Here is a 72089-nt window from a genome sequence, read left to right on the forward strand (position 1 = left end):
TAAAATAAACTAATAGGACAAGTCATTAATCTTATTCTCTTTTTTGTCCCCCACTCCCACCCCACCCATCTTTCTATCTCTATTTTTTTTTTCATTATTTTAATACTTTGGTGCTGAAAAAAATGACCATCAGCACAGGGAGCTAAACCAACCACTGTAGTTTGGCTCTCCATACCTCCACAGGTGGCATATCTAAGTTGTAACTTCTCAGTGTTGACTCCACAACTCATGATTACCTGCTTGACCTGCATCAGTTAACTCTGACCCAGTTGTTGGCAGTGGTACCCTCCAGGAGCAGTAGCAGTAGAAATGGTAATTGTGTCACCCATCAGGAGCTGATTGGGCTGATGAGGGCATAATGGAGAGGAGTCTTGGTGCCCAAATCAGCAGGGTTGAAAAGGTCTTAAGTCATATTGCTAAAAATGATGCCACATTTGGCACTGACCCAGGCAACTGACACAGGAGACAGTGATGGCAGTACTGGGAATGAACACTAGCTTCTCATTGTTCTCAAGCTTGACATGGATGTTACCTCTGATGTCCCCCATCTATCTCCAGTTATAGTGTCCCCAACCTTTTCTGTCCATCACTACTCCTGTCTGTCTTGTATGTCCTGTATATCTGCACTTGCTACCTAACCTATCCAAACTACTTGACCCTCTCATTCCTGATCACCATCCACAACATTCCTCTCTCTCAAAACAAAAAAGGGGGGGGGGCACCTGTCCCACAAAAAAATTATGCCCCATACTTAGCTTTTCACTTTGCCTATTTGTCATCCTGACACAATAGATTTGGTCCAGTTGGCTATATAACATTATTCTGTTGTATAGTCAATTGGCCATACAACATTATTCTGTTGTTGTCATCCATCCCAGGTGTGGTGAGCCTCCAAAGTCATGAAATTGTGTATATCATTCCACATTTATGTTGTGAAGAAGTAAATAGCTATGGTGCTCTCCCACCACCATCCTGAAAATTCCTGTATTTTTCCCCTGTGTTCTCCTCTCTGCTTGCCCCCATTTTCAGCAATGTCGTATCAACTCATTTTACACACATTTAATCAGGTCAAAAAATAGAATCACACAACACACATGGCCAGAAATGTCCCATCAAAAAGCCTTCACTTTTTGTCCTCATCATTTGCGCAGAAACTGTCATTCCACACCAGTACGTATTGAAGTAGAATGGTGTTTCACTTTCTATGGCAAAAACTAGTAAGTTCTTGCTATCTTCCACACTAGTCTGGTTATCTTCATACTACTGTGCTTAGCCTCACTATAATATGTGTAGTCAGGCTAATCTTTTCTTGAGTAGGCTGTGGAGTTGAATGTAGACCATATTTGATGTTCCAGTTGCAAATGTTGTTGGGAAGCAGAGTGATCATATATTCCTGGCTCCATGACAAATGTGTAAATCATGACACATAACACTTTAACATAACACATCTCTGTTCTGCACAGGATCATTTGTTATGCTGCTGGCAGTAATGTAAACCTTCTGTAATGTTAAAATTGTCATCACTGTGATTCATAGGTACATAGGTTCATTGGTAAGTACTAGACTACCTGCCTTTGTGGGCCATTTTAAGCCTAGCCAATTTCCCTTTGTGAGAATCAAACCCTGTACCTCTTGTATGAAGCCTGATGCCAACATTATCCCTTGCCTCATTGTCTTGTGACTGTCCATTCAAACCAGTAAAATGAAGATTGTAAAGTAAAATTACCTGTGTGGTGTGTTGACACAATTCACACATCTATAAAATGCTTTTTAACATAGCGTTAAGGGTTGAAATCCATAGATATGTGAAAGACATACTTAATGTTTTATTTATATTACTATTATGTGTGTAAGCATTGTCTACTTATTTTAGTAACTCTCCATTATCCTGTTATGTCTCAATCAAGGTTATACTTTCCGACCCCTGCTATATCCTTATTGGAAACACTTGATTGTACATAACATAACAGATTACTTATCAAGAAAACATCATATTAGCACACCCCAAGGATGTTACAAAATGCCTTGGAAAAACTTTGTGTGTCTCTATTACTGTCACCATATCTGTTCCCACTTCTGTATTACCATGTTTTACTGTTTCATATTTATTAGGCTAATGTATGTAATGCATTAGGCTAATGTATGTAATGCACACATTATGGGATTTTACAGTTGTCATGAGTGCAATGAAGAGTAATACATACCATCTCCTTTGCTTCAGTCTGTTTTCAGAGTGATGTTGACTCATTTAATTCAGTCTGCTAATGTATGTCTGCCCTCTAGAGGTTACACTTGGAAATTTGTTACAATAGTGTATAACCTTTTCATATATAATCCCTCATTGTTATTCTGATGTGCATTGCCATATTTAGGACATGAAGTATTGTCAATTCACATTTTGCAGGCATGACCCAAGACAACTGATAGTGACACAATTAATGGATACTATTAGCATAGAATTGTGCCACTATGAATTGTCATGAACGCTTGCTTGAAAATCCATTGTTTTACAACTGTGATTGTCATTGACACCCCATACTGTGAAACAGGTACATCACTCATAGTAATCAATGTACATAAATGACAGTATATAGATGTCACAGAGAAGTATGTAATTACATGCGATAAGCACAGTACTGTTATGCTGGCCTGTCTAGACACATGCATTTATACCAAAACATGCAATGATAGAAGCTGATGTTCCTAACAGTGAAGTTTTAATACAAATGTACATTCTCACATCACTAAACTCAGACTTCTCCTGTGGTGCTTGTAATTCATGTTATGTTCTCTAGATTGTGTAACTAGTTAGGTAGGTGGTTCAAATCTGACAGTGATGAATTTGTGTGTGTGGTGCTAGTATCAGGTAAGTAATACCTTAACACAGCTCTCTCTACATTTTATCCTCTTTTACCAGAAAAAAACATCTTCTCTGCAACACACTGATGAGGTCATCCTGTCAAAAGTGCACTCTTTCCCTTTAAGAGTCAGACTTCTGTGGCAATTGTGATTCATACTGTGTACATGTAGGTGCTGTAAGTACTTTGGTAGGTGATTTGAATCTAACAGTGATGAATGTGTGTGTGTGTGTGTGTGTGTGTGTGTGTGTGTGTGTGTGTGTGTGTGTGTGTGTGTGTGTGTGGCTTAATGACAGGTGAGTAAAGCTTCAAAACCAGATGTGCTGTGTCTACTCCACTCAGAAGAAAAATTTAACTTTGGACACAGGTCAATCAGGAATTTATCCCACTTTTACCACAAATATCTTCTCTGCAGCATGCTGATGAGGTCACCCTTTCATAAATGCTGTCACTTGCTATAAAAGTCAGACTTCTACTGTGGTGCTTGCAATGAATACTGTGTTTTATAGATTGTGTAACTAGATAAAATAAAGATTCAAAACTCAAAGTGGTGAACTTGTGCATGTATCATCAATGTCAGGTGGGTATACCTTCCAGAACAGTCATGCTGGATTTATTTTTACTCAGAAGAAGAAATTAATCTGGGAGAGGATTCCCCCATCCCCTTATACCACTTTTACCTCAAACATCTTCTCTACAAAACACTGATGAGGTCATCCTTTCATACGTGTACTCTCTTGCTATAAAAGTCAGACTTCTCCTGTAGTCCTTGAGGTTAATACTGTGTTTTCTATGTTCTGTAATTAGATAGCTAAGGAGTCTGAATCCAGTATTGCTTAAATAGTGTGACTGCGAGGACTGTGATGTACAATTTGCTCTAATGACAACACCCCTTATGTCAATTTACACTTAGGAGACATAATTTCACTGGCAGAAGGCTACCCTCTAAATTTCTATTACCCCCAGGCAATACCCAGTTCTGGAAACACTATGGCTACATCATTCTTTCAAAAATGAACTATATTATCGCTGTAGTATGAGTTATCCTGTGTCACTGGCTATTGATACTGTGCTGTCTAGACTGTGAACTAAGTAGGTAAGTTGTTTGAATTCAGCAATAATTGACTACTGTAACTATGTATGTAAGTCTTCTGATGCATTTAGGAGATGTAGCTGTGTATTGTTACTGTGCTCTTTAAGCATGTTCTTTCCTTTTTAGAAGAACATCACCATATTAAACAATGGTGATGTTGTCCATTCAAATATGTAAACCAACATCTGGTGTGGCATATGCAATTCAGTCAATGTTCTGCACATTGTGATCTTAGGTAGTTTGATCAAATCCAGGCATTACTCTTAGACTCGCTGGTGTCAGTATGACTGTGAATGTGCATGTAGGTAACAATGTTGTCACCCAGCTATCTGCTGTGCACTTGTATAGCTGGGAACTCCTATTACAAGAATATCTACTCATTTCTCACGCAGAAATGCTTTATTGGATAATGATGATGCCATTGGGTGAAATTTGACTCTCCTAGGAGAAATAGTAAGAATATTCCTGTGGAGTGATGAAATGAGACAATGTTCTGTATGATGTTGCATTAGTAAGTCAGGTGTTTCAGTCCATGATTATCCACACATGGTGCATGACTGCCATTCTCCCATCACAGTGACAACTGCAATATGCATTGAGTATGTTTGGGTAACAGGCAATGTTGAGTGTGAAATAGGCATATAGCTAAGTATTTTAAAGAAACTACAGGGACACGTAACAACATGATATCAGAGCTTCAGATATCTCATTATCTTGCAATTTTAGCAACACTTGCACCATGTCGTGTTCATTCACAATATCATGCAGCTACTGTCATAACGTCAGGTGTTCAAAACCTACATTAAGGGACTGTAAGCAATGTGTGTCCTTATGCATGAATGACATCCACAACTGTTTATTCTGTGTACAATTACAGTGGGAGAAGCCTCCTCATCCCTTTAATCTCATACACGTTTATTGCAACACAATCATATAATGTAATGACTTCACATAGGTGGAGTCCCACAGCTTTGTTAAGACTTCCACTGTGGTGCTTGTGATTCATTCATATGTTGTTAGGTAGTGTGCTTCCATAGCTTAATGTTCAATTCAATCAAAGGGCAGCAATAAATGAATGTACTGATATTGCACAAGCAACATTGCATGAAATAATTATTATCAATTTTTACTTTGGAGAAAGAAATATAAACTAATTTTGTAATTTTCTGGCAATGAAACAGTTGTAATGCAAATGTTGTGGTGTGAGTGATCCTGCAGCATATGCATTCAGTAATGACTTGTATAGCATATCTTTCCAGCTAGGGTGTGGTTCAGTTCTGGGTTTAGTGTGTATACAAAACAACAAAAACAACTTCTCTGGCCAAGACACATTAATGTTGCACTGCTGACAGTTTTGTGAACATTAACATAGTTATCTCCTTGTCATCACTGTGATAAAATCATATTGTACAAATTAACATCAAGTATCTTTCTTACTTGTTACATTCATTTCAGTTATTTGTGACAAGCTCCCTTGCTATGTTATGTGGCAGACACAGTCAATTCACACCTCTGTAGAGGGTGTAGTATGATAGCCAGGGGGTTGAATCTGGTAACATCTGTTTGAGAGATAACTGTGATAGACAGGAGTGGCTTAGGCAAAGGAAGTGTTTATGGTACAGTCAGGGGAAAACATTTTTAAGGCATCACCCTTCAAGGTAGGGAATCCATACCCATTACAGTAGGAAAGGTAAGACCTTCAAGTGTGTTCATCATGGCACACACAGTATACATATTTCTGTAGTGTCAAAGTTTGATTTGCAGCTTTCTGATATCTGTTCTGGTATGTGCTTGAGACTGGCAAATTGCAGAGTATGTCATTTACTGTTCACAGGCATTACTTAATTTCCAAATAATATTGCTCTGTATTGAATGTCTTCATCCAAACATTTATGTATTACTGTAATTCTTTTCTTCACACTGTAGAGCTTTATAGGACATGGGACTTCATAACATTTCTTACTATATGGCACAATGCAAGATCATCACAAAGTGTGACTGAGCCTCTGTTAGGACACTTTTGTGTGTGTTTGTGTTGTTTACATGCTGTTATGCCAGTGTTTGCCTTAATATACTCATGTAGTAGCTGCATTCCACTTATGAATGAAGACCTTGAGCTACTGAAATGTCATCAGATCTGTGCCATTTGTCACTTGTATATTTTGAGTATTATTGTACTACTGTTTAAGATGTACATGAATATACAGCACATGCTTGTCTGATACATGATTCAAGGTAATATACCCCATTTCTATAATTGCCAAATGACAACAAATGGCAAAACATCCCTTTCTGATGACACAACTGTGGAGCTAATTTCTTCTTGTTTATGTACGTTGAAGTGGATAATACAGTAGTGCTGTCAGTTATTATACTTGCATTCTCTGTATACACATGTTGTATTCAATAACTGCAGTCTAGTGAACAGCTCCTAATTTATTCATTGTTAATAACATTAATATTACATTTACTCACCTTTGTTACAATGTTATTTTGTGTCCCTATCACGTCCTTTGTTGGCATGTTCATTTTTAGTTATTTGAGTGTGTCAAGAATTGTGAACAGGATTAATTGTTATTATATCAATATGGAAGTACTTATGTTTAAAATCTTTCTTTGTGATATAATCACATTTGACTGCATTATCTGAGTACATTTCTCTGTTTAACCTCCCCTCTTACATATGTCTGCACTATTACCATTGTATTCTGTGTACATTCTCCCTATTTAATGTCCATTGCATCTTTTATTTATTTGACATTTGTTTACTGGGAAAGTCCGACTTGGAAAGAAGCCAAATTTCAGTGGCGGTCAGGGGAGAAATGCTCCAGATGCATGTCTTTGAAACATGGGAGAAATGCTCCAGATGCATGTCTTTGAAACATGGGAAGAAACCAGAGCACCCAGAGGAAACCCACCATGAATGCAGGGAGGACATGCAGACTTCGTATGGAAGGCACCACAGCCGAGAATCGAACTGGAGAACCTCTTGCTGTGAGGCAACAATGCTACTGCTGCACCACTGTGCCATCCTAATTCTTGTAATCAACTTGCCCGTACTTATATAAGCTGTCCACATGTGCTCGCAAAATAGATTTGCTTACAGACAATACGTTTTGTGTACATTGTGTGCTTATGTTTCCCTAAAATTTTTCATGGCCACCAACACTTCTGCTGGCCATGAAAATAAAACATTTTTTGATTATAAATTTGTAAGTGTAATGACCAGCATGCATATTCAATGAGCACTGCTGCCCACCCCACTAACATGCTTAAATCGTGTATGCTTCAGACAAAGCTTACACAATTATTAGCAAATCCCAGGGACTGTCTTTCTGCAAGAAACTAAACTAAAGACAAAATATTGTAATTTAATTAAAAAAAAATTTAGTGGGTGGTTTGTACAAAAGTTGTGCCCATTCTGCAAATAGTGGGGTATTCCTTCTTGTTTACAAAAGCTTAAATTGGGCCCTTGAGATTGCTTAAAGTGATAAGTGAGGTAGATGGGTGGTGGTTACTCTTAAGAACCACATTTCTCCAGTCATATAATCAAGATGAGCCTATTTCCATCAGGAAGTTTTCCAGTGCAATCTTAAACTTAAAACACTGGATCTATTTGATATTGATAGGGAGATTTTAACATTGCGTTAGATGTTGTAAAAAATAAGTCCAATGGGCATAAATAGAAGTTAACCAAAGTTTTAGGGATGCCATACAAGTTTATGAGATACTGTGGTCTCATAGACTGTTGGAGAGCATTACAACCAGAATGCAAAGATCACAGTTTTATTACCCCAACTACCAGATCTGCTACAGGTTAGATTACACTTTTGTAAGTGCTGCTCAAACCTCTTGTGTGGACTGGGTTGAACATAAAGGGGTTTCCCTCTCACACCATTCAATAGGTTGAGCAGAGTTGGAAAGACTTAATGTCCTGGTCAGGAAACATCCTTAGAGATTAGATATCTTCTTACTGGAATTTTCATAACCTCTTAAAGATATTTTCCCAGTTACTCTGGGGTGATATGCAGGCGCAAAAAGAAGTTTGGTTATGAGCAGGAGAAGGTTTGAAAAGGCAGCTCAAAGCAGATATGCAAGCATTTTTAGTAGAGGACAGGAATGCATGCAACACCAAGCTGGCTAGATTGGCAGCACATATTGATGTACATGAAGCAATACTAAAGAGCTGTGGGGTTAGAAACACTATTAATTTAGAACAGTTGAAGGCACTTACACAAGAGTATGGGATGACTACATAATAGGTGGGAAAAATGAAAATGTTTTATTGGGCTAAGGGAATTACTGATCTGAAACTTCCGGCCTACAGATGTAAGGTAAATGGAAAGAGAGAGAGCGAGAGAGAGCTGCAGATTCTTGCCCTATGGGATGACAGTGGATGTTTGCAACAATATATTTTTTATGATTAACCAAATAATGATCAAAGCTCATTCACATGCCTCTCAATGTACTCATAGTTGTTCAAAGGTAGAAATATATACAGAGCTGCATTATGGTGAAAGGGGACCCTAGGCGAGGTAATATACCAGGTTCCCTTACCTCCCATTACAGCCATTCCAGTGTCCCATTACTTGGCTGTCTCTCCCTAAATACCATAAACACTGTTCAAAACCTCAGTGTGCATACTAGTTTCTTATTTACTTTTACCATTACAGAGATTTAAATTTAATTTAAAAATTTTATTTCGAATTTTAGAGCACAAATATAGATGGCCATTTGCTGAACAAAACAGTCTCACATTGAAAACTGACTTCACATAAGGAACAATAAACTTCTCATCCCTGGAAACTTATGTTTATTGATAATGCATCTGGCCAGTAGTGGATTAAGTTTACCTTGGGCTCTAGGATGTTTTCAGACCATTAGCCCTTCGCACACATTTTAAGGACCATGCTTAAGTTCATGTGTTCTTTGATTCATCTTCCTGACTGTTGTAAATTATATTTTTTCTTCAATATTGCAACATTTGTTAGAGTACATTTTACATTTGCATTTATTTTTTTTCCATTAAGCAGTGAAATAAAATGTAAGAACCAATGATGAGAAAAGTATCCATTCAGTTCTGCTATAAAATACCACTAAAACTATTACCATTATAATCCACCAATATCTGTACTCAAATATTACAGCCACTTTATCGAATGTGTACACATCACTTATCTGATTGTGATATAACTGGCTATAGTAAAGTACTCCAATTTGTTTTACACAAAAGCACATTAGTCATACAAAGGCAGACTAACAACTTTAGCCAGAAGTGCTCTTTGCAGCACCCGCAGTGTGCCCAGTAATGACTCCTTCTGCAATTCGTATGGGGTCACATGTATTGGTAACATATCTAAATATGAATTTAGATTCTTTCTAATAAGACCCATTGCTCCTACTACTATTGGAACTGTCTGGGTATCTTTCTTCCACACTGCTCTCGTTTCTGCCTGCAGATCCTGACATTTTATGACTTTGTGTCTCTGTACGCAAGACACTGTAGTCAATGGATATGGCGATTTCAATGATCAATGTTACTTTTGTCTTCTTTTCATGTACCACTATATCCAGTTTTCTAGCATCTATCTTTTGAACTGTTGGTAATGGGTGATCCCCATGTGATATAAACTTCATAATTTTCTGTGAAGCTTTGTGGTTCGTTTCCAGTGTTTTTCAGCCATTTCAATACCATAATGTTTACATAATCCCCGGTGCAACAGTCCTGCCACATTATTATGCCTTTCAGTATACAGTCCTTCTGCCATTAGTATGTCACAACCAGCTACGAGATGTGCAACTGTTTCCAATTCAGTTTTACAAGCCCTACATTTGTCTGTTGCTCCCACATGTTCAATAGACTTTGTAAACCAGCATGTACATAGCCCACTATCTTGGGCTGCCAATATTAACCTGTCATATCTTGGTTTGAATTTGCCTGTTCTTACCATTCCTGCATTTGATCCTGATCAACATGAGGTTCTTCCAGACGTTTTCTATACTTGCAACTATATTTATGCATTTTCCACTTTTTACCTTCTCATCTGGCCCTTCACCTTATATTCTTTCATTTGTTTTTAGGACATTCAGTTGCTGCCTGATTTTTATCTACTTCTGGTTTGATTTCTATTCCTATACCAGCCAAAAGAAAAATAAAACTGAAGACCACAGACGAAGAATTCACTTATTGCACTCAATTTATTGTACCTCTAGCGCTTCGGCAAACGCCTTCAAGAAGTATAAAACATCACATAATTAACACAGTTTAAAAACCCTAATACATCAAACAATTAAACAATCAACATTCATCAATTAATCAATAAACATTAAGAAACCTCATCAGATAAAAAGCCTCCAGTTACATTCTACATTCAAACCCTGAGGAAATAAAGTGTCATATTTCAAAATAAAAATACATTCTTTATATAACAACTTCTTTTTATACAGATGATCAGAAAATATACCTTTAACAATATGTTCCAAGATAGTAGCTTGAAGCCTATTTGGATTAGAATTATGAACCAGCATAAAATGTATAGCCACAGGGCTATCTTCTTTTTTGTTTATAATATTCCTAATGTGCTCCTGCAGTCTAATTTTAAACTTCCTTTTACTCTCCCATATATATATATAAGGTTACAAAGACATTTCAACACATAAATAATGCCTTCAGTATTACAATTATATTTATTATTTACCTCAAATAATTGGCCATTTATATGGTTAAAAGTAGGAACAATAAAATGACATACATTGCAATGACCGAAGGGTAAAGTTACTAACCCCTGCATAGTTCTACATTGTTGTGTCTCAATAGGATATTTAAATCTATTATGTACTAAAATATCCTTTAAGTTTCTGCCTCTGCGAAATGAAATACCTAAAGACCTAGGACATTCAGTTGCTGCCTGACTTTTATCTACTTCTGGTTTGATTTCTATTCCTACTTGACACCGATATGCTTCTGCTAGATTAAGCAGAGAAGTCATCTTCGATTTATTCTCCTCGTGTTTCAAAACTTTCATTATGTTTGGGTCTTGTGAAGTCAGCAGATGTGTGGAGTCTTCTTATTCTTTCTTTTACTTCTTCTATCCATTTAGCATCTTTGTTATGTTCCACTGGATCTTCATAAATACTTCTCCAAAATGTATCTATTTCTTCTTTTTTGGTGGTCTTTCAACTCCTTTTACCTTGTTTCCCAATTCTCTGTAAAACATTTTTGGGTCATCAACAAATTGCTTATTTTGTACTTTTCCTTTATATACATTTGCCTATCTTCTATGTCTTTCTGCCTGTGCCGAAATTTTTAGCTTGTTATTTGAGATAGTGCATGATAGATCCTGGCCTGTTCTAATACTGCACATTGCTTTTATTATGTCTATCTTTCTTAGTATTTTTGTTGATCTGTTCCCTCTTCTATATTTTTCTAACAGTGACACTTCTTGTCTTAACTGCTTTATAGTTTCCTCTATTCGACACTTCCATGATGGTATTTGATTTCTCCCCTTCCTTTCCCTCACTACCCTGTGTTTTTGTGGTAGAACTTTATCAGTTAATAATTTAGCTGCACAGTAATATATCCTGTTTACTTCTGTTATATCGCATGGATCTCTATGGACAGTCCTAATTACTGTGTTCATTTGTTTTATCAGGCTTCTAACGTTTTGGGTTTTATTGACCTTCTGCAGTCTATTTCTTTCATTGATCTTAATGTGTCTCTCTATTTCTATTAAATCTAACAACTCTTCTCTTAGCTCATTTTCTTCTAAACTAAGGGCACTTTTTTATTTACCATTTCCTGTGGGCATTCTATAGAAAGTTGTATAGTATCTTCCTGTGGCACATGCTCTTCAATTTCATCCTTTGCCATACGTTGCTGTGTCATATGGGAATTCAGTAGCCTATCATTCCTCAACATTGTGTCAGAGTTTCCACAGTTTCCTGTTCCTTCCCTTGCTCCCCAGATTCAAGTGAATGTTTATACTGGTTTCCTGTGGAAGACTCCAAAATATCTTCATATGGCACATGACCAATTGCTTCTCATTCAACTTGCATCCCCTTAATTTGGATATCCATTGCTCTATCCTGTTGTGGTGTTTTCTGAATCAAATTTTCTGCACTGAATCCTTCATTTCACAGGTACTCCATAACCTCAGTTTCTATGTCTTTAACTTCTTCATTACTAATCACCTTTTCTATTTTTCATGTTTGTCTTCTTATTGTTTGTATTGTAAAGTTTCCCATATCCGGATTCCTTCGCCTGTATTTCTCTTCAAATATTGTTGGTGCTGTTCTTTTTGTATTGGTTAGTTTTACTTTCTCCTTTGCATAAATATTACACCATATTAAATCTCTCTTTCTTTCTCAAGTCCATATTTCTTTTTTATAGTGTTCAAACATCTCTAGGTTTTGTTGTTTATATTTTTGCACTTCCTCAGATGCTTCTTTTTCCAAACAAATCAATGTTTCTTGATCTATATACTGTTTTTCGCAAATATGTCGTATTAATGAGTACAACTTTTTATTTGAATCTTCTGATGGTTTTTCTTGTGGAAGTATTTTTCTTTCCTCTAATTTCTCTCTTAATCATTTTGTATATATTGTGTCTGGAAATTCTGGGCTTTTTGCATAATAGTAAAAATACATAATTTCTTTCTTATCCTCAGTACTCCATTTTATCATCTTTATGGCTCTTCTATGGCCTATCAGTTTTGTGATATTTGTGGACTACTCCTTCCTTCTACAACAGGGGGGGCATCCTCCACCTGGGCATGGCCTGGCCCCACTGTATGAATGTTTCCGTATTTTGAGGATTCTACATTGCCATCTTTTCCAACCTGGCACCAGTGTGCCTACCAAGATTGGGCACTTTTTTATCCTGGGTCTTGTGCACCCAGCTATCTTTTTTCATTTTTAACTTACTTCTGTCCATGATATATGCTATATAAATACAGTCTATATATCAGTGTCGTCTTGGTGAGATGTTGTGGAAAACTGGGTCCACCTCATGAAGGTACTCACCAAGACTTGAGGATGAATTCAGTTTCACCAATACTACTCTCCTTTGCTTGCTGACTTATCATCTCTCCATTTGGACCTCTTGTTCCCAGCTGGGAGAGTTTCTCAATGATACCTGAGTGGGGGATTACATCAAAAGCCTTGGCTAGGTCAAGATAGGCAGTATGCACTGTCTTACCTTCATCCAGGGATTTGCTGGCTTTCTCAAAAAAGTCTACTAGGTTTAATAAGCCTGATTTACCCTTAACAAAGCCAAACTGCGGTGGGTCTATAGTTTGAAGATCACCTATGTCCTTTTTTATAAGGTCCATGATGATTCTTTCCATGACCTTGCAGATGAGGCTGTTTAGAAGTATGGGTCTATAGTTCCCAGGGTCAGTTAATGGCCCCTCTTTGTGAAGGGGATTACTGTTGCTGTTCTCCACTCTGCTGTAACAAAGCCAGTTCTCAGGCTATGGTTAAAGAAAATGCCAAGTGAGTCCACTAAGTACTGTTTTAGATTGCTTAATAAACAACCTGGAATGTTATCTGGTCCCATTGAGGCCATGTTCTTGGTCTTGGATAGTGCAGATATGACCTGATCTCTAGGGATACTAGGCAGAGGTCTGGTGTCAGGTATGCTTTGAGGTATGGCCGTTGGTGACAGGGGGTGAAGTTTGTGCCAAATCTGTCAGTTAGCAGGTTGGCAATTTCCTGTGGTATAGTATGACTGGTACCGTCTATGACCAGTTCAGCACATAGCTGGGCATTCCCTTTTAGATTTCAGATGTAGTTAAAGAATGCCTTATGATTATCCTTAGCAAGGGATGCTATTTCATCTTCATAATTAGCTTTAGAGAACTTTACAACATTTTTAATTTGCTTGTTCAAGTTGTGAAGGGATTTCTTCCTCTGCTGTGTCAGTTCCCTCTTGTTCTTAGACATCAGTTTCTTCCTTTTGTTATATAATCTGTTTACACTTGAGGTCCATCAGGGTGGCTTGTTTTTTAGGAAGGACCTGGTTTTAATCAGGTCAGGCATAGCCAAGTCTATACAATTAAGTGTTTATGCAGAACATTCATGTACACCTCTGCAAAGAAGTCATTGTTGTCAGTGATTGTGGGGGAGGGGTTAAAACTTTTTATACCATCTCTTAGTAGGCTTTAGTTTGCTTTGGAAAAGTTTTTTTTTTTTTTTTTTTGCTGTTGTGGTAGTGACAGGTTCAATAGTTACTTTGAACAAGACTTATTTATGATCTGACCTTACCAGGGAGGGCATCACAAAGGGAGAGTGCAGTGACCCCCCCCCCCCGTGTTGGTGAGTACTATGTCTAGGACATTTGAGCCCCTTGTGAGAGTGCAGGCTATCTGTTCCAGAGCATTTGTGTTAACAAAGTCCAGGAACATCTGGGTGAGCATGTTCATGTTCATGTATGTCTCCCAGTCAATGAAAGGATAATTGAAATCTCCCAGTGAATCAGGCCCCAAGCATATGTCAGCCTTACCAGTATCCTATTACTTGGCTGTTTCTCCCCAGTTACCATAAACACTGTTCCAACCCGTCAGTGTACTTACTATCTTCTTTAGTTTTACAAATATCACAGAAATTTGGATTTCATTTAAAACCTCTATTTTATATTTTACAGAAAAATACTGACAGCTGTTTTCTAAACAAAACAAAATGCTCATAAATTGGTAACACATTTAGCAACCTATTAAACTGCCCAAGACATGCTGAGAGTCATACTCAGAATTTAGTGAAGTACCAATTAGTGCCTATATGAAGGGTGCAAGAATTCATAAGGTAAATGTGTAACATATTTACTAACAACCCAGAATAGCCCACTGGACACATATTTACCTTTTCAGGAGCAGCTTAGAGGAGTATTGTCTGGTGAAGTAACTTGGCAGCATCACACAGAAGATAAATGAAGGTTGATGAAATCAAACCATGTACTACAGGAAGCAATTATTTAACAGCTCATAGCCCAATTCATCTGCACTATGTACTAGACAAACTGTTGTAGCCCAAACACAGTGCATGTCATATCTGTCTGCCTACAAAAAAAAAAACAAGCTAATTAAAAAATGTATTCCTAGTTAAAATGTTAACATTAAACTACTAGACTTCATGCTGTCCAATTTATTCACAGCTAAATAATAAATACATTGTCAACACTGAACAGAACAAGGAAACCAAAGATCACATCCAAAGAACATGGCTCATATGATGATGAGCCTGTTTACTGCAGTCACTTTCCTTCCTTTACACCATAACTACTCAGGTTCATAAGTAGTTACTAGGCCTGCAGTCCTGGGGAACATTGAAGAGCATAGCTGAAAATTCTAGTTGCCCCAAAACACTGTCCGGTTAAGTGACTTGCAAAGAGAGTGCATAAATATGAAGCATTCTCCTTAGAAGGATAGTGCATAAACTTGAGGCAAAATCAGAGCTGTTCTGCAAAACTGAGGATAGATAAAAGCAGACTTCTCTAAGTCACTTAAAAAGTTAATAAAACAACATGTTTTGCATCAGCATGTATTCTGTGAACCATAAAAACTATGAATCTCTAATAATTGACATTGACTATTGGAACTCCTCAGTGATTTACCAAAGAAAAATAAAAACAAACAAAAAAGTAAAATCTAATGAAGGACTGTCAGTTGGTATGAAGGATTAAGCCTCTTGCCTCCATTAGTAAAGGTATAAGGTTTGAGTCTTTGTGACTGAGCATATCACTTAACTCAGCTGTGCCTGTAAGTGAGGCATCACTGTTAAGGTACTGAATAACTTTCACACAAGACAGTTCAGCAGAGAATAAATATTTCCTTTATTGCACAGAAAGACATGTATGAGGGACACTAGGAAATCAAGATCCTAACTCCTTGAACTAAAAATTTCACTGTGTTTTATTCCTTTTTTATTAAAAGCAACATTATTGTATCAATCACACAACAGCCGGTGACCAATTAGAAATGAATACTATAGCATTCATTTTGTTAAGCTCTCCTGACTGCTTGTTTATGACATTCCATATTAGGCATGAGTTCTGAATAACACGATAGAACTTTCTATTCAGAACAAATCTTACACTTTTCTAATAATTTTTATAACTCGGTCAGCACTTGTTAATATTGGACAGGAAGCAAATCAACAAATACAAACTGAAGGACACTCAAGATTTCATTCTGGTATGAAAACATATTAGAAATGAAATACAAGCACTCACTGGTATCTATACTGGCTAGAATATTGCTGTTGTATTTTCAGCTGGCTGCTGCAAGAGGAATTCAGTCAATCATCTCCACTACTGATGTGTAAACTGTATCCTACTGCCCACATTGAGAGTTTAAAAACTCATGCCAGTTCCTGGAAGTCAATGCTCTGGTCGCATTGGCTCAAAGCATTTGCCAATGAGACTGGAGCTGTACTGGGATGCAAATTACTTGAGTATAAAAGTCATTCCTCAGTTTTTTAAGAGCCCTAGAAGGAAACTTGTTTCAGAGTGTTTTTTTTTTTTTTTTTTTTTTTTAATTAATTTTGTAGCCAGGTCCCAGCCAGCACCTGGCCCTAGGCAGCTGCCTAGGTCACCTTGTGCTGGATCCAGCCCTGCAAATATAGCTTCTTTACTAAGCTTACTGTTCTTCAACTATCTGCAGATACGGTGGCCTAAATAAATTGTCCCATTTTGCTTCAGCAGGTGAAACAGGTTATCAGAGGATGCCCAAAGATAGGATAGCTGGACCAAATGGATTACTGGCAGAATTTGATATCAAAATTGTTGATATACTGACACCTGGTATTGCTAAATTTATATTTACAAAGTGAGGGGCAGGAGCTCCTACTCTTTTGAACTAGGATGGCATCAGTGGTACCTAAGATGATGATACCTAAGAAGGGACAGGACATGACCAACCTTACAGGGCACATGTACATTTCATTTGACTTTTTTAGAAGCAAAAATTTATACCAAGATTTTTGTCAAATGCCTGAATATTTAACTTAACATTTTACCTTTCACTCATCATGGGTTTTTTAAAGGAACACAAGGAGGTCCAGAGCTTGTTAGTCTGTGGTTGAACATGATGCAATGTGCCAAAAAGGATTTTATACCACAGCAGGCATTCTGTATCAATCTCAATGTAGCTTTTAATTCCATTAAATGGGACTTTCATTGGGATATATTATAGGCATAAGACTTTCAGGGATCCCTTATAGACAGATGCAAATTCTTGTATAGGGCCCTTTTGCTCTGGTTAATACCAATGGAGTGTTTTCCCCTGAATTTCCATTGCAAAGGAGTACACAGCAAGGATGATGTGTTATTTGTATGGACTGGCTCAGTAGAGACCCTGAATGAGTTTGTGGACTATTTACATCAGACCATTGATTTTTTAAAGTTCACATTTAAACATTCCCAAACCTCGATAGATTTTCTTGATGTTTGTGTCTTGAATACCCCTGATGGTTTTGATACTCAGCTCTATAGTAAACCATGCAAGGAAGTTAACACACTGCACTACCAGAGTATGTATCCCAAGTATGTAAAGCATAATGTGCTGAAAGGACAACTTTATAGACATGCAAGACTGAATAGAAATGATGAGAATATGCTTTCCTCTTTTGATACCCTGAGTGAGGACTTTCGCTCTAGGGGGTACTCTGAATATGAGATAGTGATGGTGCATCATGAGGTTCTGTCACATAGAAATGATTCGGCTGGACCCTATTTTTCTAACTATAGTGTTGACACTGTGGTATGACAGAATAATAACAGAAATGATTTTAGAATGTGTGTCACCTATTCAAATGACATTCAACCTATCTGTGACATCATTAGGAAGCTCTGGCATATTTTGACTTCTGATGCCAGATGCAGGTACTTCCTTTGTGAAGTTCCACACTTGCTATATGAATAATAGTTTCATTAAGAAACTGCTATGCTACAAACCTCTAGTTAGCAACAATATTTTGGTCAGGAAAGGGACACATCCATCAGATTATGTAACATGTGTAAGTGCATTCAAACTGATGATACCTTTTTACATCCTGTTGTTGGACGTACTTTTAAATTCAATTTCTGTGCCGACTGCACTAGTAGCAATCTGGTCTATTTGGCTGTTTGTGATCAATGGCGATGTTACTATGTTGGTAAAAATCAAATGTTGAAGAATCATATCAGGGAATACTTACATGAAATAAGCAGATGTGACGGTGGGAATGCTTTATATAAGCATATTTGTAACACTGGTATTGAACACTTTTTTAAGTTTTTAGCTTTGGAATTACTGAATGTAGGAGCCAGAGGAGGTGATATTAAAATAAAAACAGAATGCTTAGAAGTTAAATGGATGTTAATTTTACAATCTGACAAAGGGAAAGGATTAAATGAGCATATACCTTTAAATCCCTTGCTGAGGTCACGTGACTTGGCCAGGTTACTTTGAACTTTCCTGACTGTATATAAGCACTGCTTCTTAGTTTGTTTTTAGATCTGATGAAGCACATTTGGTGTGAAAGTGCTTATCTGTTATATACTTTTCACTGTTTTTATTGTTTAGATTAAACAAGTGTTTTATGCAGTGCTATGTTAGCTGGTTCTTTTGTTTTACTTGCTGATTATAGCAGGTTACCTTTGAATAAAGATTTCTTTGAGCTACAAACTTGTTGCAAGACTCCTTGACAGCAAACATTTCTATTGCTTCCAGGCAAAGTCAATTAATTATTTATAAAGATTTGAATTGTTTTGCTAGCCAGTGGTAGGGTTTTCTTTTGAACAGTCTGATCATTACAGGAAAGAAGTTGTATTTGTTAAAGTTTAATATTAAAGAGCTTATCTTCCAAGTTTGTGTATGTGATGTTGAAAATCAGGCAGTAGATCTTATTCTTTTTTTGTCAGCTTGAGGTCAGAAAGAAAAAAAGAAAGAAGTTGCGGTTGGTGTTTTCTTTTAGCCAGTGAAACAGGTGAAGATTAGTAGGCAGTGATAATGTAATCACTGGTATGGGGGGGTTGAAAGTGAAGAGATTTGTCTAGAGACATTTTTATTATGAGATACAGAATTTGTGGTAATTATATTTAAATATGGGTCTTGCAGGCTGAGTTACAGTCTGAACATGGCTATGCTCTGCATAAAATCCATAGCAGTATGTTTAGTGAGACATAAAAGATTCAGGTTACAGCCTAGGTGTATTATATCTTTGTCTAGTAGGGTGAAATTAAGTAGTTGAAGGGTTAGGTTATTGAATTTTTCAACTGAGGTTGAGGGAGGAGTCTAGATCACACCTAAAAGTGGAAACCTGAGTTTCATCTTTGTTGTAAAGGATGTTGTAAAGAAGCGAAGTACCTCCAGCTGTTCTTTTATCTGGATGAGTGTTGAATATCAAGCTGTAACTACTAAAATGATGAGCAATGTTAGGGGTATCATCTTTAACCCAAGAATCTGTGATGTCATTGAGGTTTGGGTTGTGAAGTGTGAGTAAGCACTGAGCTGGTAAGTTTGTTTTCGACACTACCTGCTTTAAGGAGGACAATATTAATTTGACTGCTGGATTTTTGAAGAAGGTTCTGGAGGAAGACGGATCACAAGGTTGTTCCTAGGTCCTAAATTTGCCTAAATGTTTGTTTTTTTTAATGAAAGAATGAGAGCTAGCCTTACTAAAATGTAACTAATATATGTTGGGATAATAGGCTAATAGGTTTCTTGAGATTTGTAGGATGTGAAGAGAAGTTCTCCCTGTGTCTGCATGGATTTTCTGTGAGTACTCTGGTATCCTCTGCAAAGCATTATGATCAACTGGATGCACTGCTTTGTCAGCATATTTACATGTTGTAATTCTTTCTTCCATTAGTGGCTCAGGATGTGGCCTAAAACTGTCTGTAGCACAGCCCACTTATCTGGTTGTCAAATTACTAAATAAATAAATACAAAAAGCAACACATATTAATTCTATTTAAAATGAGTGTGCACTGCTTAATTGAGGATATAAAATGTATAATGCGCAAGGCATGTTCATAGATTCACAGGCATTTACTAGGCTAACAGCTTAAGGGCCCTTACAAACCTAGCCAATATAATCCAATTTTATCCAATATATGGCCATAGGAGCAAGAGGATGGCATAGATTTGAGGCTGTTCATTGAGTATCTTACAGATTGCCCACCAGTCTGATTTGGCGATTTCCCATCCATTGATTCAAACTTGGCTTGAAGAGGGCCAGGGAAGGGCTCTTCATAATCGGAAAAGGAAGCCTGGTCCAAAGAAGGGACACTCTCTGAGACACATATCTGTCACTCCAGCATGTTTAATTTGATTCTCTGACTCAAGTTTAGATCCATAGATCAGGTGACCCTTGTGCTGTTTGACTTGCAGATGTGTAGCAACTAGATCAGAGCTGGATTTGTGAGTGTCTTGTAGGTCAAACATAGGTCACCCCTTAATAGTCAGTAGGAGATAGAGTAAAGGGATATGACTTTTAGTGTATCCATATAGGACATGCTGACATCCTGTATTTCCTTTGTGAAGAACCTCTAAGGTCACTCCAGCTGCCTTAAGTGCCTATTCAAGTACCTGGCAAATGCTGCATTGTACTCTATTATTAGTCTAATGAGGCTGAGTACAGTGGGACTATAATTTTCATGGATCTGGATGCCATACCTTTACTTATAAGTTGTGCCACATAAAAGGACTTCCTCACCACTGTGGACACATAGTGGTCAAAGTTCAGGCTGCTATCTTTGTACCTAGATCTCTCACCTCTGAGTCTACTCTTAGGAATTTGCTACTGATGCTGTAATTTGCATAGTTATTCATGGTAATGCATGTTTTGCATTTAGTTTTAGGCCATGGTTATAACACCAATCAGTTGTCTGATTTTGACCTTTCTAAAGGATATCTACATCATTGGGGGATTCAATGATTGACGCCAGCTTGCAGCCATCAGCAAATTTGTCAGCTAGAGGCCTTCCACATTAGCCTTGACTTCAGAGAAGTATATTCTGAACAGGGGTGGTCCCAGCACTGAGCCCTGTGGCAGACCACTAGTAACTGGCTTCTTACTGAATCTGAATTCACCCACTTTAACCACATGTGTCCTGTCCATTAGCCAATTGGATATCCATCTGGTGATGTAAGGATTTATGCCTGGTTATAATACCTGAGTGGGAAATTGTGTCCTGCAGATTCAGTAGGCATGATCTGCCCTTGACAAAGCCAAATTGTATCAGGTCCAGTGTTTGGAGGTTTCCTATGTCATTATTTATCAGGTTCATGATTATTCTTTCCTTGACGTTACATATAAGATTAGTCAAAATTATGGGTCTGTAGTTTTCAGGGTCAGTAGATGGTACACCTTTATGCAGAGGGATGACTGTTGCTACTCTATTGGGACAAAGCCAGTCTTAAGGCTGTGGTTAAATAGAAAAGCTAATGGGCTTGATAAGTCCTGACTGAAGCTGTTTAAGAGGCAATGTTTTATATTGTCAGGCCCCACTGAAATCGTGTTTTTAGCTTTATTTAGATTTAGAGAGCACACTGGCAACCTGTTCTTTGGTGATAAGTGGCAGTCATGTGGTGGAGGGTGTTTCTTGGGGAAGAACTGGGGATGATGGGGAAGTGAAATATGAGCTGAATTTGTTGGCCAGCAGATTTGCTATATCTTGTGGCTGAGTATAGGTGATGCCATCTACAACTAATTCCACACATTGTTGGGTGCTGTCCTTAAGATTGTGGATGTGAAGATTGGGGAAAGATGGGCGAAGGCTGCAAGCCTAATAAATTAGAATTTGGTACATAATTCTATTATTTGTATAAATAAATGTAAAATGCAGGCTTGTGTTCTTAAATGAACACTGTAAAATGTGAACTTTAAGATTGTTGCAACATTGCCATCTGCTGTAAGGAAAATCAAGCCAAGCATTTCAAATGTTCTTTGAAGTTACAATTATCTAAACAAATGGTGCTGAAGTGGCTAGCTGAACACATTCTTTCTATTCTTTTAATTTAAGGAATAATTGTTAGAGTATACATGTGAAATGTCTTTTATTGTTGTAGTTTCCTGAGCAGGTGTTAGCTTGCTAAATAATGCAGTTTGTTTGCCTGGGAACTCCAGACTAAGTGTCAAAATGATGTAATTTGGGAGGGCCTTAGCAGAGCTGTTTGTTAGTGTTTTAAAAACTATTGTTCAGTGAAAGACTGAAATCATTTGTCTTGGGCCATCAACCCCAGCACTACTTATGCTCTATATGTCTGTAAGTAAGATTATAGCACTTTGTTTTCTCTTAAGAATAGCTAAAGATTAGAAAGTTAGATTAAGTGTTTTTCTTTGACATCAGACCTGTCCTACTGTATTATTTTAAGTTTCTGTGTGATCTTTGAACTCTTAGATATCTCTGTGGTGTAGTAGTATTGCCTTGTGTTTTAATTATTTTTTATTAAATATTTTAAAAACCTTTACCTATGGCTGGTTTGTGTAGAGAAGTAGGTTCTAGAGTACATTGCATATTTATAGAGGTTATCATAATAGGCCACTCTAATAAGCCTTAGACTGAATATTCACATTACCAATTGAATAATAATATTGCACAGTAATAATTGGACACCCTTTCAAGGGCCTTTGGGTAGCTGATAATATTAGCTGGTGGTAGCAGAAATTACTACCATTTAGTCCGGGTAAAGGGGCACAGCTGGAGAATCTGTGTCAGCCTTTCCCAGGAGTGTCTGTGAAGTTGTATAAATACTTATCTCAAAGTGTGTATGTGGTGTTTCAGCTACCTGGCCAGGGACACGAAGCACTGGTTGGACAGAGAGGGTACTGGAGGTTAGCTTGCCAGCTAGGCTGAGATCTGGACCCTATAGCTGTGCCAGTGGGGAGTCTTACTGGGGACCTGGAGAGCAAGGAAGCAACCAGCCCCAGACTGACTGTGATCTCTGTGTGCACTTAAGGGAAATTGTATTTTACTGTGTGTATTAGTTATCCTTTCCTCTTCTAGGAGATGACCTCCCTATTGTTAGTGGGGAGGATTAAGGCTCCTTGATTGCTGGGCCAGGGCACGATTGTCACATAGTGGTGGCACTGGTTGGGATAAGATATCCTCACATCTGTTTGGCAGTGGTGTGGGTAAAGTGAATCCTGTATCTTATGTACAGTGATCTCTGAAGGTGTTTTGTACTCTAAATCAGCCACACAGTGTATACTCAGAGTTCAGATTACAACAGTTTTATTTCTTTTGTTAGCTTAGTTATTCAGGGTGAGCAGGCAGCATGCCAGCACAGGAGTATGGAAAGCTGACAAGAAGCCAGCTGGTGGAGATGTGCCAGGCTAGGGGACTGGTGCATGGAAACCTGACTAAGGCAGACCTGATTGCAGCCTTGGTTACAGCTGCATCAATAAACAGCTGCCAGAAGGACAATCAAATTGGCAGTGGAGATACAATATCCTCGGAGAATGGACAGCTCAACCCTTCTGCAGTGGACTTAAAAATCCAGCTAGAGCTAAAGAGACTTGAGTTAAAGGCCAGGCATTTGGAGATAGAAGCCAAAAAAAAGGAGCATCAGAGGAAGTATGAGAGGGAAATGCTGACTCTTTGCCAGAGTCATGGATGTAATGGGGAAAGGAGTAACTGGACCCCAGAAGCACAACAGGTCAGTAAATTTCTTCCGCAATTTAAAGAGGGGGATAATTTTGATAGTTTCATTCACATGTTTGAAAGGGTATGCAAACAGTATAGTGTTGACCAAAGGCTCTGGGTATGGTTCCTGACCCCCTTACTCCATGGGAAAGCTGTAACTTGCATATCACAAATGCCTGACTCTCTCTGTTTTGATTATACTGCTGTAAAGAAATGTCTGTTATAATGTTTTAAGCTAACACCTGAAATGTATAGGAAAATGTTTCGTCAGCATAGACGCAAGGCAGATGAAAATGTATTTGAATATGTTGCTGGGTGAGTAGATGTCAGGTCACCACTTTTGAAGGGCTGGCTGACCTTTTGGTAATGGAACAAGCCCTTAGCACTTTGCCTGAGGACATAAGGAGCTGGTTAGCCAATAGACAATGTGCTACTTCAAATGAGTTGGGGAAGAAGGGAGACCTATACCTGGCCAGCAGGGCAGCCCTGCACAGGAAGGGGACCCCCTGTACTGCTCATGGGTCTAAAGAAACCCATGGTGGGCAGCACAGTCTGCCCCAACAGAATCTGCCAGTAGAAGGGGAAGCCACTAGTCTAGGTACATGTCCAGGAGCTAGGGTTAAATGTTTTGAATGCAACCAGTGTGGCCATGTGGCATACAGGTGTCCATGGAGGCAAGGTGGGGAACCAAAAGTGAGGGAGTCAGTAAGTGGGAAAGACAAAATGCTGACAATAGGTTGTCTTGAGACAACAGGGGTATGGAACTACCATCCTGCAGATGTCCTGAGAGGGAAGAATTTGGATGAGGCAGTACTATGTACTCATGCAGTTACATGCAGTGAGGCTAGGAGGCAAGCACGTGGGTCTAGAAGCCTGGGAGAGACCCAGACAGACTGTATACTTGCAGCTGGAACTGCTGAGGTGGTTACATTAGGGAGGCAGCTGCTCTGTAGCAGTGAGAATGAAGGTGAGCCACAGCTGCTTGTGGGTACTGATGTTCCCTTGGACAGGGTAACTGCAAAGATAGAGGTGAGTAGTAGTACCCAGGCTGACAGTGAGGCACCACTGTCAGAAGATGACAGACTTCCCATGGAAGGGGAGCTGAAAAGGGTTACAAGGAGGGAGTTGAGACAGGCTCAGCTCTCAGACCCTGCATTGTAAGGCCTAAGGCAGGTAGCTAGAGAGGCACCTGATTCTCAGGGGAAGGGGGATCTGTATACTGGGACAAAGGGTTACTATACAGAGAGTGGACTCCTGAGAGAGGGCTAGAAGGTGAGAGAGTACAGCAGTTGGTAGTGCCTAGAGCCTACCATCTGGCACTTCTATCCATAGCCCATGATATTCCCTTTGCAGGTCATATGGGCATAAAACGTACAAAGAGGCATATTATGCAAAACTTCTATTGGCCTGGAATTTCCAGAGATGTGAGCAGTGCCAAAAGGTAGGCAAGGCAGGAAACAAGGTGAGAGCTCCTTTGATGCCTTTGCCTGTGACTGAGGAGCCATTTCAGAGGGTAGCTATGGATATTGTGGTTCCTCTGAGTACCTCAAGTTCCACAAGGAAAAAGTATATCCTAGTTGTAGTGGATTATGCTACACAATACCTTGAGGCAGTGGCTTTGTCCTTCATTGAGACAGTGAAGGTGCCAAATGCTTTGTTAGAGATTTTCAGCAGGGTAGGTTTCCCAAAAGAAATACTGACTGACAGAGGTGCCAATTTCATGTCAGACCTGCTGGTTTGTCTGTGGAAGTCCTGTGGGGTGAAGCACATGAAGACCACCCCCTACCATCCCCAGACTAATGGTCTTGTTGAGAGGTTAAACTCTACACTCAAGTCCATGCTACGGGCATTTGCAAATCAGTTTAAGAGGGAGTGGGACAAATATTTGCCCCATCTGTTGTTTGCTTACAGACAGGTTCCCCAGGAATCCAAGGAGTTTTCACCCTTTGAGTTGTTATATGGGCATAGGGTGAGGGGACCTCTAGATTTAATTTGTGATGAGTGGAAAGGTGAGTGTGAGTCTTACAAGGAGTCTGTTGTGGCATACATCCTAAACCTTAGGACAAGGCTCAGGGAACTCATGGGCTTGGCCCAGGAAAACCTTGCAGAAGTCCATCAACAGAAAAAGGTCTGGTATGACAGGAATGCTCGAGCTAGGGAGTATGCTGTGGGGCAGCAGGTAATGGTTCTCATTCCTGTCAGACACAACAAGCTGCAAGCAGCTTGGCAGGGACCCTACAAGGTGGTAAGAAAGGTAAGTAATGTTAATAACATAGTGGAAGTGCTAGGCAGATGGCAGGGGCACAAATTGTACCATTTTAACATGATAAAACCTTACCATGATGGGGAGGCCTTTGTGCTGAGCATTTGCAGTGAATTGCAGGAGAAGTCTGAGGGAGATCTGGGGAATGATCTCCTCAGTGAGGCTCGGGCTGACACCTTGGTGGATGGGGTAGCAATGTCCCAGCAACTATCTCCTACCCAGGTTCGAGAAATCTGAGCAGTGTTGCAGGAATTTGGGGACATATTCACTAGGAAACCAGAGAGGACCCACCTGGTGCAGCACCAGGTGGATACAGGACCCTAAATGCCTATTTGGCAGGCCTGAGAGAGTCAAACAGACTCTGAGGGAGGAGGTATAGGAGATGTTGGAACTAGGGGTGATTCAAGAGTCCAACAGTCCCTGGGCCTCACCAGTGGTGTTGGTGCCAAAGAAGGATGGCAGCACCAGGTTCTATGTGGATTACAGGAAATTGAATAGTGACACAGAGTCAGATGCATACCCCATGCCTAGGACAGATGAGGCCCTAGAGCAGCTGGATGGGGCTAAGTTTCTTACAACCATTAATTTTACCAAGGGTTACTGGCAGGTGCCCTTGACTCCCAGTGCTAGAGAGAAGTCAGCCTTTGTGACTCCTTTTGGCTTGTATGAGTTCACAAAGATGCCCTTTGGGATGAAAAATGCCCCAGCGACATTCCAGAGGCTGGTGGATAATATCCTAGCAGGAGTAGGAAGGTTTGCCTTTGCTTACCTAGATGATATTGCCATCTACAGCTATTCCTGGTCAGAGCACCTTCAGCATGTCAGGAGATGCTGGGCAGACTACAGAGGGCAGGGTTGACAATTAAGCCAGGCAAATGTCAGGTGGGTATGGCAGAGGTCTCCTACCTAGGACATAGAGTGGGGAGTAGTAAGATAAGGCCAGAACCTGCCAAAGTGAAAGCTATTCAGGCATGGCCTGCACCTGTTACCAAAAGGCAGGTGAGTGCATTCTTAGGGACAGCAGGGTACTACAGAAAGTTCATCTCTAGTTATAGTACCATAGTCGCTCCCCTCACAGACCTGACAAGGAAGAACAGGCCAGATAAGGTAGTATAAACCCCAGCATGTGAGCAGGCATTTTTAAAGCTTAAAGAAGCTTTGGGAGGACCCCCTGTATTAGCCAGTCCAGATTACAGCAAATAATTTGTTGTGCAGGTGGATGCTTCAAACCATGGGGTGGGGGCTGTACTTAGCTAGATTTCTTCAGAGAGGGAAGAGCACCCAGTGGTTTATCTCAGTTGTAGGCTCCAACCTAGGGAGGAATGCTATGCAGCTGTAGAAAACAAATGTCTAGCTATAATGTGGGCACTGCAGAAACTTCACCCTTATCTGTATGGAAGAAAAGTCACTGTAATGACATGTCACAGCCCTCTAACATGGTTAAACAAAGCCAGTCAGCAAAATGCCAAGTTGCTAAGATGGAGTCTGGGGTTGCAAGCATATATGTCAGTGAAGCACTGCAGTGGAAGTAGCAATGCCAATGCAGATGGGCTCTCAAGACAGGGAATGGGGTGAGGTACCCTCAGATAGACCTAACCCTCTCAAGTGGCGTTTCTCAAGGGTCACTTGAAAAACTAGCTTGAGTTCTCCAGGGGGGAAGAGATGTGAAGATCGGGGAAAGATGGGTGAAGGCTGCCAGCCTAGTCAAATAGAATTTGATACATAATTCTATTATTTGCATAAATAAATGTAAAATACAGAAAACACTGTAAAATGTGTACTTCAAGATTGTTGCAACATTGCCATCAAGCATTTCAAATGTTCTTTGAAGTTACAATTATCTAACAAAATGGTGCCAAAGTGGCTAGCTGAACACATTCTTTCTATTCTCTTAATTTAGGGAATAATTGTTAGAGTATACATGTGAAATGTCTTTTATTGTTGTAGTTTTCTGAGCAGGTGCTAGCTTGCTAAATAATGCAGTTTGTTTGCCTGGGAACGTCAGACTAAGGGTCAAAATGATGTAATTTGGGAGGGCCTTAGCAGAGCTGTTTGTTAGTGTTTTAAAAACTATTGTTCAGTGAGAGACTGAAAGCATTTGTCTTGGACCATCAACCCCAGCACTACTTATGCTCTATATGTCTGTAAGTAAGATTATAGCACTGTGTTTTCTCTTAAGAATAGCTAAGGATTAGAAAGTTAGATTAAGTGTTTTTCTATGACATCAGACCTGTCCTACTGTATTATTTTAAGTTTCTGTGTGATCTCTGAACTCTTAGATATCTCTGTGGTGTAGTAATATTGTCTTGTGTTTTAATTATTATTATTAAATATTTTAAAAATCTTTACCTGTGGCTGGTTTGTGTAGAGAAGTAGGATCTAGAGTACATTGCATATTTATAGAAGTTATCATAATAGGCCACTCTAATAAACCTTAGACTGAATAGCCACATTACCAATTGAATAATAATATTGCACAGCAATAATTGGACACCCTTTCAAGGGGCTTTGGGTAGCTGATAATATTAGCTGGTGGTGGCAGAAATTACTACTGTATAGTCTGGGTAAAGGGGCACAGCTGGAGAATCTGTGTCAGCCTTTCCCAGGAGTGTCTGTGAAGTTGTATAAATACTTATTTCAAAGTGTGTGTGGTGTGTCAGCTACCTGGGCAGGGACACACAGCACTGGTTGGATAGAGAGGGTACTGGAGGTTAGGTTGCCAGCTAGGCTGAGATCTGGACGCTATAGCTGTGCCAGTGGGGAATCTTACTGGGGACCTGGAGAGCAAGGGAGCAACCAGCCCCAGACTGACTGTGATCTCTGTGTGCACTTAAGGGAAATTGTATTTAACTGTGTGTATTAGTTATCCTTTCCTCTTCTAGGAGACGACCTCCCTGATGTTAGTGGTGAGAATTGAGGCTCCTTGATTGCTGGGTCAGGGCACGGTTGTCACAGTGGACATAAGTGAAAAATGCCTTATGGTTATCCTTAGCTTTGGAGACTATTTTTACCTCAAAGTCTGCTTTCAAAGATTTGAATATTTCCCTGATTTGCTTATTTAGACTAATGAGGGACTTTTTGCTCTATTGTACACATTCCCTCTTACTTCTCAACAGGATTTTATTTCTTTTATTGTACAACCTATTAATACCAGGGGTCCACCAGGGTGGCTTGTTTTTGAAGTTTAACCTGGGCTTATTTCAGTCAGGTACTACCATTTCTATACAGTTATATGGTTGTATACAGTGCTTTTGTGCATGCCTCTGCATAGGTTCTGTGTTTAATAGATTTGGGGAGCTTGAAAACTAACTATCTCATCCCTTAATAGGGGATAATTTACCTTACAGAAGTTCTTAAAGTTTTTTGGCCTAGGTGGGGTGACTAGTTTTACCTTTATTTCAAGGGAGACTGCTTTATGATCTGATCTTACCAGTGCGGACATAAATCACACTGGGGGGGGGCAGCATTCTCCCATATTTGTGAGTATCAGATCTATGATATTTGTTCCCATAGTGGAAGTGCAGACCAGCTTCTCCAGGGCATTTGAATTTACAAGTCAAGAAATCTTTGGGCCCGCATGTTAGTGGTCATGTATACCTCCCAATTAATGGAGAGGTAGTTAAAATCACCCATGAGTATGGTATTGGGCTACAAGGTGAGTGATTCTAGTAACTTTAGGTATGATCATGGCGGTGGACCTGTAGCTAGCAAAAATATGGTATTGGATTTTTCCCATGGTTAGCTGGACATGGAGAAGTTCAAGCATGTCATATTGTTTGACCAGCCTTGAGGTGTGCTTATCCTTTATATAGATAGATACGCCTCTGCCTTTTGCATTTTCATATTTACTGGGTGGTCAGAGTGTATGAAAGCCATTATATTTAACCATATATAATGGCTTTCATATATATAACTTTGAACCATATTTCATTAACTGCACTGATGTCAGCACTCTCCAGGATGAGGAGAGCTTCCAGGGAGTGCAGTTTCCTGTTGCAGCTCCTAGAATTGAGCAGTAACACCTTTAGCTTGTCCTGAGTAGCTTTTGTTATGTTGGAAGGTATGTCTTTTTTGCAATGCCTAAAAAAGGCACATTTGGGGTGGAAACTGTTTTGGCCAGTATCTGAAAACCTAGAGGTGACAGGGGAAGACCATCCCTGGTAAAGCAGCACAGCCTATGAACCATGTCCTCCCAGCCTTACAAGTACTGGACCACTTTGGAACGATACTGGTAGCTGAGCCAATTGTTAAAGTCGATCATTTTCTGCTGGCATTGTGGCATCATCTTTGAAGAAGGTAGAACGCTGCTCAGTGCTAGGCTCATACCTGCCTGTGACACATACTCTGACAGCTCAATCATGTCTTTCTTCATATAGTCCAAGAAGGTGCATCTCAGATCATTCATGCCCATGTGGACTATGACCGAGTCATACTGGTGCTTAGGGATAAGTGACCTGAGTGCTTGTGTGTTCTGGTGAATCCTGGCCTCTGACAGGCAACTAACTGTAACCTTCTTCTTATCCAGCCTGGTAAGAAGGACATCAGTGTGTCTCACAATGGAGTGTCCTATGACCAGAATATTGGGTTGTGGAGTGTTTCATCTTATGGGCTTGGTATTTATTATGATGGGATATTTATGTGTTGTGATGGGAATTGTCTTGATTGTGTACATGTGGATTTTCTGAGGACTGTGCTTGAGAGGCCTTTGAGGTTTGCGTAATTTACATATGAACACCTCCGCATATGTGGGTCTATGTGTGTGGTCCTTTGTAGATGCAGTAAGTGATGTGAGTGAGTCACTTACAACCTGTTTGTTGCTTTTTGTGTCTGCATGTGACAGTCTAACCTTTAGTGTCAATGAGTAACTACAACTTATACTGTATTTGTCAGTTCGAGAATTAAGTGGTTGTCAGTGTCTTCTTCTTCTTTCGGCTTTTCCCGGTTAGGGGTCGCCACAGCGGATCATCTGTCTGCTCAAGATTGGCAGTGGAGTTTTACGGTGTTGAGTTGCCAGCCCGGCGCCCAACCTTCCACAGAAGGCACACACATGCACAGACTCGCACCTAGGGCCAATTTTGAGTGTTCAATCCACCTACTGCATGTCTTTGGGATGTGGGAGGAAACCGGAGCACCTGGAGGAAACCCATGCGACCACAGGGAGAACATGCAGACTCCGCACAGAAGGCATCCCAGCCAAGAATCAAACCAGAGAACCTCTTGCTGTGAGGCAGCAATGCTAACCACTGAACCACCGTGGCCACCCTAAACTGGTTGTCAGTGTACATAAGACAATTGACAAGTAAGGGATTTTTTTTAATTGCAAATCCTTTGGACTGGTCTATCTTGTTATATGTGAGTTTTGTGGGTCCTGCTACATTTGAAAGACAGAGAGAAAGTTAAAAGTGGTTAAAACCCTAAAGTGGTTGTCAGTGTACATAAGACAATTGACAAGTAAGGGATTTTTTAATCGTGAATCCTTTGGAGTGGTCTATCTTGTTATATGTGAGTTTTGCGGGTCCTGCTACATTTGAAAGACAGAGAGAAAGTTAAAAGTGGTTAAAACCCTAAAGTGGTTGTCAGTGTACATAAGACAATTGACAAGTAAGGGATTTTTTAATTGTGAATCCTTTGGAGTGGTCTATCTTGTTATATGTGAGTTTTGTGGGTCCTTCTATATTGGAAAGACAGAGAGAAAGTTAAAAAGAAGGATCTATGAACATTTAAATGATGTTAAGAATAAGAAAGATACCAATGCTATGTACAAACATAGCATGGAATGCAGACAGGCCAAATTCTCCTTTTTTGTCCTAGAGGGGGTGAAAAAAGATATTGGGGAGGCCTTTGGGAGGAGCGGATTGAGTACAAAGAAATGTGGTGGCAATTGACATTAGAAGTTTCATCTCCCCCAGGCCTAAATGATACTATCGCTATTAAATCTTTGCTCAAAATGAGAGCTGCTAAATTGTAAATAGAAACAAATGCAGATTCTTTTTTCCCTTTCTTTTACTGTTGTCAATAGTAATTATTTTGCTTGCCACAAGAGGGAGCCTGAATGCTTCTTAATCTAATACAACAAATACATATTCCACGTTTTTAAACTATGTTTTTTAAATCCAAGTTTTAAAACCTTTTTATTGGAATCAAGTGTTTTTAATGGTCTTGTATGGTAATTACAAAATGTTTTGCTGTTAAATTGATTTTTTACTAAAAGTGTTCTGAATTTTTATGTTTATGAATTAATGGAAGTTTTTAGCATGACCATTGTGAATGATATTTGAATTGTTTTCTTAAAACCTATAGGTTAGAAAGAATTAAGCGGGAGACTCATTTGTATAAATAGAGAAGGGTCTAGGAATGTTTTATCTGATGAAGTTACAGTTTTACTGTGACGAAAAACGTGCATGAGATTTTCTATGTTTAATTGTTACTGCCTAAACTGGTTTATATTGCCTTTATCGAATTTGGTTTATCATTTACTGTTGGATTAAAAGCAGAACAGAACGCTTTGTTTCCCTGAATGTTTTTTTATCTGGTTTGGTGTTTGTTTTCAACCATTGGTTGCTGTTCGTTTTGAGTTTTGTACATAAGACAATTATTACATTGCCTCAGGATACCCATGTCCACCAAGCTGGATGCAGAGATAGCAGGAAAGTGCCTGTCCATGACTACAGGTCCTAATGTGTACTTGGCAAGGGACAGGAATAGAGAGTGCTTGTAACAGGACAAAGAAAGGCTGCTTTTTTGATGTAATCTGCAGCTAACCTAGCCAGCAAAGTTGCCCAGTGTGAAATCAGATGCTCTCTGAACAGCAATAGTCCTGCATGCTATAATAAGGTAACTAGCACAGTAAGGTTTCACAGTATAATTAAACTAAGCAATGTTTCCAGATGTTTGCATCTGTACAGGGCACTGGCACAGTAAACACCTCTGTGCAAATGTGCTAAATTTATACCAGCAGTGGAAATACAGAAAACTGGCTACTGAGCCCTGTAGCCAATAAAACAACTACATGTAGAGCCCTTTTGTGTGCTTCCCAACTCAGATAGACCAGGTAAACATCTACTGCCACTAGATGAATAATCCCATTCCTGCTAATGTAAAAGCACAGTAAAAGAGTGTGCAGAGTGAAATGCTGCCACAAACAAATATAGCAGTGTACTTCAAACAGCTTATAAAAGTGTGATTATTTAATAAAAGTACTTTCCTTTGTAGAAATGTGCCAAGAGCCACTCAATTGTGCAGTATCTATAAAGGCACTAAAAACAAAATAAGCTGATTAATAAGCCCTCCGGACAATAAAACAACTACATGCAGGAATCTCTAGTGTGTTTTCCCAACCTATACTGACGAGGCTACTACGCACTGCCACTAGATGGAAAATCCACTGTCGTCTTGATGTAAAAACACAGAAAAGTGATTGTTATAATGTAAAAAGATACTACTTTATCCAACAGCAAGCTAAATAACAAATTCAGAGCAAGTAAATCTGTAGAACAGACAATGAGAGGCAAATGCACTTCTTTTGTTTTGTTTTGTTTTTGAAAATAAGCACAAGGAAAAGCAAATTAATAATTCAAGATATAAACAGCAATATAGAAAGGGTGGAATTTATAAAGGTCAATTTACCCTAAGGGTGAGCAGCTTAAAATCACCAAGTTTAAAAAGCAGATCAAGGAATGGAAGGGTGGCTGGGAAAAATAATTAGCAGGGAGTCACCAACAGTGCCTGTAGTTTTTGCAGATCTTGAGCCTTATCAGAAAAAACAAAGACCCAGAAATTCTCTGTGTATTTCGGTATCATTCAAGAAACAAGTTAACTGATGAAAAAAAAGCATGTGAAATGTGTAGCCTGAGTAATTGTAAGTGTCTGTCTGCCACATAGAACAAAAACACCAGGTCAAGCAGAATAAAATATAGGTTTATTTTCCTCGCCCAACGGGGAGTCACCAAGAGTGCTTGTAATTTCTACAGGCTCGGAGTCTTATCAGAAAAGACAAAGATCCTTTTATGTATCACTCAAGAAATAAATTTACCAATAAAAAAGCATGCGAAATAAGCGGCCAAGATAATTTTAGTGTCTGTCTCTCACACAGAACAAAAACACCAGGCCAAACAGATTTCTTAAAACAGAAAACAAAATGTAGCAGGTAAATCAGAAAGCAACTGTATCAGTTTAATCAACCCACAGACAAAAAAATATAGATTTACTTTCCTCATCCAGTTGGGTCACCAGCAGTGCTTGCAGTTTTTGCAGGTCTTGAGTCTTATCATAAAAGACAGAGACCAAGAAATTCTCTATAATAAGTATCACTCAGGAAACAAATTAACCAATGAAAAATGCATACAAAATGTGCAGCCTAGGTCATTTAAGTGTCTATCTGCCAGACAGAACAAAAACACCAGGCCAAGCAGATTTCTTAAAACAGAAAACAAAATGGACCAGGTAAAACAAAAAGCAGATCTATCAGTTTAAGCAACTCACTGACAAAAAAATATAGATTTACTTCCAATACCCAGCAGGGAGTTGCCAACAGTGCTTGTAGTTTCTGCAGGTCTTGAGTCTTATCAGAAATCAGTTTGTAAGCATTTTTACACTGGATAAAACTGAAGCATCAAAGCAGATGTAATCACATCTTACCTATTTAGCAGTGGTGAAGAACACAGTCAGAGCACTTATATACATACTATTCCATACCTAGAATGCAGTGCATAAGGAAGGGTGGCAGGGACAGTTCCTCTGTAGTAGTGAATAGTCCAAAGGCGTGCTATAATATGTCAAATAAAGGCACTTGTTTTCTGTGGTACACCTCTCATGCCATTTCAAATACACAAAGGACCTTCCTGTGGGGAACTTTAGTTGGTGGTGGAGTACTTTTCACAGAGATCCAGCACTACACCAGCAAGATGCTAATGTGATTGATCAGACAAGGTGCACCACTTTGATATAGAGCCAGTAATGTGCAGTACATAGTTATTTATCACCTAAGAAAAAATAAATTGTGTGCTAGATGGAAAGGTCCTGAGTGTTACACTATAGATGTATTAAGCCTTGTATACATAGGTGGCATTTCTGATAACTGCTATACCACGAGTATAGTGCTGAGAGCTATCTTCAGCATAAAGAGGGGGTGCAAAAGATAATGTCAAGTGCACGCAATGAATGAAGCCCCATACAAATATGCAGCAAGCACTAAGCAAATATAGAGACTTAGAACTAACATCTAACCTTTCATTTGATATACACTAGACAGTGTAATATTTATACATACACTGTCCAACACTGTTAACCTACTGAGCTGCAGTACCTCTAAGATGAAACAGTATGCATTTATCAGGTTATATAGAAATATAAATGGGTAACAAAGGTGAAACCATACGTTACCAAGATCCTATGTCGACAATGTGTGTTGTAATGATCCTGGAACTCTATGAACTCAAAATACAATTTTCTAGCCCAGAACACTAGTCATATGGACAGTATAGCTCATATTTATATGTTACATGCTTTATGCTGTGGACTGAGGGGTTATCACCGCACAACAACTGGAATGAGTATACATATTTGAGCACTGTATTTGCCAAACTCATTCTGCGACAAAAGTGCTCTCGATTTTATCAACATCTATGCCATGATCCAGTGTATACATATGGCATCCAAAAAAACTAAACAGTGGTGGGATCATGAGTGTTATATGTGTGTGAGAAACAAATGGGATCAGTTATAAGTGTCCTGAAGCCTAAAGGAGTTCAGAGTCAGAGCTGAGTTGGTGACTTACCTGCAGGACAGCTAAAATAGGCTGGATAATGAAGAAAGATGGCAAAATTTGTTATTACACAAAGGTATTGGATAGGTCATGGGTGGCCACCCCTACCCCCACCCCCACTCTCATTGGAACTAAATGACAACAACAGTGGTTTAAAAATTGTTTGTAACAAAAAAGCTGATTTTAAAATATATAACTACATTAATGTCTCTATTCAAACTGTGCATGCTGGTTTGTTTGAAAAAGGTATGTCTTTTGTTCCTGGCAGGAAGGCAAATATTGATGTACTGATTCATTTTAAAATACTTACTAGAAAGCTGAATTTTGGCTTCTTTTTTAAAGGATGTGAGAACAGTAACCTGATGGCCTTAGGATGTGTGTAGCCTAGTTATTTTAATCCACCCCATAATTTTATAGTATCTGTGTTCGAAAAGCTTTGTGAAAGTGAAATGTGTGAACATTTTAGATAACATGAAGGGAGACATAGTTCTCTGGTTAATTTAAGTATAGACAAAGCTACAACACTTAGGGGGATATATGACAATGACAGGATTAGGGTTATGAAACCCAACAAGTGAGGGGGGCTTGTCATTATGAACATTAATGATTATAATAACAAGATGTTGTCCATACTATTTACAGATATTTATGAAGAGACAAGTCTGAGTGTTATGAATACTGCATACCAATATATTGATGTATTACTTGAAGACGTCCTTTCTAACAACCAAATTTCCCCCTCACAGTATAACTATTTGAAGGTAGTATAACTGAAAACCCCTACAATTTGTGGGATCCCGAAGATACACAAAGACCTCAGGGATCCCCCTCTTAGACCAATAGTTGATGCAAAGGCATCAAAAACATTCTTATAGCCAAGTTCATAGATTACTATACTAGGAATGTTTTATTAGCGTATCCTTATTATTTTAAGGATTCATGGGACTTTTTATCAAAGGTTTCCCAGGAACTCTTTTAATGAAAACCTTACTTTTGTCACTATTGACATCAACGACTTGTTTTCGGTGATTCTACATGACTTAGGGATCGAATGTTTTTTTAGTTATTTATCTCAATATTCCAAGTTAAACCAAGATTTTATTCTTACTTTAAGGACACTGATGGAGATAGTACTAGAAAATAACTTCATCATTTTTGAACAACAACTTTTTAAACAAACAACGGGAGTCACAATGGAGGCAGCATGTGCCTCCATTTTTGCAAATTTGGTACTTGCATTTTGGGAGGCCAACTATACTCTCAATTCCATGTTTAGTTCATGTTGGTCACTTTATGGGCGTTTCCTGGATGACATAATAATTTTTTGGAATGGCATCAATGAGAAATTGGGTGAATTCTTTGAATACATCCATAATACAACAGATTTTTTGGAATTCACCATGACCACTTGTGAAAATAAGATCAATTATTATTATTATTTGGATGTCACTATTAAGAAGGACACAGTGAACAAGTGTTTTATTTCAACACTTTATAGGAAGCCAGCATACTCTGACACGGTACTTCATTTCGACAGCTGGCATCCCATGCATCAAAAAAAGTCCTTGGTAAAAGGACAGTGCGTGTGGCTTTCTCACATGGTATCAGACTTGGGTAAATATTACACACAATGTAATCTATTAAAAAAATATGTTGTCCAGCAGGGGTTACCCTGATACCTTTTTAGATGGTATATTCAGTGAAGTCACTCAAAAAAGGTTAAAGGGTGGCTACGTTCCCTTACTAGGTTGTGAAACTGGACAAATGAGACCCATCCTGGTTGCCAGGGGCAAGAAAAACCTTGGTAAGACACTTGTATTAACATATAACACTGGTTTTGATGAAATTAGAGGTACTATTACGAAATTTTGGGTTGCATTTGGAATTGACCGAGAATATCAGGAAGTGGTGGGCAAAAAACCTTTAATAGTTTATAAAAAGGACCGATGTTTTAAGAAAATGCTAGAGATGGGGCTACCAACATAGGCAGGTTGGTAAGATGGTCAAATGTGGGTAATGCCATCAATGTAAACACATGATGGAAGGGAATGAAGTTGAACTCCATGGGTTTGGTACAACTGAGATAAAAAAGAGATATAATTGTAGTTCAAAAGGTATAGTTTATGCGGGTGGTGCCAAGAATGCCCGGTTTTCTATATTGGGAAAACTAAAAATAGCCTTAGGAAAAGGGTGCATCAACATATGTTTGACATCCACAAAAAGGACCCTAACAATGTGTTGTACCGCCATATTTCTGAATATGATGGGCATTCTTTTAAATTTATTATCATTGACCACATTGACCTCAGCCAGAGGGGTGGACCGACAGATGACTTTTTGGAATACAAAGAACTACAGTGGCAACTACGCACCAATGCCACTATATATCCAGGTCTGAATAAGAACATATCTATTAGTCTAGTGCTAATGTTAAAAGCTGCTAGTGTTATATAAAAAATTTTTAGTAAAAGTTTTTTGCTGACAGGTCAAATTTGTTGTATAGGACCAGCTATTTTTGTTGGTTTTACAAGTTCAATAGTTTTTATGTACATGTCTGTTTTTTAGTATTTCTTACATCTTTTTTGTGTATTTAATAGGTAATGTGATGAAAGGGCAGTTTTTACTGTTAACCATTTGAGATGATTGGTTCATTGATGGGAGGGATTATATATTTTCTTGAGTACTTACGTGTGAATTTTTGGCATGTATTTTATTCTGATGAAAGTGGGCAGCCATGGTGGTGCAGCGGTTAGCGTTGCCACCTAACAGCAAGAAGTTCTTTGGTTCTATTCTCAGCTGGGTTGCCTTCTGTGCGGAGTCTGCATGTCCTCCCTGTGGTCACGTGGGCTTCCTCCAGGTACTCCGGTTTCCTCCCACATCCCAAAGACATGCAGTAGATGGATTGGACACTCTAAATTGGCCCTATGTGTGAGTGTGCATGTGTGTACCTTCTGTAGAAGCTTGGGCACTTGGCTGGTAACTCGACAACATAAAACTTCACTGCCAGTCATGAGCAGACAGGTGATCTGCTGTGGTGATCCCTAACCGTGAAAAGCCGAAAGAAGAAGAATTTTATTCTGATGAAGTCCTGCTCTGTGAGGATGAAAGCACTAAATAAAGTGGAAAAATAAGCGATTCTGCCTAGTGTTTCCACCTTTTGTCGTTCTAAGTTTGTCTGTTCTTTTGTGTTAATTTTACTACATGGTCGGAATACAAGGGATCTACAGCTGCATCGTCAGATTTTTGTTGCAGAGACAAGATATTTATCTTTTGATTGAAGATGTTCATTACAGCAGCACCACTGGATAAAGTGATGTAGAGATGGTACCTCTAAACTGTCCAGATTTTCACAGAATGTCCAGATTTTTGCCTCATATTTTTGGTCTGTTCCTAACCCAGCCACTGGGGATGCACAAGCCAGTATATTTCTTTGTGCCGGTCCCAAGTCCGAATAAATGGGGAGGGTTGCATCAGGAAGGGCATCCGGCGTAAAACCTCTGCCAAATTAGTGATGCGGAGAACATTTCATATTTACATACCGGATTGGTTGAGGCCTGGGTTAACAACGACTGCCACCAGTACTGTTAGCCAACAGGGTGCTGGCGGAAATTGGGCTACTGTTGGCCGAAGAAGAAGAGGAGGGGGAAGGCATGCCTGAAGGCAGGAAGAGAGGAGGAAGGTTAGGAGTGTAGTACTGAGGGTAGGAACTTTGAATGTTGGCAGTATGACTGGTATAGGGAGAAAGCTAGCTGATATGATGGAGAGAAGGAAGGTTGATATATTGTGCATGCAAGAGACCAGAGGGAAGGGAAGTAAGGCCAAGTGTATAGGAGGCGGGTTCAAATTGTTCTATCATGGTGTGGATGGCAGAAGAAATGGGGTAGGGGTTATCCTAACGAAAAAGTATGCCAAGAGTGTTTTGGAGGTGAAGAGAGTGTCTGATAGAGTGATGTTTATGAAGCTTGAAATTTATGGTGTAATGATGAATGTTGTTAGTGCATATGCTCCACAAGTTGGGTGTGCGATGGATGAGAAAGAAAAATTTTGGAGTGAGTTGGATGAAGTGGTGGTGAGTGTACCCAAGGGTGGGAGACTAGTGATTGGAGCGGACTTCAATGGGCATGTTGGTGAAGTGAACAGAGGGGATGAGGACATGATGGGTAGGTATGGTGTTAAGGAGAGGAATGCAGAAGGCAGATGATTGTGGATTTTGCGAAAAGGATGGACATGGCTGTGGTGAATACGTATTTTAAGAAGAGGGAGGAGCATTGGGTGATGTACAAGAGTGGAGGAAGATGCACCCAGGTGGATTATATCCTATGTAGGAGGGCCAGTCTGAAGGAGATTGGAGACTGTAAAGTGGTGACTGGGGAAAGTGTAGTGTGTTGAGTAGATGGAAAGAGTACTTTGAAGGGCTGATGAATGAAGAGAATGAGAGAAAGAGAGAGAAGGTTGGATGATGTGGGGATAGTGAATCAGGAAGTGAAGCAGATTAGCAAAGAGGAAGTAAGGACAGCTATGAAGAGGATGAAGAATGGAAAGGCTGTTGGCCCAGATGGCATACCAGTGGAAGCATGGAGGTGCTTAGGAGAAATGGCAGTGGAATTTTTAACCAGATTGTTTAATGAAATTTTGGAAAGTCAGAGGATGCCTGAGGAGTGGAGAAAAAGTGTTTTGGTACCTATCTTTAAGAATAAGGGTGATGTGCAGAGCTGCAGTAACTACAGAGGGATAAAATTGATCAGTCACAGCTTGAAGTTATGGGAAAGAGTACTGGAAGCTAGGTTAAGAAAGGAGGTGATGATTAGTGATCAGCAGTATTGTTTCATGCCAGGAAAGAGCACTACAGATGCAATATTTGCTCTGAGAGTGTTGTTGGAGAAATACAGAGAAGGTCAGAAGGAGTTGCATTGTGTCTTTGTGGACTTAGAGAAAGCATATGACAGGGTGCCTAGAGAGGAGTTGTGGTATTGTATGAAGAAGTCGGGAGTGGCAGAGAAGTATGCACGAGTGGTACAGGATATGTACAAGGGTAGTGTGACATTGGTGAGGACTGCAGTGGGAGTGACAGATACGTTTAAGGTGGAGGTGGGATTACATCAAGGATCAGCTCTGAGCCCTTTCTTATTTGCAGTGGTGATGGACAGGTTGACAGATGAGATTAGACAGGAGGCCCTGTAGACTATGATGTTTTCAGATGACATTGTGACATGTAGTGAGAGTAGGGACCAGGTTGAGGAGACCCTGGAGAGGTGGAGATATGCTTTAGAGAGGAGAGGAATGAAGGTCAGCAGGGCTAAAACAGAATATATGTGTGTAAATGAGAGGGAGGGTAGAGGAATGGTGAGGATGCAGGGAGTAGAGTTGGTAAAGGTGGATGAGTTTAAGTACTTGGGATCAACAGTTCAGAGTAATGGTGAGTGTGGAGGAGAGGTGAAGAAGAGAGTACAGGCAGGGTGGAATGGGTGGAGAAGAGTGTCAGGAGTGATTTGTGACAGACAGGTACCAGTAAGAGTGAAAGGAAAGGTCTACAAGAGGGTAGTGAGACCAGCTATGTTATATGGGTTGGAGATGGTAACACTGACGAAAAGGCAGGAGTCAGAGCTGAATGTGGCAGAGTTAAAGATGTTAAGATTTGCACTGGGAGTGACTAGGATGGACAGGATTAGGAATCAGTATATTAGAGGGTCAGCTCAGATTGGACAGTTTGGAGACAAAGCAAGAGAGGCGAGATTGTTTTGGTTTGGACATGTGCTGAGGAGGGATGCTGGGTATATTGGGAAAAGGATGCTAAGGATGGAGCTGCCAGGTAAGAGGAAAAGAGGAAGGCCTAAGATAAGGTTTATGGATGTGGTGAGAGAGGACATACAGGTGGGTGGTGAGAAAGAGCATGATGCAGAGGACAGGAAGAAATGGAAACAGATGATCCGCTGTAGCGACCCCTAACTGGAACAGCCGAAAGAAGAAGATGATGATGATTTTTGGTCTGTTCCTCATAAAATGTGTGGTTTTCTGGCAAATCACTAAAGACTGAAATTAATAAATAATGACATACATTTGAGATTCAGACTTATTATCCTTCACAAAATACACATTAACACAAACCCTGTTATTTTAACAACTTTCTAAGTTTGTAAGAGCAATATTTAAAACCTGTCCCTATTTTTGGATCTTTGACTCTACATTATTTTAGGCTTTGTCCAGATTTCTTGCAGTAAGAGGATGAGAGGTATTTCTGGTTGGTACTAGGTGTTATGTGCTATTATTAGCTGAAAGTAGAAGAGGCAGTTGGTCAATTATCTAATAAAGATGTTTGACAGGACATGCAGTTCATCTTCTGGAACTGCTAGGCCACACTAGGTCTGACCATCTGGGTGGTGTTTCCTACTCTACTTGCTGAGATCTCCTGGGTAAACTGTGCTTCCTTTCCTGACGCTGGGAACTCTAACAAAGGTCATGTGGGAGAGCTCACATGATCTAGAATTGCAAGGACAGATTTCCAAAGACCATGTGGATGGTAAGGGTTTCTCAGCCACTTGCAATGAACTTCTAGGTAAAATGTTCTTCCTTTCCTGAATCTGTGTAATCTACTTTGATATTTTGCTAACTCAAAATACCTTCTTCTAGGTCATGAATAAATCTGTCAGAAGCACAGCCAGGCTATGGCAAACCCATCATTATCTGTTTGCGCATGTATACACAAAATAACACTTGCAATGCCTGGCATTAGAATATAGGGAATATAAAATTTGTAAATTTGTCTGTCTTTGTAAATGTTCTATGCAGTATGTATCAAAAAAGCATTTTGTCTTCCAAATGTAGGTATGAGACAGCAAGCAAAACACAACACATTTACTTACTACAAAACCTGCTTCCTACAAACACTGAGCACTTAAAGATAATTTACGCCCAGTTCCTGAATTTGCATCACTGTATAAATACTTTTGTGCCATTCACATTGAAATTTTAATATGACACTGTTTACTTTGTTAGAATCAGCAGCCTGAGTTTATTCAGCTTTCAAAGTAAATACTGACAGTGTTATTTTAGCAACTTTGAATGATGAATAGAACAAGACTGAATCTAATACTGGTAATTATTTTGTACAGGTGTGTTGTGACACTTCTTTTACAAGGCCATGCTATTGTTACATGAATGAGGGAGTGGAGTTACTAATCTTAAGAAAAACAGCCAAACCCGGGACCCCTTTTCTGTGGGTCAAGAATATTGTATGTGCCTGACAGTGGTTTAAATATGCACAGATGAATTTCCTGCCCACTAAAGGTAAACATTTTGAGTGATCAACCAGTATAATATGCAGTCTTATCATAAGACAAAAAATGGAGACTAATGTCATGAGACCTCTTGTTAGTCTGCAATATATTTAGCTAAAACTGGAAATTCTAGTTTGGCAATTTGAAACTCTACACATAATGATCTCCCAATGCCTGAAGCAGAAACAGGTTTTGCAAGAGAATCACATGGCAAGTAAATAAATGAAATGAGTTTCAATGCAGTCATTTCACAAATATGCTGACCTGTTTCTCAGTGCTTTCTTGTACTACTGACAAAAAAATAGGTGTGCCACCTGCAGTGGATTTGTCAACTTTTCATAAGTGCAACAAATGAAACAAAATCTTGCTTTCTGTGACATATAGAAGTTAAACTCTGGTACATGATTCCATTGAAAATTAGACTTTTGTATACCTTGTTTACCTGTTTACTAAGCAATACGATAAGCCAATCCAGATGATCTTTCTTACACATGACCCAGTTCAGGAGGCAAGAAAATACAGCAGCATGTAATTTATTTATTTTACATTTGTTAACTGGGAGAGTCCGAGTGGATATAAGTCCATTTTCAGCAGAGGCCCGGGGAGAAGAGCTCCAAGAGATACAATTTTATTGTTAACGGACAATACAGACAGTACATTAAATGCTAGTAAAGGGCAGGTTACACAAATGTTAGCGTAAGACAATCATATGGTAATTGAGACATAGTAGAGCAAAATGGAAGGGAGTACTTTGGACAACATTCATGAGATATATTTCTTTCACCTCTAGGGAAGCTGGAAGTACAATTAGTGCTACAGTCTAAATCTGAGGCATTACTACTTGTTTTATGTACATTATAGGTCTGTAGCTAAACTATGAACTGGTTGATGATATTAATATAGTGTATACTAGCCAGGGGTGAGACAGGAGCATAGTCTGTTATTCATGAAGTGAGTTTTAAGTAGTTTCTTGAATTGGGTTGAGGAGTTGTTGCCTGTTATATGGGCAGGAAGGGAGTTCCAGATTTTAGAAATATAGTGTCTGTAGACGGATTTTCCTGCCTCGTTGTTAAATTTGGTAATCTTAAGGAGGTTTTGGGTGCTAGATCTTAAAGTTCTGGTGGTGGTGTAGGGTTGAAGTAGTTGTTGTAAAGCTGGAGTGTTGTCTGAGTGATGTATTAATTTGTGTACAAGTGATAGTTGATTGAATTGAAGCATTAGTGGGAGGTCTAACCGAGTTTTTTGAGGCATTCACAGTGATGTGTTCTAAAGGAAGAACCTGTAGCAAATCTAGCTATCTTATTATAACAACTGTCGAGTTTGTTTAGACCGGTTTTGCAGAGATTGATAAGAACAGGGGAGGCATAGAGTAAGATGGATAATAGGCGTGTCCTGGCTATTGTTATTTTGGAGTGGTTGGAGAGAAATTGTTTGTTTCGATAGAGTGTACCAAGTTTTTTATGAACTTTTTTTATGGTTAGGGAAATGTTTAGGTCAAATCTAAGGTGATTGACAATTTCCCTGCCTAGCAGTTTGGTGTGATTGGTAGGGATAATGGTGGTGTTGTTATCTGAGGAGATTATAAAGCTATCTGAGGGGGGTATGGATCTGTGGGAGCTAAACAGGAGTAATTTTGTTTTAGCTGGGTTAAGAATGAGGTTTTGATTGGTGATCCAAGTAGGAAAACAACACCCTCCAATGTACTTAGGCTTAACAATGAGCTATTTTTCACTATATAATATAATGTAAATGTTGTTTAGTGCTCAGAAAGCCTTCAGTCCTTTTCACTGTTTTATTTATAACCGATTCCTTGACATTTTCCCTATTCCAGTTGTACTGTTTCAGAAAGAAATTTGACTCACCCTGCATGATTTTAGGTTGTACTCATTAACTTTTACTTGTACTGCATTCATTCACTTCAGTAGGGAATACTGATTCTATAAACGAGGAGATTGAAAGTACAGTTGTGTAAATAAACTTACCATAACAGTAGATGTTCTAATAAATCACTGTTGCAGTAGCCTTGGCTATATGGGTTATATCCTGCATTACTGAGCTTACTGAAAACACAGGTTTGGAACTTGCAACTCAGACACACTTTTTTGCAGAGGTCAGAGCGATCACTAAAACTGTTTTCCATGTTAAGAATTTCAAGTCTGCCAGGTAAGCTGGTTCAAATGGTACTGGTGTTAGCTTCTCTAACACAAAATTAAGGTCCCAAGGAGGGGCCACAGGTTTTCTTGGAGGCCTCTTATGAAAACCTCCTTTCAAAAACATTTTGACTGGAGAATACACTGAAAGAGGAGGATCCATGGGTAAACATGCTGAAATAGCCTTTAAATGAACCTTGATGGAGGAGTAAGACAGGCCACAGGACAGTAATTCACACAAATATTGACTTTAAAACCAGAGAACAATTCACCATGAATGGGTGCTAATTATGTTGTTGGAACCAACTAGGAAAACTTTTCTATGTACTAAGATATGATTTTCTAGTAGCAGGCTTTCTTGCCTCCAGTAATAACTGCTGCATACCCTCAGTAAACAGGTACCTAAAGGGAATTAAGACCCTATCATCCAGGCAACAAACTGAAGTTGATTGGGATCAGGGTGTGTCCAATACCCCTGATCTTGTGTGAGTTGATTCATTCTGTGAGGAAGCTTGTGGCAATTAACTGGTAATTTCCAAAAGAAAGGAAAACCACTATTGCCTGGGTCAGAAGAGAGTCACCACAGTGATCTTGGGAGATTCCTTCTGAATAATTGAAAGCACTCTGGATATTAGTGGAAGTGATGGGAAAGCATACAGGAGCAATCCTATCCAAGGAAAAGAAAATGCATCTGTTTTCTAGGCCTTCTTGCATGGAGTCCTTGAGCAGAATCATACCAACTGATTGTTCAGAGAGGATGTAAATAGGTCTACTTGAGGAACTCCCTGCAGATGGATCAAATCTTGGAAGACCCCCCCAATCTAGTTTCCATTTGTGAGGGTCTGTGCTGTGAAGCTATACTGCAAGCTAACATGGCTATCCTGTAAGGGGGAGTATGACCTGGTTCCCCCTTGCTTATTGATGTACCACATGACTGTGGTGTTATCTGTAAAACATGAAGAGGTCCCAGGGACCAAAGATGATTCAGAGAATTGAGTGCCTTGATCAGGGCAAACATGCATTTTATATTTATGTGCTTGCATCTATCCTTGGTGTCCCATGCACTTTGCATTTATATCCCTCCTGAAATTTCTGCCCAAGCAAAGTCTGAGACATCTGTGGTGACTGACTGCTTTAGAACAGGGAAGGAAATTTAAGGATATTTGCTGTCCCAACAAGTAATTTTCCTTCTGACAAACCCCAGCACTGGGATTTGAAAGGAGAAAAGATGTTGGTACTGAGACCAAAGAGACTTCAGATACCATTGCATCTTTCTCATGTGTAGTCTTGCTAGAGGTATCATGAGAATCATAGATGCCATGAGACCTAAAAAGCTGAGGTATTCCCTCACAGTGACCAAAGTCTGAGTGGAAAACCTTTGAAATAGAGATACAGATCTATTTTTCCTGTGGAAGAAAAGCTATTTAAAGTGAGGTGTCTAGCTAACACCCCAGGAACACAATTCTGTGTGAAGGAGTCAAAAAAGACATTTGAATGTTCTGTTAGAATCCTGGCTTGTGTACAAGATCTCTCAGTCAAGTAAGTGATTTCTCGCACTTTGAAAAAGACTCTGCAGATTTAAAAAGCCATCTAAGTATGGAAAATATGGATACCCACCAATGGATACAACTCCAAATCCAGCTCCAGACATGGAACAAGTGGAGTACCTCAGGGTTCAGTCCTGGGACCACTCTTGTTTGGCATCTACTTCTCTGAAGTACAGGCCAACACTAAGGGACTCTGGCTAACAAAGTTTGCAGATGACTGCAAATTGGGAGCCATTATTGAATCCCCAAATTATGTGGATATTCTACAAAGGGCATTACAGAAACAGATGCTTGGTGCCAGAGCCACAGGCTCAAGCTCAGTGCCAAGAAATGTCTAGTTATCCCCTTTGGGAAAAAACATGTACCCATGAATTATCATATAGGTGGCAGTACACTAAACACCAAAAGTTTGATAAGAGACTTAGGGACACAGGTGGACAGTGGTCTCACCTTCGATAACCACATCACCACAACAGCCAGGAAATCCTTCTATGTGGCATACCTCATCACTAGGGGCTTTTCATCCAGAAAAATGGAGGTCATTGTCCCACTGTACTCATCCCTCATTAGACCCATTATAGAATACAATGCTCCATTTGGTATGTACCTCTCAAGACATCTGCAATAACTGGAAAGGCCACAGAAATACCTCATTAAAAGAATCACAGGCCTAAAGCAGATGCCATATGCTGACCATCTAAAAAACTCCAGCTATACTCTGTCACATATCGTCTACTCAGAGGCAATCTCTGCTTAACATGCAAGGCCATGTCAAACCCAGAGCTGCTGGACATGCTACACTTAAAGAAATCCCAATCCCTCAGAGCTACACGCTCCAGAGATCTAAACCTTGTCATCACAATAAGCAAAACATGCTGGAGGGATAGGTTCCTGACCCAGAGACTCCCCAGACTCTGGAATAGACTTCCCATACATGTCAAGCAGAGCGCCTCTTTGGCCCTTTTCAAAAGGAACCTTGACGATTGGATGGGAGATAGGAAATTCACCCCAGGGATCATGTCAGTTGCCCTGCTAGATGGGGGTCCAGGGAAGTAAATATTGTGGGAAGAAATAGCCAGGGAATTGTTATGGCTAGGCCTGTATGGACCCTAGGGCTGATAGCCTAGTACCAACCTACAAACCTATGAACCATGTAGCCTGCAATGAGCTATAATTAGAGGCAGACCTTTCGTGAACACCCTTGGTGCAGTGGATAGTCCAAATGGTAAGGCAGAGAACTGATAATGTGATCCAGACACACAGAACCTTAAAAAACACCCTGAAGTCTGAATGAATAGGGATGTAATGATAAGTATCATTTAAGTCGAGTGCTACCAGGAAACTAGAATGAGGAAAAAGATCTAAAAGGTTGTGAAGTGACAGCATTGTGAACTTGGGCACTTTAACAAGCAAGTTTAGGAAAGAAATATCTAGAACTGGTCTCCAAGTTTTTTATTTCTATGACACTAAAAACATCCTTGAATAAAACCTTTTCCCACTTGGGAAAGAGGAACTCATTCTATCACTCCATGGAATAGTATGGGATGAAAGCCGGGTGGAAATAAAATAGTCTGGTCTGGTGGATGAGGGATTCCCCCTGGAAAGGAAAAATTTCCTCCCACTGCCATTTGTAATCCTGATGAATGATCTTCAGTACCCATTTGTCTGAAACTATCTGTTGCTAATGATAAAAGTAGAGATTCAACTTTCTGGAAAAGAAAAGGGCCTGTCAGGCTGGGAGTGGGGGAGGAGACATGATCTCTTAAATAGTCCTTCTGACGTTTTGGGCTCTCCTCGTTTTTGGGTGGTTCCTGAATTCTTTTTGCAATCCCCCTTCCAATTTTTCTTAAACATCTGTTTACCTGTATTTTGTTGAGACTGTTTATTTTGTCTTTTTTCCCAAAAATGGATGACAGATTAAACAATCCCTTAGAAAGTTTGGAAACATAGGGCTGAAAAATCTTAGAGATTCTCTGTGTTAGCTTACCCTTTTCATCACAGTTTTTCTCCACCTCTGCAGCAGAGGGGTCAAATACTAAATCTGTATCCAAAGGAGAATTTAGGAACTCATTTTGAATATCATCTGGGAAGTTTTGAGAATGCAGCCAGGCAAAGCTCCAGCTCCTCAAAACAGTACAGTGACCATAGCTTTGGAAGGCGTATCAACTGAGTCATACACACACTGTAAATAATGAGTTATGATTTGTAGAGCAGAAGAACCCAAATTATTTAAAGTAGATTTTTCCCCACACAAAGAAACTGTAAACAAAACTTTCCTCATATGTTCACAATTTGTCAAAAGTTCAAAACAGGGTTTTACATCTGAGCTTGACTTTTCAAAATTCTGAAAATTAAAGTTGCAGAAGCATACATTGTTTTCTCATACTTATTAGTAATCTTCCCATCCTTATCAGAAAGAGTAGGACTAGAATTAACAAAATCTTAGAAGCAGTAGTATTAACTGAAGCTATAGCTGCTGGGTCAGGTTTGGAAAGAGTGCATAAAAACTTAAAAACTGAGGAACTTTATACAACCTATCTGTCTTTTCAGCATCAACTGGCTGCCTAGCAGGAAAACTGCAGGCAGTAACACATACATCTTCTAAAGCTGACAGAATTGAAGGAATAGGTGAAGGCTCTGGAAACTCATTCTGTAACAGCTCATAGTATTTTCGCAGGGACTGAAAAACCTCAGGTTTTCACACTGAAAAAAGTGGAACATTCTAGAAATACTTTCAGAGAAAGAGAAACCACCAAAGGAAGAATCAGAAACTGAGCTCTTCTCTGAATCTGAATCAGAAATCTGTGGTGAAAAACGCTATATCAGTCCCTTCATCTTCCTGTCCAGACTCAGAATCTTGAATCTCCTCAGGAAAAGAGGTATCACTCTTTCTTTTACCAGAAGCTAGTTTATAAGAAGGATCAATAGTCTGAGTTAAACACTTAGCCAGACCCAATAAATTACTGTCCCCCCCCCCCAAAAAAAAAAAGACTTGAGGAGGAGTTACACGTTTAGTTTTCTGTTTCTTTTTGACAGGAAAAATAGGGCCAGCAGTGTTATTAATGGCAGTAGCAACCTCCCCAGGGATGGGCACAACAGTCTGACAAAACAGGGAGGCCTTCCCTGTTCCAATTCCCAGCAGCCTACAAGAGTGGCTCTTCCTTGCCCACTAAAAGGACCCCAAAAGATGCAGAGAAAGTGGCTAACTCTGGTCCATAGTGTCTGTAGGTGCTACACCAAAGGGATTCCGAGTAAAAGATAAGTGGTCTGGAATACGACTAATGGCCATAGCAGAGTCACACACCTTCAGCTGAGGCAAACTGCTAGCCTGCTGTGGTGGTAAAAGCTGTTTGCTTAACTTTTTTTCATTTTGTGGCTGAAAGAAGGACCAATTGTGGGAACAACAGTGTTTTTCCCATGGTCAATCCAAAATTGCTCTTCTTTCCTGAGGAAAACAAGCAGCAAGAACCATAAAACTTAAAATTCTGTACAAGTTACCTTTTTCACCTAAAAACCATGATAAAATCACTTTAAAACACTTTGCCAGCCCCCAAACGTAAAATAAACACAATTTCTCCACAGAAATTCCAATTACTTTAAACAACTTTTAAACTGATTTAAAAGTACAACACAATTTCACGACAGTTTGTTAAAACACAAACTGCTAGCTTTAAAATATCATTCCTGAACAGGAAAGAGTTCTAAAATAAACATTTTTTAAATGTAAGTTTTTCCCCCAAAGGGAACTTATCTACCCAGCTAAGGAAGAGCACAAGCTGACCATCAATCCTCAAAAGCCTCAGAAGAACGTACACTTCAGTGGCAGGAAAGCTCTGAAGGGTTTGAGTGCCCAAACCTGTTTTTTTAGTCAGCTCAGCTCAAGCTTACTGATGGTTCGGGCACATGGAAGGTGTGCAGAAGCTTTGGACACTGCCTGGCTTTTTACATCTTTGGCAAGATATAATCCATATAGCTAAGGCTACTGGGGTACTGATCAGTATGATGCAGCTGCAGTGTACCCAGTAAAATGCCGAGGGTTACCATCACTTAGTTGCACATGTTGCTCAGCTCTGCAGCATACTCAGGTTATTTTGGCAGAACTGCCCTGCTCATCTGTAATGCATTTCAGGGGCAGGTATAATTAGTATGCCCTGAATCCCATTAAAGCCTGCCTGCAAATGTCTGTAAATCACCTACTACACAACTAGAGCTACTGTGGATAGGTGTTTTACTAAGTACACTGCAGCTACAGTCCACTTAGTTATGGAACCAGTGATCCCTACTGAAGTCAATTTCTGCAACTTGGATTGCCACCTATCAGGGGTTTTTCCGACTATCCAGAAATCAGAGTGACTGTACCATGGTCTAACAACAGTATGCAAACTCTAGTATTCAGTTTAGTAGCACAAACAGAATGCTGGAATTTTTTAAAAAGCCACCCCACTCTTTTTATTTATACAAATAAATGTCAGCAACATGATTCAACATCTTCCAAGACCATGAAAATAAGATGTTCCTTCTCCCCCTTACATGCCCATTTATGTCACAACATGAGAAGAAAGTAGGGGAGGAAATGGAAGGAGAGGTGGGTTAGGGGTGGTGCATGTGGCTTTGGTCTGGTTTTTGTCATATCCAAATGTGGTAGCTCTAGATTAAACACAGCTAGCATCTATGTGGACCCTTCATGGAAGCTACTCTGCTTTCAAAACAGTGAGGAAGGCCATGAGAGACAGTGGCTTAATATATATATATATATATATATATATATATATATATATATATATGTATATATATATATATATATATATATATATATATATATATATATATATATATAGCTTGCACATGCTTTACACATTCTTTTAAGAAACAGTAAGGCTCCTAAGGAACAGTGTGAAAGAGAGTCTGTCAGCTACTGAAAGACTACAATTTGACAGCTAAAATGTTGTCTAATTAAGTTAGTTAGTTTTGTTCAGGTTTCATGAACAACTGTGAAGAGTTTAGCAAAGCTTAGATACCACAGACATCTGCAGGGGAAAGCATTAAACCTGTTTTTAGAGGTTGTCATATATACCTATAGCTCACAGTACTGCAGTTTATCTAAATGATGTGAAAAAACACATTGTTTGCTTATTTATATCACAAGGAACTGAAATGACACCCCAAATGGATTCTGGGAGAGAGAGAAAGAGCACTTGTAACACAAAATCATATTAGCTTGGCAGGCCCCATGACTGACAAATTGTGGATTAACATATTAAAACAGAATAAGATACACCGAAAGGAGAGTATTCAAAAATGCACAACACACTGTGCAATGATGTTTTTAACAGGATTGCTCAGTGTGCTATGAGGTAACAGTTCAAAGACAGCAGAAGTAAGCCACTAGTAGAGTGCTACAGCAGTCTGCTGGTTAACATTGCGTGTAAATGCAGCACAGAACATCCTCCAAGAGGGTCTCACCCAAACAAATGACTGGTGCCAGAAATATGGCCTCAAGTTGAATACAAAAAAATGCATCATCATCCCCATTGGGGAAAGTGATGTCCCCACAAACTATCACATTAATAACAACATCCTAAGCACACAGTCAATCATGAGGGATTTGGGCACCCAGATTGATAGCAACCTGACTTTTGACCACCACGTTGCTTCTATTATATGGAAAGCTTTCGACATGGCCCACCTCATAAGTAAGGGTATCTCATCCAGGGACAAGGAGGTCATAAAATCCCTGTATTCTTCCCTTATAAGGCCCGTTATTGAGTACAACTCCCCATTCGGCATGTACCTGGCAAAGCACATGCAGCAGCTGGAGAGACCACAAAGGTTCCTAACCAGGAGAATCCAGGGCCTCACAAATTTTCCATATATAGATAGGTTAAAAGCCCTATACCTCTACTCTGTTTCATACAGATTCCTCAGAGGTGACCTCTGTCTGGCATACAAGGCAATCTCGGACCCCGCCTTGATGGGACTGCTGCATAACCACAAGTCAAGCTCCACTAGAGTAACCTACACACATGGCCTCAACCTGGTCTGTGACATCAGCAGGAATTGTTGGCGGGACAGATTTGTGTCTGATAGGCTCCCCATCTGTGGAATAGACTCCCTCTCCATGTCAAGCAGAGTACCTCTTTACCCCTTTTTAAGCACAACCTGGATAACTGGATGGGAAAAGAAAATACATCCCTGAGAATCTACTCATGACCCTGTATGGGCTAAACTCTTGGTTAGGCTTATAAGGGCTTCAGGCCCAATAGCCTAGTAACTTCCTATGATTCTATGATCCTGTGATTCAGGAGCACTGCTAATGTGGGTTAGCCATGTGCTCTGACCTACAGCCTTCAAAGACAAACTCTACTGCACAGGGCTGGATCCAGCACAAGGTGACCTAAGCAGCTGTCTAGGGCAAGATGATGGCTGGGAAGACAGAAACTGTCCCATTCCAATTACCTGAGTCCTCTCAGCTGCTCTGTTTTGACCTGCAATGGCTCCAACTTCTACTCCTTTCATTGGCTCAAATGCAGAGCCAGTGTGACAGACAGAGATTTCCTGGTGCTTGTCATGGTCAAAACAGGGAAAAATTGACTTTTTTCCAAAATCCAGTACTGATGTTTCCTGATCTGCTAAGTAATTTACTGTGTGTGTGTGTGTGTGTGTGTGTGTGTGTGTGTGTGTGTGTGTGTGTGTGTGTGTGTGTGTGTGTAAAGAGGCATAAGGCCCTGCACAAATATCCTTAATTTGGACAGGCTCATAATTTACCAAGGACTTCCTAAAATGTGTAATTTTCTAGTAAATCGCTGAGAATTACAGTCAGTCAATAAGGTAAGTCATTAAGAGTTTTATAGTTCTTATTGCACAGAGAATGTATAGCAATGGATCAAGTTTGATTTTGCCTTATATTTACTTTATGTTGTGTTTTTTATCTATTTGTTAACCAGCTGAATTCACATTTTAGGAGCAACCAAGCAGCACTGTCTGATTAAGTTTCTTGCTCAGTCACACACTAAGCAAACAGAAGCAGAAAAAGTCCATCTCCTTATTCCTGACTCCAGGAAGCTGCTCTATAAGAGCTCAGAGCTATAATCCTCTGCACTAATAGCCAGAATTCCATTAATGTCTTCATTTGTCATAAATAACTGATGATCACAGTCAGTCAATAATGCTACTCATTAGAGTTTCATAGCTCTTGTTCAGAAGGATAGATGTCGATGCAACATCTGTTGTTTTGTTAATCTTTTAAGTAAATTAGAGTAATATGCCTCATATTTGTCGACAAGTTTCAAGAACATTTCTGATTTTGCCTGATATTTATGTCCTGTTCCTTGTTAAGTTCTTTTTTCTGGAAAATTACTGAGGATTGCAATCAGTAAATAATGCCAGACATTAGAGTTTCATGCTTATGATGCATGTACATGAAGCACATGTGGTTCCATTTACTTTTGTAGTGAATTAAAGTTATTTGGTACTTATAGCCCTATACTGTTTATAAACTGCTTCCTATAATCAGAAGTACAGGGTTTGAATCCCCACCTCCATATGCCAACTGTGTGACTTTGAGCAAGTGCCTTAACCAAACAGTGCTACCTGGACACCCCTGAAAAGGGATGCTTTGTCCGGTGGGTTTACCTGATTAACATATAGATAAAATAATATTTAAAAATGTATTTGACCACAAGCAAACATATGAAGGCATACACTCATATGAAGGGATGTAATTGATGGTCACGTGTGTTTGTGTGTGTGTGTGTGTGTGTGTGTGTGTGTGTGTGTGTGTGTGTGTGTGTGTGTGTGTGTGTGCGCATTTTTAGAGGCATGATTACAACTTTTTAGTGTATGTGTGTTAAAGGTGGGTAATAATAGAAGTTCAGGACCCTTGACTACCCATTGCTGGCTAAAAGCTATTGTTTTCTCCACATACAAGCTGTTTTTCTCTTTTAACTACTTTTTTTAACATGCCTGCCACCACCTTCCAGCAGCCTGGGCTTGGCAAGCAGATGGATGACTTTTATTAATTTGGGGATTTGAATTGAGAATGCATTAATTTACCTTAGATTGCACAAATTGCTGTTTAACTTAGATGTGGCCATGAACTTGCACCAGCCAAACTCAAATTGGACATGGAGTTCTCTTAAAATGTGGTAAGCAAAATCACTACAGGTAGTAAATAAGGCTAGTCATTAGAATGTCATAGCTGTCACTAAGAAAATGACATCCCATTTTTTAATCTATATGTTAATCTGGAAAACCACTTTAGTGTAACCCATGAGCACTGTCTGCTTAAGTGATTCGCTCAGCATCACACAGTAGGCAAATGAAAGTAAAAAGACTCAAACCTTGTACCCCTGACGCAGGAAGCAGCTCATTAAAATAGTAGAATCGTAGTCATCTTCATTACCTGCCACACCACTATTAACTTCTTCATTTTCTGATAAATCTCTGACGATTACAGTCAGTCAGTAATACAAGTCATTAGAGTTTCATAGTTGGTTGATGCAAAACCTGTTGTTCCACTAACTATTTAAGTGAATTTGAACTGTCTAGTACCTAAGGTTTTCAGCTGTTAATGAACTTGCCTCCAGTAGTTAAAAATACAGGGCTTGAATCCTTCAACCTTCATTTTTCTATTGAGTAACTTTGAGCAAATCATTTAACCAGACTGTGCTCCTGGGTCACCCCTGAAAAGGGGCACTTTGCCCAATAGGTTTACCTGGTTAACAAATAGGTTTTATTTTTTTTAATTTTATTTATTTTTATTTATTTATTTAACATGTGTTTACCGGGAAAGATCGACTTGGAACAAAGCCAATTTTCAGTGGAGGCCTGGGGAGAAACACTCTAGATGTAAAGCAGGTAAAATAAAATAATATTTAAAATTTGTCCCTTTTGAGCCTTTGTCTTCCCATTATTTTTGGCATTGTACAGAATTCTTGAACAAAGAAACTGATAGGTATTTTGATCTGTTCCTTGTAAAATGTATGTTTTTCTGGCAAACTGTTGTGGAATTATTTCACTAAATAATGGCAGGCTTGTGAGCTTCTGACCTTGCATCCTTCAGAAAATGCTTGCAAATGTAAAGCTTGTTATTCTAGCAACTTTTGTAAATATAAAAGAAATATTTAAAATCTGTTCCTGATTTTGAGTTTTCATCGCTGATTCTTGAGCTAAGATGTTGACAGGGCAAAGGGGCATTTGCAATGGGTTGCACTGTATGATTCTAAAAGCAGTAAACTGAGACATTTCTGGGCTATTACATATGAATTTACTCTAGATGTCAAGCAGATATCTGTTGTGTACAGTTGTGGGTACTATAACTGATGGCCGTATGTGTGTGTGTGTGTGTGTGTGTGTGTGTGTGTGTGTGTGTGTGTGTGTGTGTGTGTGTGTGTGTGTGTGTGTGTGTGTGTGTCCATGTAAATACCTGGTTACTGCATCCCAGAGTAGTTATGGTGCAACAGAATGAATTAACTGTAATAAACAAGAGCATCATCATATGGGTCACGTTCTTTGGGTGCAATCCTTGGTTTCCTTATTTTGTTAACTATTAAAATGTGTTTACTATTTAGCAATGAATAAACTGGACAACAAAGAAATCTATTAATTTAATTTAGGTTATTTGCAGGTGCATGTAGTGAAATGCATTGCAGTGGGTACAACAAGCTGTCTGGTACTTAGTGTAGATGAGCAAGACTGTTAATGATCTGCTTCCTGTTGTGCAGGGTTTGATCTCCTCAGCCTAATTTTGTCTACTGTGTGAGTACATAGCTGCTAATTAGTGCTTCACTATATGCTATTTGACTATGAATTCCAGAACTTCTCTTGTAGCTTAATGGGTTGCCAGAAGCATTTTCACTAAACGTGAGTTTCAAGGGAAGATAAGTTTACTATTTTTCATCGTTACATCTTCAGTTTGTTTTCAATGTCAGAGTGCTTTGTTTTGTTTAGAAAATAGCTGTCAGACTTTTTGCTGTAAAATTTTATATAAAAGCTTTAGATGAAATACAAATATCCATGATGATTGTAAAAGTATATAAAATAGTATGCATACTGACAGGTTTGAACAGTGTTTTATGGTAACTGGGTTGAAACAGCCAAATAAAGAAGACATTGTTATGGCTGGCGGGGGCCTGGTTCATTACCCAGCATAGGACCCCATTTGCTCATGATCTGGCTGTGTAGACTCTGGAGGTATATGCTGCAACTATACAGCATTATCAACTACTCAGGTAGGTCACACCTACACTGGGTGATGTCAGAAGGAATAGCTATTCTTGATTACAGGGAAGACATAAGAAGGTAAAAAATGAGATATAGGTGTACTACAAGCATGCCCGCCCCCCCCAAAAAAAATTATGCTATATGCAGTAATAGTTCTGATTATTATTTGACTTATGGACTGTTGAACAAAAGCTGCTCCAGCATCTATATTGTCTTTAATTGTTTTGCTTTATTTATTGCACTAAAGAATGAATTAATTCATTAATATAGCCAGATTATATAATGTAATCTAAACATGTTGCATTCCAGTAATTTATTTTTAATACCTTCTTTACAGCCTTTAGCAACCGTGAAGGAGATGCCATTTGTAAGGTCTGTATAGTCTGCATTATTTGGATTATTTGGAGTGATGGCCAGAACCATCTGATTGACAGCATCCATTATGCAACCATTGTTACATATTGCTGTGATATGGCCTTCACTTCAAGATTTGACTGTCAAAGATTTCTATATTTAGTTAAAGACTGTGGCAGTGGACTAAAGCTCTGACTTGTTAGTGAGTTGCTTCCTGTGCTAAGGGTTTACAGTTTAAATCTTTTCACCTTCACTTACATACTGTGTGACCTTGAACAAGTCAGTTAATCTGACACTGCTTTTGGGGCAATTGGGAGTTTTAGCTAGGCTCTTTAATAGTCTACTGGACTGCATGCCTAGTAACTAACTATGAACCTGTGGCTGTTTTTTCTAGCCTTTCCTACTATATATCTGACATAGTTTATTTATTTATTTTAATTAATGAATACGAATATTGGTGTATTATAATAGAGATTTGAATGGCCTTTTATGGCTGAAATGTTTTGAAATGAGTACTTTTGTTATTATTGGTTAATAAATTTTGTTTCACTACTTTCTTGAAAAAATGCTTAAAACTACAAATGTATAATGCATTCTAACAAATACAGCTGTATTAAATAAGAAATATAATTTAAACCAATCAAGGAGAATCCAAAAGAGCACATACATTTCTCTGTTGTCCTAAAAATGTGAGCAGGGAACTTATAGTTTGACAAAAGGCCAGGACCCAAGATATACTTAATCCACCACTGGTGTGTGTGTGTGTGTGTGTGTGTGTGTGTGTGTGTGTGTGTGTGTGTGTGTGTGTGTGTGTGTGTGTGTGTAGATGTCTGCATAACAGCTTTGCATTGTTTGGTAGAGGAACATTAACACAGTTGTCCCATCTGTTCAAGGTGTTCAGTTCAGATGCTTGCAGGTAAGTCACTGAAGAGCTTTAGCACCATGCAACTCCTGCATCTCCCTGAATTGCTAGTGGCTCTGTAACTCCACAATAGTGCAAAAGTAAAGCACGATTAGTATTATGGAACTAACCTTTAAGAATATTTTATTTTTTATTTTATTAATTTTTACATTTGTTTACCGGGGAAGTCCAACTGCTCCATTTTTCATCGAAGGTCCAGGGAGAAAAGCTCCACACAATATATCGATGTGAAAATACATGTAACAGTTTATAAAAGATACATTTAGAAAAGTAATATTTAAAATTGTCAGAGAACCTCACATGAGTATTAGCTGTACGAAGTATAAGTTCAGAGTATGCTAGACATTGCTGCACATATCAAGATTATAACAAAATATGCATACATTGCTGTACATACTAACATTATATAGAAGAATTACTTCATACACAATTAAAAGGAATTAACTGAGTCTGAAGTTATAAAAGGACACTATAACAAGTGTAGTTATATTTCTAGGAAGAGAGAAGATATAAAAATATAAGGTCAGATCATGTACATATCCATGATTTGAACAGATAAGATTTTAGTTGATTTTTGAAGCTAAATTTGTTTGTCTGTAACTGGATTTTAAGTGGGAGGTAGTTCCAGATTTTTGTAATGGCATTAGAGTGAAGGGAATCTGCTGAGCTGTGTCTGCTTTTGGATACTTCAACCAGCTCTTTGTTGGTGGATCTCAGTTGACAGTTATTGGTGTAATGGTTAATTAGGCCTTGTAAGGTTGGGATTTTGTTGGGGTGGTAAAGAATTTGGTGAGCTAGGGTGAGTTGGTTTAGGGTCAGTAAGCTTGGTAACTCAAGCCAGGATAGTTTCTGAAGGGCTTGACAATGGTGGGATCTGTAGGAAGAGTCTTTAGCAAATTTACTATTTTGTTATAGCAAGCAGATAATTTGTTTAGAACACATTTAAGTTAACTAGAGCAGGAGAAGCATATAAAAGTGTTGAGAGGAGGTGGGTTCCTGCTATGATAGCTTTACTATTAGTAGTTAGCTAGTTCTTACATCTATAGAGGGAGCCTAGTTTTTGTTCATAGGTTCATAGGTGTGTACTAGACTAATGGCCCTGGAGCCTATATAAGCCTAGCCCAAGAAGATTCCCTGGCATCATGCCACCCAAATTTAGTTCCCAGTGCCCCTGTCAAGCAAGGCTACTGAAGTGATCCCCAGGGTCAACTTCCTATTGCCCACCCACTCGTCAAGATTTCTCTTAAAGTGGGCCAGTGAAGTGCTCTGCTTGACATGAATGGGAAGTTTGTTCCAGAGTATGGGAAGTCTCTGGGTTAGGAACCTGTCCCTCCAGCATGTTCTGTTTATTGTGGTAATGAGGTTAAGGTCCCTGGAGCATGTGGCATGGAGGGATTGGACTTTCTTTAGGTGTAGCATATCTAGCAGCTCTGCATCAGACATGGCTTTGTAGGTCAAGCAGAGATTGCCTCTAACTAGGTGATAAAGAGACAGAGTATAGCTGGAGGTTTTGAGTCTGTCCATATAGGGCATGTGTCTAAGGCCTAAGATCCTCTTAGTGAGGTATTTTTGTGGCCTTTTGAGTTGTTGTAGGTGTCTAGTGAGGTACATACCAAATGAGGCATTGTATTCTATAACAGGTCTAATGAGAGACGAGTAGAGAGGGATTATGACCTCTTTCTTCCTGGATGAGAAACCTTTTGTAATGAGATGTGCCACATAGAAGGACTTTCTGACTACAGTGGCAATGTGGTTATCAAAGTAGAGGTTGCTGTCAACCTGTGTCCCCAGGTCTCTTATCACACCTTCGGTGTTTAGTGGACTACCACCTATGTGGTAGTTCATGGGCACTGAATTTTTCCCAAAGGGAATGACATTGCACTTTTTGGCATTGAGCTTAAGGCCATGGTTCTGGCACCAGTCATTGGTGTCAGTGAGGCCTTTTTGTAGAATGTCTACATCAGTTGGAGAATCAATAATGGCTCTCAGTTTGCAATCATCTGTGAACCTGGTCAGCCAGAGTCCCTTTGTGTTGGCTTGAACTTCAGAGAAGTAGATGCCAAACAGGAGAGGACCTAGGACCGATCCCTGTGGGACACCACTTGTAACTGGTCATTAGTCAGATTTGGAGTCCGTTACTTTCATAGTGTGGGTTCTATCAGTGAGCCAGTTGGCAACCCCTCTTATTACATAGGAGTTTATGCCTAGTTTAGTGAGTCCATCTATTATTCCTGAGAGAGGGATGGTGTTGAAGGCCTTGGCACGATCTAGGTAGGCTGTGTGAGCAACCTTGCCCTCATCCACAGCTCTGGTGACAGACTCGAAGACGTCTATCAGGTTAAGAAGGTATGATCTACTTTTCACAAACCCATACTGCATGGGGTCCAGAGTTTGGAGATTCCCTATATCCTTATTTATAAGGTCCGTGATGATGCGCTCCATAGCCTTACATATCAGACTCATCAGGCTAATGGGGCAGTAGTTCCTAAAGTCTGTAGTCGCTCCCCTTTTGCGGAGTGGGATGACCGTAGCAATGCGTCATTCAATAAGAACAAAGCCTGAAATGTGCACTTTTGTGCATTTTTGTTATGGTTTGGGCTATGTGCTTGTTGAATTTCATATTTTGGTCGATTATCACCCCTAATAGCTTGGTTTGTGCAACTGGTGAGATATGGGTATTGTCAGAAGTGATAATTGTAAAGGGGGGAATGGGATCTATAGCATTGGAGGGATAGACGAGCATAAGCTGGGTTGTTTTTGGGGTTGAGTATTAATTGATAATGTGATAACCAGGTTTCAATGACTCTAAAGGATTCTTGTGTTTTTCTCTATAGTAGTTATAGAGAGGAGGCTGTGCAGATTAGGATGGAGTCATTGGCATATTGGACTAAGCTTGCATGAAGGGTGGCTTTATGAAGGTTATTAGTGAATATTGTGAACAGCATGGGTCCAAGTATAGATCCTTGAGGCACACCTAAGGTAACAGGGAGAAGGGGGGCTAGGGAGTCCCGCCACTTAACGGCTTGCTGGCAATTGGAAAGACAACCTTTAAACCATAGGAGTGTAGAGTTATTTAATTTAAATTTTGAGAATACTGCCAATAGCTTGTCATGGGAGACTGTATCAAATGCTTTGGGCACATCCAAAAACAGTAGATATGAGATTGCCTGCATTCTGCTGCTGATTAATGAGGTTGGTGAAGCTGATGAGGGCAGTGGGGGTGCTGTGGCTAAGGCAAAGACCGTGTTGAGTTTCAGCTAGGAGGTTGTTGCATAGAAGGTATTTTAGTATCTAGGAATTTATACATTTTTTCTAGGATTTTAGAGAATGGCTGTAGTACGGCTATCAGACGGTAACTGGATAACTCAGTTGAGTTACCACCTTTGTGTAGAGGTATTACATGTGAGATTTTCCAGAGAAGTGGGACCTGCTGCTTGGAGATGGAGCTATTGATAATTACAGAGACAGGGTATAAGGTAGCTTTGACTGTGATCTGGAGGTATTCTGCTGGGAGTTTATCAGCTGCTACAGAAGTGGTTGTTAGTTTGGTCAGATATTAGAAGATTGTGCTTGTTTGGACTGGTTGAAGGGAGAAATAGTTTTGGTTAGTTGGGGAGTTTAGCAAATCTGGGAGGGCTGTGGGAGAAGTGTTTGTTGACAGCTTTAAGATAGAATCTGTCATATGCTGCCAGATTGAAGAAACTCCAGCTCTATTCAGTCGCATACCGTCTGCTCAGAGGTGACATGTGCCTGACATACAAGGCCATGTCCAACCCGGAATTAATGGACATGCTCCACCTCAAAAAATCCAAATCCACCAAAACCACTAGAGCAAGCGACTTAAACCTTAGCACGGCTATAAATAGGACGTGCTGGAGGGATAGATTTATCACTCAGAGACTCCCTATGCTGTGGAATAAAATCCCGGTCCATGTGAGGCAGAGCACCTCGCTGACTCTGTTCAAGAGAAATCTAGACCTGTGGATGGGAGATCGTAGGTTTACCCCGGGAATCATATCTGTGTCACTGCTGGACAGAGGCACAACAAACTAATGGGCACAGTATTTTTTCATATAAGGGGTGGCGTAAGCCACAAAAATTTGGGCTAGGCTTATAAATGCCTTAGGGCAGATAGCCTAGTATAAACCTATGAACCTATGAACCTATTAGTAAAATATTCATTGTGTGTGTGTGTGTGTGTGTGTGTGTGTGTGTGTGTGTGTGTGTGTGTGTGTGTGTGTGTGTACACCTTGCAGTGGTTCTGATACACTAAAATAACACAGAACATCAAAATATATGAAAGAAAGATATTTTCGGAGTTTTAAAGTGTTTTCCTTTATTAAAAATCTAAGTCTATATAATGCATTAAAGCATAAATATATTCACACTTCCCTCCATCACACTACCATCACATGTGGAAGTGCTTGTGTCCAGGCACAGATACATGCGCGCACACACACACAAACACACACACACACACACACACACACACACACACACACACACACACACACACACACACACACGTTTATTTGTGTGTGTGTGTATCTGTATTATACAAACATAGATAGATATACACACACATGGGCACAAATCTATTACTTTTTATCAAAGAAACTTTTAATCTACTCACAAAATACATAAAAAATTAATCTAAAACACATTTAATCTACAACACACTTAGTCAAATCACATGTAAAACTTCACGTACAGCAAGCACTCATCCAAACTTTTACCCTCCTGCACCCCTTACTTAAATATACTGACTCTACTGTCCCACAACCATGGAGAAAAGACAATACCCACACAATCAATCACTGCTGTCACACAACACAAATTACTAGAGACAGAAATACAGCATAATCGTGGGCATTAGCATGGTACAAGTACTGATCAATACTAATTTGCATTATTATTCATATGATTCAAAACCACACAAAGTCATTTTCTACAACTTTCCACATTTTCTGACAAATGTGATTCAGTCATTTGTGTTTCTGATAAAATGTGATTTAGATCAACTGTAGCACTTTCTTAGAGGAAGTGGATTATAGATCAAATGTCACTAGTACATTAAAAATAATCTACTGTTTGCTCTTATTTTGCAAATCAGTATACATTTTCAGCCAGGTATAGCATAGCTTATTGAGATTACACAGGTTGCACAGGAAAATATTAAATATTTGCCATGGTCATTATCCCATGGACATGGGTAGCAGTAGCAATAACCTGCAAAATCAGGGACATTTGTCCAAAATCAGGGACATTTGATTTAAATAAAAGTCGCAAAGCTATGCATACAGTGTGGAGGTGTAGCTAGAGTAGGGGGAAAGAAGCAAAGTGTTAGAGGCGTGATTCTCAGATGATAATTAGTCATTTAGAAATGAATGCATGAATGCTGCTATTGTATTTGCAGTCAGGACCAAAGTACTTTAATGCTCTGTGTAGGGCATAAACTGTAGTAGCTGCTTACTGTTTGTTTACACTTTAAAAGGAAAGAGATTCACATGCTCATATGCATCACTGATGTCAGACATCTCAGAGATGGCACATAGAGTCATTTTTCTGGTTTATGGGATATAGACTGGGGACTTTGGGAAGGTAGGATTACATGTTATTCTCTTGAAAAAATGGGCATTCAACACAGATCTAGACAGCTGAGATTTAAAATATACACAGCCGGTCAATTAAATATTTGCATGTAGTACTTGTGTGCCAAAATTATTTTAGATTTGCCTGATGTGTTCCACTTTAGTAATATTGCATACTGGAAGGATGTTTTAAAATCTGTGACTTAAAAATGGACAAAGCTTTCTGCTAATATGATTATTTTCTTCCCTGCTGTGAAATTACACTGTATACTTGCTGTCATTGGTACCCCCCCTTTTATTCCTTATCTCCTCCATTGAATCAAATGGCATACCCCTTGGACCATGGCTGGCAGTCTTGTATCATTGCTGGTGGAGAATAATGCTTCTGTCCATTTTGGGGGGGAAAGAGAGGAGCTTAAGGCTTGGCAGTGCAGTATTGCCTACTTTTACAGCAAGGTTTTGTGCTCTGGTATTAAAGAGGAGAGGTATGTAGTGATGTAATGCTTACATATGCACACTCCCACACATGATGTTGTAATAACTCCTTTAAAAATGTCAAGATTCAAAATGCAGAAAAAGAAAACAAAAATCCAGGACATCATTCATCTCCTTTAAACTTCTTTTTTTGCAGGAGGCAAGTCTCCCACAGCCCCCAAAATTAATTATACCAACCCCAAGATTGCTACAACATGTAGAAAAGGAAATTAAAAAATCCACTTTTCTCTAACCTTGCTTGCTATAATAAATCTAAAAAAAACTAAGATAAAAAATAAAAATAAAAAAGGTTCATATCTATATGCACCCATTCCCTTTGCCATTTTGGTTCAATTATATTTTCTTTAACTATTTTGGTATTACATAAACATCTATTTTAGGTACTTCTATTTTCCACATCTCCCACTTTCTAAGTTTTTGTAACATATTTCTCGATTCATTTATGCCTATATTCCTCTTTCTACATTCTCATTTTTATCACCCTACCCAGTGTTATCCATACAACCAGCTTATTTTTTTTCAAAATGTATACATCATTTGACATACAAATACATAGCAAAATTAGGTTATATCATATCTAGGCCCCTATTGTATAGCTTTACACAGACAATCCCTCATTTTCTATGCCTGGTTCCCCAAAGTAATGAGAAAATATTTAAATCCCTGTTTTCCAAAAATATATATAGCCCAGCTCAATAAGCCACTATACCTAATAAAACATATTCTCACATATAACATTTTTGTTAAAATCCATGGTATGCTTCTTCCACAGTTTATTGATTTTTTTAGCTTATTCAGAATCAGTTTAACATGTGACTACATGTCATTTCCTGCTTATACTCCACAACTTTACGTTCTTCTTCTTTGTTCAGCTGAAGACTTCGAGATTTTAGTCCTCTGGAATAGCCAGACAGGTGACAAAATAACCCTATGTTTCCATACACAACACCACATTATGATTGGAAGACAGTATTATATGGAAGTACTGATTTGCATATGCTACTAAGTCTTCATTTAATGCCACATTCCTCACTATAATATTTATAAAGAAAAACATTTCTGAACATGGAGGTGTACACTCTTCATACAGTATTTCTGGCATTAATATTAATATGCCAACAGATGGCGAGTATGTCACTATGGGGTCCAAGTCTATTAGAATAGATTAGTAAGATTAAATCATCATAATCATCATCAACCCCATTTTTTTCCTATTTTCTACATGGGGTTGGGGTGTTATATCAACTGTCGCCATCTCTCATGCCTGACTGTCGCAGGTCTTCTCTCACACAATCCATCCACCTCTTTGCTGGATGCCCTCATTTCCACTTGCCTTCTTCCTGTCTGTCCTAAATCTTCTTCACCAGATTGTCTTCTGCTTTTCTGCAAATGTGCCCAAACTACCATAATCTGTTCTCTTTCATCTTCTCTGCAATTGGAATTACATTGGCTTTTGCTTTTATGTCTTCATGTCATCATCTCTCCCACAGTGTGTATCCTACTACACATCTCAGGCATTTCATCTCCATCACCTCTAGCTTCCTCAATTGCTCTGCCCAGGTTTCTGTACCACAGAATAGTACTGGTCACACCACTGTTTTATACACCTTACTTTTCAGCTTCTTTGGCATTCTTCTGTTATATACTACACCTGACACTCTGAGCCGGTTGGCTGCAGCCCCTCTGATTCTAGCTTTGACCTCCTCATTCAGACTTCCATTCTCATCAGCCACCCCTCCTAGATAATTGAAGCTGTTAACCTGTTCCACTACTTTCCCTTCTATCTCATTTCTCAACTTCTTCTAATTTCCCAATTTGCTGTCATTATAGCTGTCTTATCTGTGCTCATTTTTAACCCATGTGCCTTCAGTTTTATATTCCATTCTTCTATCCTTTGCTGAAGTTCTTACTCAGAGTCTTCCTGTAATGCTACATCATCTGCAGTTAGCTAAATGAAATGTCTGTGAAAAAAATATTTAATTGTCAACCTGTTAAATTAGCAGTTTGACAAAAAACAACAATTAAATAATTGTTTCACAGACATTTAATTTTGTATTCAAACAGACCTGATCCCCATAGTAATGTATGGAAACTTTTTTAAAGTTACATTTCTAAAAAAAAACTATATTGAAATGGAGTTTTATTTTTACATAAAATAGTGTTTGCATGCAGAAGGATCTGTAACAACCAGTCTTATGCGACTTGGCGATGTACTTCCCCAGCAACCCATTTCCTCAGATTGTTTTCCACTATATTTGTCTTGTAAACCAAATACTAAACACATACCTTTTTATAAAGCTTCCAGGTGACTTTTTATATCTTGTATAGATAGAAAAAATTACACTTACTTTTTCTTTCCTACTTATGAAACTTTACAATTTTGTTTAAATTTCCTGAAACATTAAAAAGTATTCCTTTTTTGCAACAATGGCATATAATACTTTTCTTTTTCTCCTAATCATTTCCATGTATTATTATTATTTTCAACTAAATTTTCTTTCAGGGCTATCCACCAATACTCTAAAGAGCCATACTATTACCTTAAACCCAAATGTTATTTCCAAACCCTATCCAAGTATCAGTTATCTTCTTCTCCTTTAACTTTTTTAATGTTCCTTCCATCTGCCTTAAATGTAAACTTTCCAACACTGTTTCTTATTACCTGACATGAAATGTGCAGTAACACTGCTTTATGAGGTAATAAAACAATGTGTATTGACTTGGTTTTCCTGACACAGGCCATTTTATTTCTAAACAAAAAATCTGCTTTGTAGTAGTGGTACAGAGGTATCGTTGTTACCTCACAGCAAGAGGTTCTCCCGTTCGATTCTCGGCTTGGCTTGGGAGTGCCTTCTGTGTGGAGGCTGCATGTCCTCCTCGCGGTTGGGTAGCATTCGAAGGCATGCATGCTTAAATGGGCGTGCCTTTGTTGGAGGTTGGCCGCCGAGCTGGCACCTCGAAGTTTTGTAAAAAATCTACTGCCAATCATTAGCGGACCGGAGTTCCGCTGTGGCGACCCTTTACCAGGAAAAAGCCGAAAGACAAACAACAACAACTTTGCTCCTATTAACTGTAAAGTATATCCAAACTTTTAAAATCATGATTTCGCAATTTCTATTTTCTTGTTTTATATCATAGTTTTCCATAACTCTTCCTTTCCTTCTCTGCCCACGTAATACATCACAATCAAAAATTACCCTCATATAAGCTTTCTTCTGAATAAAGAGCAGGGCCTGGAACTTTTAATAGATTAATTATGTTCTTCAGAGTGGAAGGTACACATTAACTATCACAAACAGTTTCTGCTGGATCATAATAAACTATCACACAGAGTTTCTCCTATACATACTTAACACCCATCCCAAATGCTCTAACAGGGTGAATATAAAATATGTTTAATACTTGAAATCTCCATGTTCAAAACATATCACAATAATTAAATATTCTTTTGTTCCTAGGGACCAAGAGTCATCCATCTCCCAGAACTCAGAAGTATTCAGCTTTTTTTTCTTTTCATTTCATTTTCTTACTGTGCCCCCATGGATTTTTTTCCCTGGTACAGTTAATTCCTAATCACATCCATTTAGGCCATGTATGCCTTTAAACCTGTTTTCTATTGAAATAAGTGTCTGATTCTTTAAATTTCTATCTGCATTGTATTGTACTTTCTTATTTTCTATGATTTTAAACCTAAGTTTCTGAAGAGATTATTGGTTCAGTCCCAACATCTTTACATACATTGTTCATTCCCTCCAAAAGTATCTCTCTTTTTATATATCTACTAAACTCTATTTACATTTTTGACCTACTCCACATTCTATATTTATGCAAAATGTTGGTTTACTTTAAAGTTATCCTAATTTTTCATACAATGATTAGATTATAAATGTATATTAGCCTAAAAATGCATTTTCAAGGATCTAAGGAAATACATAATTAGGCTAGATTATTAGTAAGATACAGAAAATAAAGCAAATTACTATACTAGATTGTTGATATGGGTTATACTGATATTTGTATCTATTCAGTTTAAATATGTGTTTAAGGTGTGTGTGTGTGCGTGTGTGTGTGTGTGCGTGTGTGTGTGTGTGTGTGTGTGTGTGTGTGTGTGTGTGTGTTAACACTTCTTGATAAACTATAAAGAAACTAAACAATACATTTATTTCTACAATTAATCCAAAAATACCCAATACCCCTGGCCCAAAAATATGAAGATTCATTGAGACTATTTTAAATGTTTCCTATCATTTTACAAGCTTATCATACATTTTCTTATATCAGAAATTATCTTCCATTCTACCAGATAAGAAACATTTCCTAAGTTTCCTGCCATAACTAACAAGCAATAATTCTCTTGAACTGCCTGATTAGATGTATAAACCAAGTTTCCTGTAATTTCGTGTAGCAACGTTGTACTTTCCCACTTCATTAGCTAAATTACCATTACATTCCACCAACTTATGGTTAACCTTCCAACATACAGCCACTTCTGATTAAAATTATTCCTAAGTAAGGAAACGTTTGTCAACATAAACTGAGCAGTTATTTTGTGGTATCAGGCATTTTACAGAGGCTAAGTGTCTTTCCATGGTGCTGCAGTACATTTCGCTTTGAACTCTTCGCAAGTCTCTGAAATGCTTTCAGTCTGCAAGTATAGATTATAACTAGACTGTCTAGTAAAAAATATGTTCTTACTTCAGTTAGTTGTAATTGTTGAGGCTATCTTAACATCATATTGGGTTTGCTTGACCTAATTAGCCCTCTTAATTAGGAATATAGACAAAAGATAAGAGGAGGCTGGAATTTATTGGAGAAAACTGGCAAAGGAACCAAGGAATTGGGAGCAAATAACTAGAGAGGGAAAGATGACAGAATGGGAAGATGCCAAGAACTTATTTGGACTGCAGGTTAGAGATTGCCTTCCATATCAAGACTGATATCAGAGTATAGGCAAAGAGAAAGAATCACGGGGGTGTCCTTAATGAAAGACCAGCACTGGTAGAGCTTTTAGTAGAATCTAGAACAGAAGCTGCCATTAAAAAGGTATAATTAGTAGAGCATATAAAACATCGCAAGATAACTATAAGAATCAATCAGATGAGGTTAGAAAGGATTGTGAAGAAAGATTGGATAAGCAATTCACAAAGAAACAATGGGAGGATATATGTATGTCTCCCAAATATGCAACAAAATCTAGAAGATTTAGGACTTTTGCTTGGAAATGTTTACATAGATATTTGTATATCCCAAGTAGACTCCAGATAATTTTTCCTCAGGTAGACAGCAAATGTTGTACATATGTCAAGGAAGAAAGATGTAATTGGGAACATATTTTCTGGGAGTGAGGTGAGTTGGCGGACTTTAAGGATTCCCTGCAAGATGCACTGTCAGAGATGCTAGGTGGGCAGATTGGTATGACGAGGGAGATGATTTTAATGAGCTATGATACAGAGTCGGAATTGCCTAGACATGGTAAGGCCTTGCTGTGTCTAATTATGGTGGCTGCCAAAAAATAAATTACTAGAAAATGGAAATCAAAATCTAAATCAACCATACTAGAAGTGGTGAATATAGTAACAGCGATACAATTACTGGAACTGAGATCTTTAGAAAATGGTAGGAACAAACTACATAGGAAATAAAATGGTAATTGTGGGAATACAGGGGAGAAATGAGGTTTAAAAGAAGGCAGGAATTAAATGAGCTATGTAATGTTTGACTGAAAATGATTGGGTAGATTATATGTGATGTATAATGTTTACAACTGGGAGTGTGTCAGTATGATTTGTGATATAAAATGCTTGCAACTAGGATTGTGTCAATGTAGTTTGTTTTCATTTATATAAATGTATGATTGCCTATATCGTAAGTGATGGTTTAAAAAGATGTTTCTTGCTTAAAAAAAGGGCATGAATTGAATAATTTATGTAAAGCTGCTTAGGTTATATCATACATAGCAATATATGTGAATTATAATGCTTGTAAACGTGAACTTGTTAATACAGTTTGATTCATTTTATATAAATGTAAATTTGCCTATGTCACAAGTGATAATTCAATAAAGGTATGTAAAAAACTGTCCTCTTAATTGTCTATTTACTTTACTGAGAGAGTTTTTATTCTTTTAGGAATTACCCTTCCTGATTTTTTCGTAATTTTTTCCCTTTTGTTGTATATGCTGTTTAATTTGGGATGCCACCTGTACAGTTTATTTCTGGGGCTAGTCCTGGGCTTACTTCTAGTAGGTAAAGCAGTCTCTATGTAGCCATTGACATGTTTGTACAGAGTATCTGAGAGCAATCCATAATAGGCTTCTATGTTTTCAGGGTTTGTAGGGTCACTGAATTTTGACAAGCCATCACTTAATAAAAAGATAATTTGCCTTAGAATAGTTCCTAAACGTTACTGGTTTTAATGTGATTCTAGTGTTGATTTTGATTTTGAAAGAGGCAGCTTTATGGTCGGACCTTTCCAGGAAGGAGAAGACATTGGGGGGTTGCAGTGTTCTTCCATAGTTGGAGCCCTTAGTGGGTATACTCATTATTTGGTCAAGGATGTTTGTACTTACAAAGTCCAGGGATCTCTGTGCCTGTAGATTTGAGGCCATATAGGATCTCCAGTCCATAGAGGGACAATTAAAGTCTCCCATGAGTAGGGTGTTAGGTCAGAGGGCATGTGTCTCTAGAAGGTCCAAGTACACATTGTGAGCTTCTTGAGAAATGAAAGGCGACTCATATCTGGCTAGGATATGTAACGGGATTTTGTCTATGATAATCTGCACGTGGAGGAACTCCAGCACTTCATCTTGTTTTACCACCCTAGAGGTATGCTTGTTATTGATGTATATTGAAACACCTCCACCTTCAACCCTTGCCTGTACAGCTACTGGTCTAAAAGTGTGGAAAGCACTGAAACTTTGCACTGCCAAGGTACCCTCTGTTACTTCAAACATGTCTCAGTAACTGCACAGATGTCTATATTCTCAAGTGTGAGGGGGGCTTGGAGGGAGTGTAGTTTTTTTTTTTTTAGGCTCCTGGCATTGAGCAGTAACACCTTGAAATTCAGTTGAGTTAATTTTGCTATGCCATTTGGTTTGTCAATTAGCATTGCCTAAAAAGGCAGTATGGGGGTGGATAAAGTTTTACCCAGTATTTGAAAGCTAAGAGTAGAATGGTGCAGACCATCCTTGGCAAAAGAACATGGCCTGTTAACCATGTCTTTCCGAGCTGACAAATACCGAATCTCCAAATTGCCTACAAACTTAGACATAGTTGATTTACATAGTGTTTCTTGAGTTGCAAGAAGCATCTGTTTTATTGATGGACTCATTTCGTCTCACACAGTAGATTAAGATGTGCAGCTGCAAGTTTTCTATAATTCTTCTTTTTCAGGTACTGTAAAACAGCCTGAAGGTGCTTACCATTTGTTTTTAAATACATCTTTAGTAAAATGATTTCCATTCTTTTTCTTTTAAGCATCGCTAGACTTGTAAGCAACATTTTGCTGCTGTGTAGCCTGTCATGGTTTTAATGTTATGCAATGCGATTAATAGCTAAAAATGATTGCCAATCAATTGCTTTGCAGAACATTAAAATGTTTTTGTCATATAGTTAGTTGAAGCGTAAATCCCATGGTTATTTTTGATGCCTTCTGGGTCTGCATGTAGATGAAGTTCACCGTTGATGATTTGAAATAAAACTCGAGATCCACTTTATTACACCACAATAGTTCAGCGCTTTCATCCTGATACCTGATTGTGGTGTAATAAAGTGGATTTCCAGTTCTGTTTTCTGGCTGGATGTACTTTGGTAATGTTGTGATTAAATTTTTTCTTGCTTAATATGCCGGTCTTTGTCAAAGGCTCCATGATGTTTTCTATAATGGCTTCTTTGCACTGGATGTACGTTTTCCATAGCTGCTGTTTAAATGGGAAT

Source organism: Protopterus annectens, chromosome 1.part0 (assembly GCF_019279795.1).
Source record: "Protopterus annectens isolate FY-2018-M chromosome 1.part0, PAN1.0, whole genome shotgun sequence".
Taxonomy (NCBI): domain Eukaryota; kingdom Metazoa; phylum Chordata; order Ceratodontiformes; family Protopteridae; genus Protopterus; species Protopterus annectens.